The following is a 72,089-nucleotide window of genomic DNA, read 5'->3' on the forward strand; positions in this document are numbered from 1 at the left end:
CATCCAACGGATGCTGACTGGACAATCCGAGTGACCAGCAAATGCCTAACATATGCAAAGCGATACTGCGCCAATCACGTGAAGGATGTCGGCTGACGCACACTTCACCAAATCCTTTTGAGGAGAACTTAAACTCGAACGCATTTCTTTCTCTTTTTATGTGACAGTCGTCTTTCTTTTGCTGTCTTTTGACTCGCTGAGCTAACAAAATTCATGAGTGGACAATCAAGTTTTTGTCTGCTGCAGTGTGTTCTCTTGCTCTTTCTGTTTAAGGATTTTGATGGGTGTGTGATGTGTTATAAATTCAGTTTGATGGTGATATTTAGCTCGATTCGGCATATTCGTCAAAATTTTGTGTCGGTATTGGCTCATACATAATTATTTGGGATTTCTGGATGTCCATGAAGAGTGATGGGGCGAATCATCAAAGATCCTATGTCTACTGAAGACAAAATAAGAGACTCCTCACGACAGTCCTCTCTTCATCTCATCTCTTGCAGTATGCTTGTTCGCGTTCTGTATCATAAAGAAAAGGTGGGCCCTACTGATCAATTACAGGAAATAATACTCACCAGCACCAATAACAATAGAAAAATCACAGTAACCTTGTCGATAGGTGTTAATATGTTGTATTGCACAAAATGTGCCTCGGAGATTCAATGTTTTAGGGCCCGGCTTACCGTCAGTCTATCAAATTTGCCTTTGAGATACAATTGATAGTTTTATCAATTAACATCGATATACAATGCATACAAGGTGAAATCATTTAACCACGGTTAAGCATTAAATTCACCAGTTAACATTATCATCTTATGATAACGGGAGTCGAACTGAACTTTCACAATTCCCAATTTCCATGCTGAGATACCCATGTATACTACAGGTTGACTTTTATAGCAGCGGTTTAGAATAATGTTATCGATGGCAAGCACTGCATTTGCGGCTATTATTCATTTAAAGCCACAATACGTACAGTGAAATGTCATGTGTGCTATATATGAATATCTGCTATTTTTTGTTGTACTACTTTTAATTAACATGTGCTGCTGTCAAGATTTGCTGGGCGAATATGGACGAGCGGTGGACGAATAAGAAACGGAGGCCGAACAGCGGATGTTATTCTAAACGAACACAAAGCGGATTTTCATTCCGTTTGTCATCCGCTACAGATTTTGGGCATGTCCAAAATCAAAATTTGGCTCCGGTGGATCTCTGCTAATCTCTACAGACAGCGGATACAGCGAACATCAAACGGGTCACGAACGCCGGACGAGCAACGGAATACATGTGAGCGTATCTCCAAATTTTCAAATCCGTTTGGCATTCGTTGGCTCGATCCGCTCTAGTGTGACGAAGGCTTAATATTATTATCGAGTAATGAGGTGGGATTTTTAGTTCGAGTGTGTTTAATGTGTTTGTGAATTTATTTTATGTATATTTGTTGAACGCTGAAATATCAACGCCATCTTACGTTCAACAGATAATCAAAATGATCACAAAACACAATCAAGTAAAATCAGTCAATCAAAAGAGAAACAAACCAAGCAAATTTACAGCAGCACAATGACCCCCTGAACAGACAAGCAATATGACGTGATGCACTCATGAAGATAATATCCGAAAGAAAAACAAAAACTTTGTTTTCAAACCCTTTGTGGCCGAGAGGTTCCCCCCCCCCTTTAGTGGCTGTGGCAAATCACAATTTTTGCTCAAGCTCAATCAGTGTATTATTATTGTGAATATTATCCTCAAAGTCGACGTTGATTTTGTTGCCATCGAGACACTTGAACAAGGAGGGGAACATCTTTCTAAACGCCTTCCTGAAGAAAGGATTTTTAGTGCTGTAGATGATGGGGTTCGCTGCAGAACTGATTTTAAGGAAGAAAAATCTGATGTCATTTGTGAGTACAAAAGCAAGACGACTTAAATCAAAGAAATATTTGACAGCGAACCAAACGCATGTCGGGAATAAGCTGACGCAGAAGATGATCACCAGGAGTAGGATAGCGCGTATTGCTTTTACCTCTTGCTTGAGCTTTGGTCTCGGAGAAGGGATGCCCATGGGTGGGTGAGGAGCCGCCATCTGGATGCGCCGCGCCTGGGATTTGGCGATGGCGAGAATCCGGAGGTTGCTACCGATGACGACGACGCTGAGCACGACGATCATACCACTGACAAAGAGGTCATGAACGCTGCCGGACGACATCCTGTTCGGCTCTGCGTCGCAATACTCAACTACGGATTGGTCCTCGGCGAAATAAGGAAACGTGAAGCCATTCGTCAAACAAGCCACCCACACCACAACAATCACCATGACCATCCGTCTGGATGTAACCATGGAGACGTATCGCAGGGGTCGAGTAATGGCGACATATCTGTCTACATTCACTAGTACGATGACCACATATGATACCCATGTGAAGATGTAGGACCACATTGTGAAATATATTTCCGTTTCCACAGTGCAAGTAGCGTGACTTCGAACAAGTCTTTTGAAGACTTCTACAGGTATGGCAACCAGACCCGTCAGGAGATCCGCTAGGGCCAGACAAGCCAAGAGAAGGTAGCTTGGTTCCCTCAGCATCGGTTCCCTTCGTATGGCGAGCATGACTAGAGCGTTGCCGATTACGATTACGATGGCGAGAGGTGTGAAAGCGACAATCATCAGAGATCGATGTAGGGGAGTTCCTATCAGGTTGCTACTGGAATTTATTTCCTGTGGAGAGCTTGAGGTGTTAGAAAATTCCATATTGTGTTCTCGGTAAACTTAAGAACTATCGTAACTCTGGATTCTGTCTCAAAGTTCCTTTGAAGTATACTGGTAGCAGAAATAACTGCGCTATTAGAAAGAGTGTTTTGTTTGTTTGTTTGTTCGTCTTACAGATTTGCCAGTTTCTGCTCTGAACAAACGTTTGCCTTCTACCAAACAAACCTGTTTGTTAGAGTTGATGATGTGTATGGATACCCGACATCATACGAACAATCGCTTGGGAAGGTGACTGGTGATAGTTCCATTTTCTGTCCACATGATCCATGTATACACCCTTCCATGAGTCACAAGAGCTTGTTTATTCAGGCTCTTTCGATTACAAATATGATTTGGAAAACAACATTTTTGTGATTCACCACACTTTCCGACTGGAGCAAAAACGAACTGAAGATGCATCCAAACGAAACTCTATTTCCAAGATCCAAAGACACACAATCCTACCTCCTTCTTTATTCTCGTCTGGAAGACCGGTTTTTCTCACGTCCAAATTGTTTTTTATTGAATAGTTTCTGGCAAGGCCTCTTCCGAAGCTAGTTGATATCGTGCTATGGTTCGCAAGAATTCATCGTCGAGCGAATGAAGTGACTCTCATTGATCTGGACTGTGAAGTATACAAATGAAAGGGTTCATGGTCTCCTGAGTATACCAATGATTGGGGTAACGAAAAGAGGCTGATCAGGGTGCTAGAATTTTATGAACCACATAATTATGAAAAGGTTTTTGGCCAGAGGTCTACGCTGCCCGCACACACAGAACGCCAAGGTGCACGCTTTGAATTATTCATGAGCCTACACGGTCTCCCACACACGTCGTGCACACAGCAGTGATACGGACTGGTCCATTGTCGAATATGGGTAAAATGCTGCAGAAACAACATAGGGACAGTCATAGACATAGATCGGTTAAACCTACATTGACAACATGAATTACATGCTTTTCATGAAGTTGTTTACATTATCTGCTTTTTAACTGACCACACACTCACACACACACACACACACACACTCACTAAGGTATCAAACGTATATTGCTGACAGTCGCCGCCGGTGCAGCAACTTCAGTAAATAAATAGCAAAACCCAAGTACACTCTAAAAGAGGCACAAATAGAAACTGAAAGCTGATGTAGTGTAGATTCACAATCATGTTGGAATGTTGACCACTGCAAGTTCCACCGGCACTGCACTGCACTGTGCTTCATGCTCCACTCGCGATTACCTGGGCACGTTCACCCCCATTATACGATGGTGCACTCTGCGTATTATTATGTGCTTGCCGAGAAAGATATGATTATCGAACATCATCGAAGAAGAAAATTCCCGTTTTCTATATTGCGACGAATTTTCTGGGTGCGTTCGTGATGAGAGTTGTGGATGCATGTCATGGATGGCGAGGGTTCAAATTGTCATTTCACGCACACGCATATCCCATACAATTCGTCGTAGAGGAGAGTTGAATTAATAACAAGAGAAGTATCGAGTTCACTTTATTCGTATTTTATTAAAAGAAGACATCACGTACTGAAAAGACGAGCGTCAAAACAACATCACATATGTAACAGCGAGACATTAAAAGGGCTAACACATCATGCGGTCTCGAACTACTCGCTACTAGTCCAGTCTCGTAAAAGCAGAGCGTAAAGGGAATCATTTTTCTCCTCTCTTCGTAATTGCCAAAACAGACGTTTATATACGGTCTGGGATGTCGCGTGCCGTAAAGCTGGGCGATCCAGTTACCATGCGAACGATGTGTAACTGGGTCATCCAGTTTCTCAAAGAAGGCAGAGGCGCGTGGATGTAAAACTGGGTCATGACCTATATCTTTCTGAGATCAAGTCGGCCTGGTCTACATTCAAGCTTGGTCGAGAAAGGGCAGTTTTAGAATCAAGGCGGACCGATCTAGTGAGTATGCAACTGGACCAGCTATTTGGTATCGGGCAGAACTAGTTCTATGGATGGAGAATCAGATCAGGGATGCATTATTAGATGAAATTGTAACAGTCCGAAACATGATGGTGTCAGCATTTAACAATCACATCGAAGGGGTCAAACAGGGTTCGTAAATATACATGACGAAATATTCTAGGTAAATAGTGGTACACAACATAATCGTATGCAGCATTATTCTTCTTTCAAAAACCGTCACAATATCTTCTCAGCAACATATAAAGTCATAACTGGTACAGTAGGTTGTCAGTTAATACAAGGGTTCATAGTCCAGGCTAGAAGGCACCTAACCTTGTTTCTTGATATATACAATGTTTTTTATGGTTTCTTGTCAATTCGAGGGTGCTGATTCCAAATCCGATTGATGCCACTCGCGTAACCTTGAGCATTTTCGACAAAATGCAAAAATCCAAAATGGCCGCCAGATATGCTCATTTGGCTGTGATGATCATAATAATGTGCATTCTATGACCAATTATTCCACCAATCTGCATTTGCAAGAATATTTTCATTTCATATAGGTTCATTTAGTATTTAAAGCTCATTTTCAATTCAAAATGGCCTCCACTCCTATGCTCATGTGGAATATGAATGGCAAAAAATATGCGTGGAAACATAACACAAATTTAATTTTACTGTATTTCCAGTCCCGCACCTACGCTGTTATAAAGTGTTGCAAGTGCAATACAAATATGTTATAATTTAGGAGTACCGCCATGATATTATCGAGCAAGCTTGATTTTCTTCTTGAATTAAAACAACAAAAACTGGTGAAGGCATAAACGAAACAGTCCAAACGCGACACCGTACAAACTGTTTATTAAACATCAACCAAGGAGCAATGTGAGGTACCTCTTTCAGTTCTCTCACAGTTCTCAGCGCCAGTGTTGTTAATGATTGTCAATGTAACAAGTCAAGCTTGTTACATAGCGCCACCTCATGGTTACTGTAGGGTTAGCCTCTGCTACACACTGCTGGGTATCTGGTCTGAAGCTGGGTTCTATTAAATGCCTTCAAGGTGACTGTTTACTCGGAAACTCGATTTGTGTCTGCTTCTCATTTACGTGGTGGCAGCTCTGGAAACGTTACCTACTCCTGAGGATTTGTTTTCACCTGCACAAGCAGACGTTAAGCTTGCTGAGCTCCAAATCGGCCAACGATCCAGAGTTGGTGTAAGTTCCTTGTTTTTCTCTTACATTACGGTCCCACCTATAGGCTTTAGTGATGGCCTCAGCTCCAAGAGCACCCAAGCAATGGTGTCTCACCAAACGTGAAACAGTCAATTCGTTCGAAAATTGGCGACAAAACTTAGTGTACACTTTCACCCTAGACTCAAATTTTGCGCCGTTCCTAGATGACGATTGCTCATGGGCTCAAAAATCTAAATCTTGCCCACTCCGTGGCTTTGTTGATGACCCAGAAAGCGTCCCGACCGGGTCTCGAAAATCAGCACACCAGAAAGCCAGTATGCTTGAGCTCATGCTCGGACAGATTGCTATATTGTCCCATTATCTCACGCAATTCCATAGTCAAGACCTCCACCTCCCTCAACGATATTTGGGGGAAGATCATTCTTCACTATGGGTTTCAAAGTGCCGGCGCTCACTTTCTTGATTTTAGTGACATCAAACTAGAGCCAGATGAGCGTCCTGAGGACCTCTACCAAAGGGTGGTGGCCTTTATCAAAGACAACCTGCTCACATCCGCAGGTGGCATAACTCACCATGGTAAGCGTGTTAGTGAAGAAGAGGAGCTTACCCCCACCTTGGAAAACCTTATCGTCCTCACTTGGCTCCAACTCATTCATTCAGATCTTCCTCGCCTGGTCAAGCAGCGCTACGGTACAGAATTGCGCTCTCGTACCTTAGCTTCACTGAAACCCGAAATCTCTCAGGCATTAGATAGGCTTTTGGATGAAATCCACACCACGGAGAGTTCTCGTGCTATGCGCACCCTGACCTCCCCTTCCCCGCGCATTGTAGGCCTACGCCCCCAGCGTGCTCCAATGCCCCGCAGATGCCGCGATCCGCAGACTCACACCCCCCAGCGCAACAGTAAATACTGTCCTCTCTGTCGTGAAGCGCGCCGGCCAGACAACGCACTTACCCGAAGCAGACAGGCGATTCATTGCTAAGGCCCGCCAGGTTGCACATATTTTAGAGTCTGATGATGAGATTGCTTATGATGATTTGTGCCAAGTTGAACAGGTCCACCTGTCTGAGCCTGTCCCTCTGAAGGATGATACGGCTACCAGCGACTCTTCATCGGCCCTCAGAGCCCAGGTCCGTCAGTCTCCATATTTTGATGCGTTTTGCGGGCACCAGGTTGTTCGCATCACTGTCGACAGTGGTGCTACTGGTAACATGATCAGAGCTTCTACTGTCCAGTCTCTCCAGGGTGTCATAAAACCCAGCTCGCAGTCTGCTCATCAAGCCGATGGGTCTTCCCCCCTTGATGTTGTTGGGGAGACCACTCTGCCCTTCACTCCTGACGGCAAGTCATTCGTGTTTGAGGGTTTGGTCATTGATAATCTTGATGTAGAAGTACTCGCAGGTACCCCATTTATGGAGCACAATGATGTGTCGGTTCGTCCTGCTAAACGCCAGGTGTGTGTGGGTGATGACATGATCATTTTATATGGTTCTCGCAGGCCTTTGGACAATGTGACACATGCAGTTCGCCGTGCTCATGTCCTTCGTGCCCCATCTCAGTCTACTGTGCTTTTGCCTGGTGAATTCGTCGAGCTGTCAGTTCCTGATGAGCTATTATCTCATGACACACTTGCCCTTGAGCCCAGGATTGTCCCTCAAAAGGGTGTTCCCCCAACTGACCCATCTTGGCCTGAACCGTGCATGGTCTCCAGTGTAGCAGGCAAAGTGCGTATCCCTAATCTTACTCCTCAACCCCGCCTGATCCGTAAACATGAACATTTCTGCCAGGTTCGTCCGGTCTACGTTCCTTCAGAGCCTCAGTCTGATGACCACCCCTCTGTACCCAATAGGCCCGTGCCCAGTGGTGTCTCACGTGATACTGAGCATCGTTTTTCTGACCCAATATTGCTCGATCCTGATTGCATTATCCCCATTGGTGCGAAACATGACTTTCAGTCTCTCCATGCGGAGTTCGATGATGTTTTTGACCCTGCCTTCACTGGATATAATGGTGCTGTTGGCCCGTTTGAGGCCGTTGTCAACATGGTCCCGGTTCAGCCTCCCCAACGCAAGGGTCGCTTGCCACTTTACTTCCGTAACTCTTTGGTTGATATCCAAGAGAAATTCGATGAACTGGAACAACAGGGTGTGTTTGCTCGCCCAGAGGATGTGGGCATTTCTGTTGAGTACCTGAATCCATCCTTCCTTGTGAAGAAGGCCAACGGCGGCTTCCGCCTTGTTACAGCTTTTGCCGATGTAGGCCGTTATGCCAAGCCTCAGCCCTCCCTTATGCCTGATGTGGATTCCACCCTCAGAAAAATTGGTAAATTGAAGCATCTCATTGCCACAGATCTCACCAATGCTTTTTTATCAAATTCCCCTGTCCAAGGCCTCGATGAAGTATTGTGGTGTTGCAACCCCTATCGTGGAGTCCGTGTGTATACACGCTGTGCCATGGGCATGCCAGGCTCAGAAACTGCTCTTGAAGAGCTGATGTGTCGCGTGCTTGGGGATCTACTGTTGTGTAATGATACACAAAGTCATCACTACCCCCTCCCACATATACCAGTTCACCTCCACCAGTCAATGACCCCTACCAATACTCTCCACCTCATCCAGTGAATCATCGACCTTCATCATCCCTTGAGTATGCATTGTACATCTAGCCCCATCTAATTTACGACCAGGCTAAGCCAAACCTAAACATCCTGCCCTTCTTCCATTGATTACTTAGAATTGTTGTTAAATCCAAATTTAAGAATACTACCTCCTCTTAAAACTAGTCCCGCCTTTGTTCCTATACCAATCAAAGTTTTGCCCAATTAAAACCCCTCTTTAACACAAAGACTCCACCCCCATTCACCCATTCATAATGTGTCACAACAGTGTTACCAGTAACCAACAGTGTAATCCTCGTGACTGAATGTATGAAGTTGTATAACATGCAGAGAAGAAAACTTGGATTCTGACGCTCGAAGAGAGAGGATCGCCTCCAAAACGCCTCTCAAATAAAGTGCACATGGAAACTTAAATGAACTTTGTCACCACTAATTATTACTGTGATGTGTACCTCTCAAAAATATTAACGATCCCAAGTAGCGGAACATCCGCTACACAACACTACTTGTGGAAGGTATTGTGAAACTTGCAGACGACTTGTTCATTTTTGGTGATACCCCCGAGGAGCTCCTCCAGAATTTGTCACGTGTCCTGCAGGCCCTCCGAAAGTTAGGCCTTCATCTTTCAGCCCATAAGACTGTGATTTGCCCAAAGTCTACCACGGTCCTGGGCTGGATCTGGTCCCAAGGGACCTTACAAGCGAGCCCTCATCGCATTGCGGCGCTTGCCTCATGCCCCCTCCTACTACTGTGAAAGGAATGCGTTCCTTCATTGGGGCATATAAGATGCTCGCCCGTGTTCTCCCACATTGCGCTACCTTCCTCACACCACTGGACGCCGCAATTGCTGGTGGTCAGTCGAGTGATCGCATTGATTGGTCCGATGACCTGCGTTCATCTTTCAAGACCGCTCAGGAAGCCTTAGCCTCCCCTCGTTCCATTACCCTTCCCCGACCATCCGACCAGCTCTGGATTGTTACTGATGGTGCTGTCAAAGATCATGGTATTGGTGCCACATTTAACATAACACGACAAGGAAAGCCACAGGAAGCTGGTTTCTTTAGCTCCAAACTTCGTGATTGGCAGGTTACTTGGCTCCCATTGAGATAGAGGTCCTTTCTATTGCAGCATCCTGCAAGTATTTCAGCCCGTACATTGTACAGTCCAAGCACCGGCCGTGCATTCTCCCAGATAGCAAGCCCTGTGTACAGGCTTTTGAAAAACTCTGTCGTGGTGAGTTCTCTGCCAGCCCACGTGTGTCAACCTTCCTGTCCACAGTTATCCGGTTCCAATGTGCCGTGCTCCATCTGGCCGGATCCGCCAATGTTCCGTCAGATTTTGCTAGCAGGAATGCCCCAGAGTGCACTGATTCCTCTTGTCAGGTATGCCTCTTCATTCGTCAGACAGAGGATTCTGTTGTTCACAGAGTGTCCACTACGGATGTGCTCACAGGGAAACGGAAATTACCCTTCACTTCCCGGCCAGCATGGGTCAGCATGCAATCTGAGTGCCCAGACTTGCGACGCACTCACGCTCACCTTCTCCAGGGCACCCGACCTTCTAAGAAACTGACCAATATCAAAGACGTCAAACGCTATCTCCGTGTTGCTACCATGTCTAGAGATGGGCTGTTGGTTGTCCGCCGTGAACAGGCTCTCCTGTCACCTCGCGAGTGCATCATCATCCCCCGTAGCGTTCTTGATGGCCTGCTTACTTCACTCCATCTCCAACTTGATCATCCCACCCACCACCAACTCAAGACCGTTGTCAACCGGCATTTTTTTTTTTTTTTTTGCCCTGGACATGGACTCTGCCATCACACGTGTCACCAACACTTGCCATCAGTGTGCATCCCTGCGGAATGCTCCACACACGGTTGTCCCTCAGACCACTGGCGATCTCCCCGCGGCTGTGGGTACGTCGTTCGCCGCTGATGCCATCAAGCGCTCGAAACAACTGATTCTACTTCTCCTCGAATGTGTCACTTCCTACACCGCTACTTGTTTCCTTCCAGATGAGCGCAGAGATACTCTTCGTGATGCCTTGATCCGTCTCTGTGTGGAACTTCGCCCGCTCGATGGGCCCCCTGCTGTCATCCGCTCCGACCCCGCCCCTGGTTTCGCCTCCTTGCAAGATGATGCCCTGCTCGCCCAGTTTCACCTTTCCATATGAAGTAGGTCACGCCAACAACCCCAATAAGAACCCGGTTGCTGAGAAGGCCATTCGTGAACTCGAAGATGAAATCCTGCGGCATGAGCCCTCCGGAGGACCACTGACATCCTTGTCCCTGTCCCTCGCCACTGCCCGTCTCAATAGCCGTCTTCGCTCGCGTGACCTTTCAGCACGTGAAATGTGGACTCAGCGCGACCAATTCACGCACAGCCAAATTCCACTGTCCGATGCGGACCTCATCTCTTCACAACATGAACAGCGCCTTTCGAACCATCCCCACAGCGAGCGTTCCAAGGCTCCCTCCCGCATCCTCCCCAATGATGACCCTCTCGCAGTTGGGGACCTTGTTTATCTCCGGTCAGATCGCAGCAACTCCTCCGCACGCTCTCGATACCTTATAACATCGATAGATGGCAGGTGGTGTAACATTCGCAAATCCATTGGCTCTCAGCTTAGAAAATCGTCATATCGTGCAAAGACATCGCAATGCATGAGGGTCCCTGTTCCCCTTGTGGCTCCTCCTCATCACCAGATGTCTGACGAAAATGAGAAAGACTTGCTTTCCCCAGACGACGAGCGAGATTTGCTCCCCCAGACACCTGCAGAGACATTCCACAGGAACTCTCATTGCCTCCTGCCCCCACTGCTCCGACTATTAACGGTTCAGGTTGTCCCCCCCCACCCATGTGACCCCCACTGGGCGCCCTCAGCGCTCCCGACGCCTCCCACCTAGGTTTGATGATTATTTGATGTATTAATCAATGATATACAATGTACATGTATTTTGTTTTCTGTGTGAACTGATGGCTACCTCAGACTAATGCCCCCCCCCCTTCACTCACCGTGTATTCTTACAATGTACCTCTCGTATAGCCATGTTATCTTGGTGCCACATATGTTATTTCATTTCCCCCATCTGGTTTATTACATTATGTCCCTTAACTATAACTTTTTTTCTGAGGTGTAATAAACAGGCGTTTTTTACTCTGTACTCGTATCATATTTATTCTTCATTTCTACCAATCCGTCTTTGTATGACATCCTTGTTTATCTTTATTGTCTCTCACCTGGCTGTCTTGGTATGCTCTCCGTATTATAATTTAGTCGTGGATATGTTCTATAGGTGTATTATTTTTCAGTCACCCCGCTTATGTCTCAGTGATTTGCCCCTTTGTGCTGTGTATAACATATGATGCTTAAATATCTTTAGTGGGTGCATACGCCTTCTTGTTTCTGAGTGTAATACCAGGTTTATTTTTTACCACATACCCCCCATCTTCTTAATATCTTCCAGTTACCTTTATATATTTACATCTTTGGTGTCTGTTTGGTGCCTGTCCCTAATTGCACCTTTACTCGTAAATATCAATGTTTTCTGCTACGTGCATATGTAAATCTATTTTATATAGGTATGTGTATTTCCTGTGTCCCCACATGAACATTTTGTACATCATTTCATATTTTTTGTTTATACTGTGTACGTTTATGCCTTTGTAGGAGCTACTTATTTCATGCCATCCTAGCTCGCCCTACCAGGTTGTACATGATTGTCAAACCTGTTGTTTTTGCTGAACGGTATGTTTCATGGCAATCAGGACTGTTTGACTCAGTGTCACCATGTCTGAGAGAGGTATGATGTGATGGTTATATGCTTGTCACAATTTGTGATTGTTTTTTTTTTCTTTAACGTTGACGAGAAGAATTGATGGTGGAATGCGTATCTGGTGTTATTGTTAATGTACGGTACCCAATAAGCTTTTATGATTACACTCTTGGTGTCTAAGTCAGGTGTTAGTGTAATTGCTATTTTCAGGTGTTAGCTTAGTGTTTTTATAAGCCAGCTTATTATAGTTCATGGTAGTTTACTCTTGAAAGTATCATAGGTCATGAACAGTGCAACTACTGCAATGTATATTATAATAGTTCACACCCTTATTCATTTTAAAGATAATGGTTTGTTAAGCTCAAGTAGAGCTTTTATATTTTTTTTTATCATTCAGGTGAAAAATGAAAGAGTAAAGAAGAAAGGCAATCACGCCAGTGTTGTTAATGATTGTCAATGTTACAAGTCAAGCTTGTTACATAGCGCCACCTCATGGTGACTGTAGGGTTAGCCTCTGCTACACACTACTGGGTATCTGGTCTGAAGTTGGGTTCTATTAGATGCCTTCAAGGTGACTGTTTACTCGGAAACTCGATTTGTGTCTGCTTCTCATTTGCGCAGGTGTTGATAATAATACACTTTGACATCATGAGTACATTCAGTCTTGTCTTAACACTAAAACTGTCATTTTTATTGTCTTCACAGATCTCTTTTGGATATTGGCAGCAGGCGACATCAGCCCCATATTTGCAGGTTTCTCAGGCTAAAGATGCATATCAGTCCTGCAATTGCCTTAATTGCAACCACATCTGATTATGTTCAGCACTTCCTCAGGGGTCAGAGGGTGATTATTTGCCATAGAAACAGGATGAAGAGATGAAGACTTGCTTCACCACCCGATGAAGCCCTTTGGCTTTCACGAAATTGTTGCCAGGCCAGAGACAGTGTTGTAGATAATTGGGTTGCATCAGAGATGACATGAGACCAGCATTGCATCACCCTGTTTTGGGGTCAAAGCTTTCAAGTGACGGGAGGGAAATCTGTTCAGGGCATTTCGTGAAGCGTTTCATCGGATTTTTTTTTTTTTTTTTGGACAAAGTGTTATAAGCTACTAAAATCCTTGCATCTGATTGGCTGAGAGCAGACAAATTTGTCAGACAAAACGCTTTATGAAATGCCCCCAGGTTATCGTGATTGGGAGGTCAGGGTGTGCGTTGACGGCACTGGTGACACTTGCCATCCTTTCCTTCCAGAGTAAGGAGGGAGAGTGATCGAGTGCAAGTGAAGAAGGGTGGATTTCCCTAGCCTATATTTGGAAGGCTTGCCACAGAAGGCTACCTTGAACGGTTACAGCTCGTTATTCCGAAGGTTCGTTTTTCCGAAGGTTCGTTATTCCGAAGGCTCTTTAGTCCGAAGATTAGTTATTCCGAAGGTTCATTGTTCCGAATTTCATTTTCGGATTAACGAATCTTCGGAATAACAAACCTCCGGAATAACGCCACAAATTTTCTGATTAACGAACCCTTTTTCATTTTCGGATTAACGAACCTCTAGGTATAGGGAATTTGTGTGTTTCGGATTAACGACCCTTCGGAATAACGAACCCTCGGAACAGCGAACCTTCGGAATAACGAACAGCACCCACCTTGAACATAGCGTTGTCAAGATGGTTATTAAGATGGAAGGCATGGGCCTGATGGTAATCTTGTAAAGGTTGGGGTAAAGTCTCCAGAAGGTGAAGTACTCCTCTATTGTCTTGAGATGGGTCAGTACTCGGCTGATGTCATCCAAGGACCTTCTATGAGACGTAAGGGCAAGATAATCTGCACGAGCAAATTCCTACATGAAGTGATTGTCATGTCACCATGTTTATGTTAAAAAGGAGTGGAGTAAGTTTACAGCCACCCTGGAGGAGGCCATCTGGTCTGGTTTGGTTACCTCGAGCAATCCTGAATCTACAAGCGCTGAAGATTAAAGATAAGCAGTGTGAAGTTGTTATACCATTGCTTTCAAGTCCACGGACATTACTTACTTTATGATATTTTTCCATTAATGACAGTATGTCGGGTTTTGCTTGTGCGTCTCCATAGGTTATAACACAGGGTGCGCGCGCGCGTGTTCTGTGTGTATTAAAAGAGACAAGCTTTCCATATGTCAGAACGCCTCTTGACAGAAGACTAAATAATAAATGCATTAATTACTTTTCGCGTATTTCTTGTACCACAACGCAGAGCTGGAATGCTGGGTGGAGTGTATAATAGTGCTGTTCGGTTCGGATGCAGTTTTTTTTTCTTCTTTTTGTTTTTATCTCACAATGTCTATTTCAGAAAAACGGGGGGGGGGGTCAGTATAATTATGCAAATAATGATTTATGCACTGCGTCTTTGAAATGCACCTGACTCATTGCATTTCCCATTGAGTCATTTGTTGTTTTTATAGAGGAAAGAGCGAATGCAGAGCGGATGCAGGGGATGTATCACGTACGCCTAACGGAAACAAATGCTTTGTCCGTTTAAAATACTTTATATACGAAATGCATACGCTCACATCTTTTCTATTTTCGTGCTATTAACGATGTACAGACGTTCCATGTACCATATCTTTCCTCCGTCTTACCGTTTTCAACTGCAGCGGATGTGAGTTGCGAGGATGTCCAGAGGATGCAGAGAGGATACAGCTGACGTTTAAGGGATGATATCGGACATACAACGTTTGTTACTCGTCTGTCGCGGATTTACATCGTACACGACGGAAAGTTCATTCGTTCTGAAAGTTTTGAGCAGCTTGAAACTTTTTGCGCGGATGGAGTCACAGTGGAAGGATGCTCGATGGATAGAGCGTGTGAAACACATATGCGATGATTACACTGCGGATGGGTAGTGTTTTCCAACGGATGAAAAGATTTTTTGTTTTGTTTTGTTTTGTTTCTTTGTTTTTTAACGTTTTACACCGTCTGGGACCGGGCCTTCACACGATGTAATTATTGTTACGCTTGTCCAGGTGCGTGTAGTGTGTGTGTGTGTGTGTGTGTGTGTGCGTGTGTGAGGGATTGTGTCAGATTTTTTTTTTTTCTGGAGACCTACCCTCACAAGCATCTGCTTCTCTGTAGGTTCTCCCGCACATAATCTTAAACATGCGGTATGAGTGTAACGTACTATATAGTGTCTTAGACCGATTTCAATTCATTTTGTGTCATGAAATATTATGTAAAGTTTCTGTAATTATACTTAATTAAAACAAAATGCATGTTACTTTTTATTGATCTCTGGATTTATATGTTTCTAATACAATACTGCATAATTTGTGTTGAAATCTAGTACATGAAATTAAATTTTATGAATTTTATGAATTGTTACATCACGGAGCATGAACATAAATTTATGAAGAACCCGTTATTAGTGTCATAACTCGGGCAAGTAGAATCTGATATCTGGTGCAGTGCATCTCCCACTTGGGTGAGTCATTTTCTTCACTTAATTCATTTCGAATAAACGAACCTTCAGAATACCGAACCTTGTTTTATTTTCGGATTCTTGAACCTTTGGAATAACGAACATCAAACATCTGTAAAAGCCAATTGTTAAATATTCGTTTGTAAGCCTACAGTTGTATAATTCGTTCTATGTTTTTGAATGTATTCAATGAATTGTTGTAAGTGTCAATAATCCCGATTGTTGACGAAAAAGTGATTAAGTCAATCAGTCAATAAGAAAACATGGTAATACCTGAAATAATAATTTACAATTTTTCTTGTATTGATTTGTATGTTTTACTCTCCTTTTTTTCATACTCTGTATATTAGTTTCGTTTCATTTGTTATTGTGTTTGGAGAAAGAAAATGTAGAAATAGAATTAATGCAAACGAAACGAAACCAAACCAAATGATATACAGTTATTAAAGTGCAGTTATCACCTTGAGTAAGACAAAGTTGAAGAAAAATAAAGTAATACCAGATAAACAAAATCTAACAAGTTTCATTAACATTGATCGACATGAAAGAACGTTATGTGATTTTAAAATTGCACAGTTTTGCATTCCCATGTACAATATCGAGCGAACGCAAAATATTGACGCAAACTGGAAAAAGTTGATGAGAAGGCCTATATCTCACATTTCAAGGTTTGACTTGAGTACATATCATGTCATATATATTTTTTTATGACTCCGCCACGAAGTGTCGCCGGAGGCATTATGTTTTCGGGTTGTCCGTCCGTCCGTCCGTCCGTCCGTAATCAATTTTGTGGACAGCGTATCTAAAAAACTGTTGGAGGTATCCTAATGAAACTTGGCATGTGTATGTATGAGTGGGCGAAGTTTAATATGCCTATCAACTTTTGGGCGCACATGCTCAAGGTCAAAGGTCACAAGGTCAAGGTCAAATGCTCAAAATTTCACTATTTCCCCTATATCTATGCAATGCCTGGAGGTTTTTTGAAACTTGGTGTATACATGAACTACCAAGTAAAGATTCCCCAGAGAGAGCTTTGGGTCATGAGGTCAAAGGTCAAGGGGCAAAGGTCAAGTGCAAAAGGTTAAAATTTCACTTTTTTCTCCATATCTCACAAATATTTCAAGGTATCTTCATGGAACTTAGTACATATGCATGTACTGACTGGCAGTTATCACATAGGAAATTTAGGGGTCATGGGTCAAAGGTCAGGGGGTGAAAGGTCAAGGTCAACTCATCAAAATGTCATTATTTCTCGCTTATCTAAGCAATGCCTGCAGGATTTTTTTCTTGAAACTTAGTGTATACCTAAAAGTCAAAGGCCAAAAGGTCAAAGGTCAAGTGAAAATGCTAAATTTCACTTCCTGTTTTTAAAAACTTAAAAAAAAAACTTTTTTTAAAAAAGGGTCAAAAGTTGGGTACAAATCCTCAAATCCCCAAATACCTGCACTCTTAGACAGTATAGCCATTCATCCAAATAAACCTATAGTTCAAGGATAGTGAACACTCAAAGCATTTGTCACATACCTGTCGTTTTAATATTTTGTTAGTTATGTGAAGCTGTCATCACACATTGTCAAGACATTGTGCTATAGACCTTTTCGGAGAACCATGCATTATGGCGGAGGCATACCAGTCGCCATAGCGACATTTCTAGTTTAATAGTTCGATAATCCCTGGGAAAGTCATGATTTTCTGGATATTGGAAGCTATTGGAAGGAAAAAAATACTTATTCATTTTAACATGAACATGATTAATCATAACTTAAAGGACTCTTCCATTCTCATTATCATTATAATGAAATGCAATACTATAAATGGACTCAAACATTATTCCAAGGTTAGCCATTGTAAAAATATTTATAAGCCTCATCACAACGTGACAAAGCCCCTCATCAGTAATGTCTGTTGTTCATACCTTTAAAAAGACAGGATATTCCCAACTGTAAATCAAAACGGATGACTTTTTGTTTTATTCAACACTAAATGGTGATGGAAGTACTAGGTGTTACAAAAACATTTCCCACTTTTAATGCTTTATAGCTCAAAAACTATTATATCAGATAAAACTGTCATTGATATGAGTAACAGCTGAATAGTGTACAATTTAGTAGGAGGTGATTTTGTGAATATGAAAACCTAGATCAGTTTCATGAAATCCATGATCGATTTCAAAGTTAGGTTCCAGATTTTGGTCAAATTTTAACCCTTTGTACAAAACCTGAACTTTACACAGGAACTAATAATGTGTATGTGAGTGTGTACTTACAATGACCCTGAACAATGGACCTGGATACGACCTGTTCAGTGCTCTGCTCAGAGGCACATGACTGCTTTATTGATTACTCATAATGATGGCTTGCCTTTGCACTGCTAGTCTGAATTCCAAAGGGTGAAATGCATGCACATGAAAAAAGTAAGCACATGTTTTCACGTGCTTGCATACACCACATTCCAGAGTGAATAAAGACTAGCTGTGATAGTGGAATTTCTCATGAATAAATAATGAGCATTCAAATCTTGGCCATTGTTCAGGACCATTGTCTGGGTGTCAACTACACACTCCCATACACACCAATTGACTTCTGTGCAAAGTTAAAGTTTTGTACAGAGCGTTGAAAATAGAGCAAAACCTGAAATGTATCTGAGAAAAATTAATGTTTAATTTAATGAAACTGAATTATGCTGTCATTTTGAAATTGCCTCCAACAAAATTGTACACTATTTAGCTATTGCTCATGCCAGTGTTATCTGAAATATAGTTTTTGAAATATTAAGGATCAAAAGTGGTAAATGTTTTTATAACAACTAGTATCTGCACTGCATTTTAGGAATCTTTGTATATCATGAACAGGAAGGAACAGTGTTTATGGTGTGTGTTTTTTTTCGCCATTGTCACAATGAATAGATAAGACGTATAATTCAACAGCAATTCACTGTAGTAGATGAAGGCAAAGCGTATAACAGCTTTTGCAGTGAACAGAAAATCGATCTCCTACTTTCGTGTTTCTCGTGTACACATTAATGCTTCCATCATTTGCGTTCCCAGCTGCATTTTGACGTGCAGAAAACATTTTGGACGTTAAAGGGATGGTACAGTATTGGTGGAGACGAGAATTGGAGGAATTCAAAGTTTATTCGATGAAAATCGGGTTTGGAAAAACTGAAACATCAAAAAACAAAGTAAAACAAAGCGATCGTAATAAAGTGTGGGTCCCACACTTTACTAGAATCCGCTCTGTTTTGGATATCTCGGCCATTTCAAAACCATTTTTCATCAAATAAACGTTGAATTCCTCGTGGAATTACACGCTCTTTCATATTTCACAAGAGGTTTCTCATTATCTCACCCCAAAAATGTTAGAAACCTGAAATTAGGCCTTAACCAAAACTATACGATCCCTTTAAAGACGTGAGTAAACCATTTGAGAATATTCAAAACGTTCTGTGGACGTTCTGTGGACGTTCTGCGGACGTCCAGAAAACCTTTGAGAACCGTCTAGAACGTTCAAAAAACGTCTTAAGAGCGTCTAAAAAGTCCTATGACCCGTTCCAGAACGTTTAGAGAACATTATATCCGTCTAGAATGTCCAGGCAACCTTTTAAGAACGTCTAATGCTTATTTTTTATTGGGTATTTAAAAAAATTATAGTTATGAGATTATACAGGCACAATCTTGGTTTGATGTACCCTATTAACTAATCCTATCCTAACCTGTTCCTAATGTCCTACCACCTATACTACATCCTACTCCCTGTTAATGAAACTGTATCACATTCTCTCATACTAGCAAAATATAATGCATGCAGCTTCTCAATAATTCTGATTCTAGGCCTGATTGTTTAACAAGACGATCAAATTGTGCATGTTTGAATAAATCCTTATTTCAACAGCCGTTCAGCAGAGAAGAGGTTCAAATAATGCGTGTGAACACTTGCAGGAATTTATGCCCAGAAGTCGTTCTTACGGTGGGTGTCCATGTTCGAAATTCGTTACCGATTAACTAGAAAGTAATATGTAATCTTAATCTTATAGGTAATACTTTCGAAATATTAATCTTAGATCTAGGTGTTTTTAGTTATTTATGTAACTGTATGCAGACGAAAATTGTGTATATGTGAGCCTGTATGAAACGAATTATTACATGTTTCTACTTATATACTTTCTGCATGGAACATACACTGATATAATGAAAATTTATTTGTGCTTGTACTTGGTAACGAATCTTGATTGTTTCGTGTGTGTTTTTGTATAATTCTGATCTTCTGTTTTATCATTATTCTTAGTTCTTGTCCTTTTGATACTTCTTTTCAACCCAATCTATAATACTTGCAAATTGTATCATTATTTTGTGTGTATGATTGCACTGTGTACGTTGTGTGAGTTGTGTAAGTTGTGTTGTTGTTTTTTTTTTTTTTGGTTTTTTTGGTTGTTGTTTTTTTTGGGGGGGGTGGGGGATATTTGTTGTGCTGTATATATTTTTCTATTTTTAACTTTATTAGTTGTGTTGTTTCGTTTGTATAATACTTTTGAATCTTTAATTGTTATGACTTCTATGGACGGAACCATAGGAAACAGCTTATGCAGAGTGACACTCCCGTGTGGAAATGAATGAATGAATCATGAATGAATGTCGATAAATGTATTGCACATTCGAATTCATCGTATTCCATCAACACGAGGGGACACTGGGATTCTTTTTGTTTTCAGCCATTGCCACAATCTAAATGATTGATTTATAATTCAGCAGCAATTCACTTTAGCAGATCTGATGAAGGCAGATCGTATAGCTGTTTGCTGTTAACATATTAACAGACTGTTAGTTTCGTTCTTCTCCTGCTCATGCCTGTGATAATTCCACATGTCATGGATTTCATGAAATGTTTACATCACGGAGCATGGATTATTGAGACGAAATTATGAAAAATCTGTATCTACAGCGTTAACTCGTTGAGGCATTAGAATCCGATTTATTGCTTCTAGGTCCTACGTGTGTCATATCATTTGCTTCACATTTGATGGTTATTTCTCTACAGTTTTCCCTACAATTTCTGACTTCATTTTGTTTCTTTTTTTTTTTAATGTATTAATCCAAGCGTTAGGCTCCAATGGATAGAAGTAGTAGTAATAATAATAATGATGACAACAATAACAGCATTAATATGAATGGTGATATTGATATCAACGTTAACAATAATATTGTTACTGTAACAACAATAATGATTTAAAAAATAATAAAGATAATAATAGTAATCAATGGTCTTCTTCATTCAGTGTAGCTTTTTTTTTCAGTGTTGATACTATCCTACCAGAGGGCCCTGTCATTATCATATACCCTGGATAGCTTTACCAGGTATTTATATTGAATTGAATTGAATTTATTTGTTCAGCATAAAAAAAAATCAAAGAGTGACAATGATAAAAACATCAATGATAAACAATAATGACAAAGCACAGAGTAAAAACAGATATATGAAATACATGATAAGCTGAAGGGAAGCAGCCAACGACGAATTAAAAGTTTCCTTAAAATCTGGTCGACACACGTAAACAATGAAAAAAATGCCTTTATGGTAATCATTTTCATATTTATTTTTCTTAAACAAAGAGATGAACAAATAACAGATGTAAGAACAGAACAAAAAAGATAATCTACAGCAATGATACACGAACACTACATTTACATCACAGAGGCAGTACAAAAACACAGTGAATTATAATCATTAAATGAAACAATGCCAGCTAAGCATGTTGAGAAGTTATGAATGATAATTTTGTATAGAATTCTCCTTCAGTTTATGTTTGAATACATTAATAAAAGAGGTAGCTTTATGTTCATTTTCACTCGTTTTGGAGAGACCTCAGGGACCACTCCTAAATCTTGGAGTGATCCCTGAGGTCACTCCAAAATGAGTGAAGATAAGCATTTTCACTCAAAATTCACTCCAATTTCACTTTAAATTCATTCTTTTTTGTATTCACTCCTTTAAGAGTGAATATTTTCACTCATTTTTTTTTTTTTTTTTTTTTTAGAGAGAGAGCATGGTGCCAGGATGATTTATTTTATTATCATTCAGTTCCAGTTCCTCTTCTTCGTGCTGTAAATTCAACTGTCGATCGTGATCAGATAATCTGATATAATTCACACTTTCCATATTTGAAATAACATATACAATAGTCCTTCAATTTCTCCTTTCTCCTCAAAATAGAAATTAATGGTTTGACATTTTTATGCAGTTAGACAGCAAATAAAATCAATTGCAAAATCATGTCTGGCAAACCGCACGTAACGTTCTCTCTCTCTCTCTCTCTGTATTTTCTTCATTTTTTTCTGTCTTTCAAGTGAAAATTATGATCTTTACGGTTGCAATAATGTTCATTAAGCAAAGCGTACTTGTTTTTTCATCTCGATGTACACACAAATTACGTCAGCGTCTAAATTGTTTTAATATCAACTAAGTTGTTCAATCAGACATGTCAGACATGCCTTTTGAACAATGTGTATTCAGTAGGCCCTCTATTAGTATAGGTAATGTTTGTTCTTATACTTATATTCCAGTATTCATTTAATTGTTTTGACCAAGCATATAAGATATCATCATTATAAACGAACAAGTTTATTCAACATGTTTACGAATGATACAAACGGAAATGTTATGCTTGGTTTTTCATCTTTGTCATGCATTGTGATTGCTATATTGTAGTAACACAACTAAGTTGTTTAGTCAAACATACGTTTTGAACAATACATATGTATTCATGATATTGACGCTATATAAAGTTCATTCTTATACCTAATTTACAGTATGTATTCATTTAATTGCTCTGACCAATCATACAAGATATAAACAAACACGAATATATATAGGCCTACATATACATGTACATAATGTACATATACCGTTGATGTATGTGTATAAAATGATACAAACACAAACCTGTATAGAAGTAGGATACAATGCATGGTTATTAATCTTTATCATGTATTGTGATCAGGTTATTGAATAAGTTGCTATGATCTATACAGCCATGGAATGTCTATGCCTTTATCACTGACAAGCGTACAGTCGTATATTAATGTACAAAATGGTTTTTACAAAACTTTAATATGCAAATAATTTCTATTACCGTCGATTGTTTTTTTTTTACAGTTATGTTAATTCATAAGTAAAGTGACGAAGGCTGTAGGCCTATAATTACATAATTTGTGTATCAAATAGAAAGCAAATTTCAGAAAGGACATCTTGATAAAAGTGACAAAAAGGTATGATAATGAATAAAGCTTACTTTATAGGCTTTACAGTAAGATTATTATCTAGTAATGAGCTGGGTTTTTTAGTTCATGTGTGTTCAATGTGTTTGTGTGTATTTGAATGTATCTTACGTATATATGTTGTACGCTAAAATATGTACGCCATTATACACTGAGCAGATAATCAAAATGATTAAAAAACCCAATCAATCAATCAATCAGTCAATCAGAAGAGAAACAAACCAAGCAACTTTACAGCAGCACCATGACCCGCTCAACAGACAAGCAAAATGACGTGATGCACTCACGAAGATGATATCCGAAAGAAATACAAAATATGTGATTTCAAACCCTTTGTGGCCGAGAGGCCCCCCCCCCCCCCATCCCCTCCTTTAATGGTTGTGGCACATCACAAGTTTTGTTCAAGCTCAATCAGCCTAGATTTTGATTATTATCCTCAAAATCGACGTTGATTTTGTTACCATCGAGACACTTGAACAAGGAGGGGAACATTTTCCTGAATGCCTTCCGAAATAAGGGATTTTTAGTGCTGTAGATGAAGGGGTTCGCTGCTGAACTGATGTTCAGGAAGAAAAAGCTGATGTCGCTTGCGACTACGAAGGAGAGATGACTTTCGCCAGCTAAATATTGACGGCGAACCAAACGCATGTCGGGAATAAGCTGACGCAGAAGATGATTACAAGGATTAGAATAGAGCGAATTGCTTTCACCTCTTGCTTGAGCTTTTGTCCCGGAAGGATGCCCATGAGCGGGTGAGGAGCGGCCATCTGGATGCGGCGCGTCTGGGATTTGGCGATGGAGAGAATCGGGAGGTTGCTACTGATTACGACGAGGCTGAACACGATAATGCAACCACTGGTCCCGAGGTCATGAACTTTTCTGGACGACTTCCTGTTCGGCTGTGCAGTACAATACTCAACTACGGATTGGTCCTCGCTGGAGCCAAAACCAAACATGAAAGCATAAGTCAAGCAGACCACCCACACCCCAACAATCATAATGGCCACCCGTCTGGAGGTAACAATGGAAACGTTCCGCAAGGGTCGAGTTATGGCGACATATTTGTCTACATTCACCAGTACGATGACCAAAGGAGATACCCCGCTGAAGATGTAGGAACAGATTGAGAAATACACTGACTGTGCCACAGTGCATGTAGCGTGACTTCGAAAAATTCTGCTGAAGACTTCTACAGGTATGGCAACCAGACCCGTCAAGAGATCCGCTAGGGCCAGACAAGCCAAGAGAAGGTAGCTTGGTTCCCTCAGCGTCGGTTCCCTCCGTATGGCGGTCATGACTAGAGCGTTGCCGATTACGATGACGATGGCGAGTGGTGTGAAAGCGACAATCATCAGAGACCGATGGAGGGGAGTTTCTATCAGGGTGGAATTTATGTGCTGTGGTAAGGTTGAGGTGTTAGAAAATTCCATATTATGTTGTCAGTAAACTCAAGGACTAATCGCAACTCAGGAATCTGTCTTCATTTGAAGTATACTGGCAGCGAAAAAAAAAAATAACTGCGCTATCAGAAAGATTGTTTTGTTTGTTTGTTTGTCTTACACATTTGCCGGTTTCTGCTCTTACCAAACGTTTGCCTTCTACCAAACAAACCTGTTTGTCACAAGTTAGAGTTGTGATGTGTATGGATACCCGACATCATAAGAACAATCGTTTGTGAAGGTGACAGATGATAGTTCTTCCTCCTGTCCACATGATCTATGGAGCAACCATCCATGAGTCACAAGAGCTTGTTTATTCAGGCTCTTCCGATAACGAATATGATTTGGAAAACAACATTTTGTCAGTTACAACACTTTACGAATGGAGCAAAGACGAGCTACTGAAGATGCATCCAAAAGATCACCAAGATCCAAAGAGACACATAATCTTGCCTGCTTCTTTATTCTCGTATGGCTGCATCAGTTTGTTCGCGTTATGTGAGTCATTAATGCCAGAATATGATACAGTATGCTGCCGTTACTTATCAGTATGTTTGAAACCGTTCTGGAAGACCGGTTTTTCTCACGTCCAAATTGTTTTTATTGAATAATCCTGGCAAAGCCTCTCCCGAAGCCAGTCGATATAATCCTATGGTTCGCACTGTGGAACATACAGATGAAGAGATAAATGGTCACCTTGACATTAGAGGAAACGAAGAGAGGCTGATCATATTGTTAACATTTTATGAACCAATCAGAACGTCTCCTGGGAGAACACTGCATGCATCAATAATACGTTCCGTGCAGATGTCATGAACCATGCACAACGCAGAGCCTGAGTGTTATAACAGAGCTGCTGCTTTGTTTGGGTGAAGTTTGTTTGTTAGTTTCTTATTCTTCTTCTTTTTTATGCCTCCGCCACGAAGTGGTGCCGGAGGCATTATGTTTTCGGGTTGTCCGTCCGTCTGTCCGTCCGTCCGTAATGAATTTTGTGGACAGCATAACTAAAAAACCTTTTGAGTTATCCTAATGAAACTTGGCATGTATGTGTATTAGGGGGTGAAGTTGTGCCTATCAATTTTTGCGTGCACATGCTCAAGGTCAAAGGTCAATGTGTAAAATATCCATATTTCCACCATATCTATGCAATGCCTGAAGATATTTTCTTCAAACTTAGTGTATACATGTATTACCCAATTAAGATTCTCTGGTGAAAGTTTGGATTCATGAGGTCAAAAGGTCAAGTGAAAATATCAAAACTTCACTTTTTTCTCTGTAACTTGGAAATTGTTCAAGGTATCGTCATGGAACATAGTATATATACATGTACTGACTGGCAGTGATTATCTAGGGAATTTAGGGTTCATGGGTCAAAGGTCAGGGGTCAAAGGTCAAGGGCAGCACTTTAAAATTTTACTATTTCCCTCATATTTATGCAATGCCAGCAGGATTATTTTTTTTTACACTTGGTGTATGCATGTATAACCTAATAGAGATTCTCTGGAAACTTTTTTTGTTTTGTTTTTTGTTTTTGCCTCAAAGGTCAAAAGGTCAAAGATCAAGGGAAAGTGCTGAAATAACTTTTTCCTCCATAAGTATCTCGGAAGTGGCTCAAGTTATCTTGAAACCTACTACATATGCATGTTTTGCCTTGATTATCCCGTGAATTTTAGGGTCAAAGGCCAGATGAAAATGGTAACACTGTACTTTTCAATACAGAAATTGCACCTTTTCTCCATACCTTGAAAATCACTCAATGCATAAACTTATGAATGGGTCAAAGTCAAGTTAAAGTCCTTAAATCCCCAAATACATGCTCTCCTGTTCATCCAATTAAACCTAGGTCAAGGAAGGTGAACATTCAACACATTTGTGACAAACTTGTCATTTTAATATTTTGCCAATTTTAAGAAAATGTAATCACACATTGTCCACATGTACTATAGACCTATTAGGAGAATCATGCATTATGGCGGAGGCATACCAGTCGCCTTAGCGAAATTTCCAGTTCTATGTTGTTATTCTGAAAGAACGTTTATTCGAAAGTGACTATAAGTGAAGAAAGTGATATTACGCACGAGGGAGAAACAATACACCAATATCAGATTCTTCTGCCTCGAATTATGACTATGAATACGGGTTCTTCATAAATTTCGTCCGTATTCATATTTCGTGATTAAAAAAAAAAGAGAGAAAAAAAAAACACATAAAATTCCTAACATATTTAGTAAGTTTCATTCAAATCAATGCAGAACCAAGCAAGTTATGGGATTTTAAGTTTGCACAAAACTTTCATTCTAAAACATGTTAATGAGCCATGAACGATCTATACAATATCGACGCAAAGCGGAAAGAGTTGATGATGATGTGTAGGCCTATACCCCGCAACCCAACTTTTGATTTGAATTGTGCTATATTTGTCGATAATCCCCCTGAAAGTCATAATTTACCGGTTACTGGAAGAAAGAACAATTATTATTGCTCTTTACGTCATTAACATAAGATCAAATTCTGAAATCATCACTTTAATTTCAATGTAATGCAAAACTATCGGGATACATTCTGCATTATTTCAAGGACACGTAAGGATAGCCATTGTAATATAGGGCCTATCTATAATATATGATATATAAGACTTATCACAACATGAAAAAGCCCCCTCATCAAAGAAATGTGTAAAATATTTCCAGGGGGGGCATTTTGCCCCCCCCCCCGACGTTTCGTATGATAATTCCGCAACGCGTGATGCTCTTGCCGCGACATTTTATGACTTTTTCCTTTCAAGTATCACGCAACTTTTGAGACCAACTTTGTTCCTCCCAAGCATACCGTCTTGAAGCCACTCCCCTTTGCAAAAAATTCGTCGACCCAAAAATTGCTCAAAAACATGATTTTGTGTACAATTCCAATGTGAATAGTGTTTTTGCAATTAATTCATATGAAATTGAATATTTTTACTTTCAATGGTTGATAATGATTAATTTTAGCCTGATTATACTTTCAAAAGTTTCTGCGACAAATGTTGACAAAACACAAAAAGTAAAAATCAAAGAAATACAAAAGAAAGTCAATAAACAATAAAATACATAAGAAATGATTATGAAGCCGAATCTTTGCTTCAATATCCATATTGAGGATATTGAAAACAATATGTTCACCTAAAATTTGAAGTCTTGGAGCTTTATTTTTTTTTATTCATAGGCAAAAAACAAATTGCATAGATTAGCATAAATTGATTAATATAAAATACATAAATCAAAATGTTAAAAATCTAACTATACTGTATACAGTCTTGTACATTACATTCGCCTCTACCTTAGTGCAAATTTTCGCTAGGATCGCGCTATCCACGACCGAGATCTGAAGGGGGGCCAAAAAGCCCCCCCCCCCCCGTGGTTTCAAGTCCCTCAAAAAACCCGGTGGGATTAGGGTTAAAAAAAAAGCGGGGGTTGCACATAGAGTTTTCTTACCTTATTCAAAAAGATAGGATTGTTTTCCCTTTCAATGGCTGAAATCAATTGATTTCAGCATAATTACGCTTAAAATACGTTCTGTAATAAATTTTGTGAAAAATAGGAAAAAAGGTCGAAAAAAAGAAATACATAAATTCATAAACAATAGAATACATAAGAAATTAATTTCGATACCATTTTTTTTAAAGTACATTGTTAAGAATGCTACAAGGAAAAGTGTCACAAAAAAATTAGGTTGCCATTAGCTTTATTTTCTGAATTAGAGTGAAATTTATGATTTCACTCATTTCAGGTTAGCATGCCTGTACAGTGACGGGGTGATCGTGAACGGGTTGTTAACGATGGTCCCACCACTGTACAGGCATGCTAATCTGAAAACATTAGACTGCACATTACTTGAACATGAGACCATTCTGAAGCAAATAATTTTCACGCAACAATTGATACATAATGTACTCTTAAATGAATCCCAAAAGGATTGGAACAATCATCCCCAGTATTTCCACTGATCTCCACTGATCAGTTACCAGCCATCCCCTTTAACTGTCGATAGTGATAAAAAAAAAAAAAAAATCTAATGTTGTAATCCATTCTTAATATTCGGTATACGATATTTTCATTCGATTTCCCAGTATTTTCCTCAAAGTGACAAGAAAATTGTCAAACAAAACTTGGGTTTTTTTTTTTTTATCTCAACTTGCATAATTTGCGCTATAAATGCGGAAATTATTTTTAGATCAACTAAAATGTTGGTCAGACATGGCATTGCGTTTCGAACGATTAAAGGGTATTTAGAATACTGACACTAAAGTGAAGTTTGTTCTATAATACGGTGATCCTATTAAAAGGAACATGGGGTTATTACGAAGTATACAACGACGTATAAGGTCAGGTCCAAAAATTATCACCTATTACCTTTGTATATACACTTTTCTGTTCGGCTGTGACAAAATTTCGATATAACGAGAGTCAAATGTTCTTGTTTTGAAATAGAATGTAAGATATCATAATGATATAAAAGAAAAGAATAGAAGAATCTATGATATAAAGCGTAATAATAGCACATAATACATAGGTTTACAAAATGATACAAACACAATGTATCGGGTGTAGGATACAAGCATGGTTGTATGATTATCTATCAGTTGTCATGCATTGTGATTGCCCAAAATGCAGTGATCTGTAGCCGTGGAAGGTCTATGAATACATTCTTAAAAAGCATAATGATAATTGTCGTGAAAATGAATAACCGTGTCATGCTCTTAACACAGAGAGGATTTTTATTCATCTTTTTTCTTGTTTGTTTGTTTGTTTTTTACTGTGATATAAATTGATCGACAAGGGAAGGTTATAATTATAGGTCCAAGTAAATTTCAATCATTGTACATCAAATATTCAGTGAAAGTGACAGGAAAATGTAGTCCCAGATAAGAAAAAACTGTCACTGCTATCATCACGATTATTATCTGTTATATGTCTGCTGTATATAACATTGTTATTCGCTAATGAGCCAATTTCAGCTCTATTTGTGTAGTGTCTTTGTGTGATTTGCATGTATTTTATGTATATTTGTTATAGGCCAATATCCAATGTGCCAAGAATTTCCATTGTGGACAATAAAGTAAATCAATCAATCAATCAATCAATCAATCAATCAATCAATCATTCAATCTTTCAATCAATCAATCAATTTTTCATTCATTCATTAAATCAATATCAATCAGTGATTAGATTATTCAATCAAAAAAGAAATAAACCGTGCCCCAAATTTACAGCAACACCATGATCCGCTAAACAGATATTGACGTAATGACCTGACGAGGATAATTCGAACTGCTTCGTGGCAGAGATATCTTCCGCCCTTCAACAACAACCCCCCCCCCCCACCGGTGGTGCTTTAACACACCAAAATGTTGTTCAAGCTCAGTCACTGTGGATTGTGATTATTCTGCTCAAGATCAACGTTGACTTTGTTACCATCGAGCCACCTCAACAAGGAGGGGAACATCTTCCTGAACGCCTTCCGAAATAAGGGATTTTTAGTGCTGTAGATGAAGGGGTTCGCTGCCGAGCTGATGTTCAGGAAGAAAAAGCTGATGTCGCTTGCGAGTACGACGGCGAGATGACTTACGTCAAGAAAATATTTGAGGACAATAAAAACACATGCAGGGAATAAGCTGACGCAGAAGATGATCACCAGGAGTAGGATAGCGCGTATTGCTTTCACCGCTTGCTTGAGCTTTCGTCCCGGAGGAGGGATGCCCATGGGCGGGCGAGGAGCGGCCATCTGGACGCGGCGCGCCTGAGATTTGGCGATGGAGAGAATCCGGAGGTTGCTGCCGATGACGACGAGGCTAATCACGAGAACGAAAGCGCTGATGACGGCCGCGACGCCGTCGATAATTTTGCTGGATGACTTTTTGTTTGGCAGCGCAGTGCAATACTCAATTACGAATTGGTCTCCGCTGGCGACAAGGACAAGCATGAAACCGAACGTCAAACCAACCACCCACACCACAACAATCACCATTACCACCCGTCCAGAGGTAACAATGGAAACGTACCGCAAGGGTCGAGTTATGGCGATATATTTATCTACATTCACCAATACGATTACCACAAAAGATATGCCGATGAAGATGAAGGACCATATCGCGAAATATACTGCCTTTCCAACAGTGCACGTAGCTTGACTTCGAACGATTCTTCTGAAGACTTCCGCAGGTATGGCAACCAGACCCACCAGGAGATCTGCTAGGGCAAGGCAAGCCATAAGGAAGGTAACTTGGTTCCCTCAGCGTCGGTTCCCTTCGTATGGCGGTCATGACTAGAGCGTTGCCAATTACGATGACGATGGCGAGAGGTGTGAAAGCGACAATCATCAGCGACCGATGGAGGGGAGTTCCTATTAGGTTGGAATGCATTTCCTGTGGTAAGCTTGAGGTGTTAGAAAATTCCATATTGCGTTCTAAGTAAACTCAAGGACTGTCGTAACTCTGGATTCTGTCTCAAATTTCCTTTGAAGTATACTGGTAGCGAAAAAAAGTGGCGCTTTTCCATAGAAAGATTGTTTTGTTTGTTTCTTTGTTTCTTCGTCTTGTACAGACTTGTCTGTTTGCGTTCTTACAAAACGGTTGCCTTCTACCAAACAAACCTGTTTCTTACAAGTTAGAGTTGTGCTGTGTATGGATACCCGACATCATACGAACAATCGTTTGTGAAGATGACTGGTGATAGTTCCACTTTCTATCCACATGATCCACAAAAAACACCCTTCCATAAGTCACAAGAATTTGTTTATACAGGTTCTTCCGTTTACGAAAATGATTTGTAAAACAACATTTGTCAGTCACACCACTTTCCGACTGAAGCAAAAACGAACTCCAGATGCATCCAAAAGAAATTCTATCACCAAGATCCAAAGAGATACATAATCCTGTATGTTTCGGTATTTATTCTCGTCTGGCTGCGTTAGTTTGTTCGCGTCAAGTGAGTCACAAGGGAGTTTTCGCTACACGACGGGAAGACCGAGAATACGCGAAAGCAATCAGCTGTGACAGTCCCCGTACTCGGACTCCCGTCCCCTTTAATATCTAAGCAGTTTCGCTTTTCCGTTAGGACGGAGACGTTGGGACAAGATCGCTGATTGGCTGAGTGGCTGGCTGGCTGACTCCTGCCAAGAAGCTCCTTGCTCCTGGACAGCATTGGGACCGAACGCTATTTTGGTCGAGTACCGTAAATACTCTCTTTCCCCAGGACGGGACGTTTCTCGGGTTTGATCATGCGCACAAGCAAATTTTGCACACGGCAAGCTCAACTACCGGCTGCATCGTGTAGCGACAACTCCCTATGAATGTCAGAATGATTACTGTATGCTGCCACTACTTATCAGTATGATCGCTAGAAGTTTAAAACCGTTCTGGAAGACCGATTTTTCTCACGTTCAAATTGTTTTTATTGATTAGTTCTGACAAAGCCTCTTCCGAAGCCAGTCGATATGGTGCTATGGTTCGCAAGAGATCATAGTCGAGCGAATAAAGTGACTATCATCGTGTGATCATTGAGCTGGACTGTGGAATAATGAAGAGATAAATGGTCACCTTGGCATAATAGAGGAAACGAAGAGAGGCTGATAATACTGCTAAAATTTTATGAACCAATCATAACGTCTCCTGAGAGAACACTAAATAATAGATGCATTGATTACGTTTCGCGCAGATGTCATGAACTATAACCATGACAACGCAGAACCCATGTGTATATATAATAGAGACGCTTTGTTTAGGTGAAAATTGTCTGTTTGTTTGTTTGTTTTGTTCTATGTCGTTGTTCTGAAGGTTCGTTCATTCGAAATTCACTAAAAGTGAAGAAAGTGATATGAGGAACACGATAGATGCAATCAGATTCTACTGCCTCGAATTATAACTATTTATTAGTTATTTATGATTTCGTCCCTATTCATATTCCGTGATGAAAAAAAGAAAAAGACAAACACATAAAATTGCTAATTATTTAGCGAGATTTATTAAAATCAATGATACAGAACCAAGCAAGTTATGGGATTTTGAATTTGCACAAAACTTTCTTTCCAAAGTATGTTAATGAGCGAACTACAATATCGACGCAAAGTAGGAAGAGTTAATGATGTGGAGGCCTATACCCCGCAACACAACCTTTAATTTTAATTGTGCCATGTTGGTCGCTAATCCCCCTAGAAGTCATAATTTGCCGGTTATTGAAAGAAAGAAAAATTATTATTGCTCTTATTTTATTAACATGGGATCAAAATCCGAGCACTCTTACGTCATCATTTAAATGAAATGCATTCTCAAAGGGTACAATCAACATTTATTCCAAGGCTTGCCATTGTAATATATATTTGTAAGATTCATGACAACATGAAAAAGCCCCCTCAACAAGGAAATGTCAATTATTTAGGTCTACACCTTAAAAAAAAACAAACCACCAGGATATTCCCCATCTATATTTAAAACTGGATGATTTTTTTTTTTCATATATTATCATTCAATACTTAATTTCGATGCAAGTAACGGTGCTCCCCTTGAGGATTCTAATGAATTCAGTATACAGGAAGGAACACGCACCATGATTGTTTGTAGTTTCTGACCGTGCCACAATATTGTAAATTGAATAATTCAACAGCAATCCACTCTACTAGATGAAAGCAGAATGTATTATAGCTTTTGCAGTCAGCAGAGAATCAATTTTGTTTCGTTTTTCTCGCTTGCAAATCAATGTTTCCATATGAAATATGTTAGAACTTTCTCGAAATTTAACGCAACAGAGTATGAACAGGGAAGGAATTATATGAAGAACATGTTACTTATAATCAGAACTCGAGGCAGCAGAATCTAACATGTAGAGTATTGCTTCTCCCAGGTATGATAATCTCATTAACTTCACTTTTAATCAATTTCTCTACAATTTTCTCAACGATTTCTGACTTCATTATACTTTCATGCGGCGTAATAATTCACGTACCATTCTTAAAGGATATTTCCAGTTACTTTTCTTTGTAATGTAAATTTAACTGTCGATAGTGATCAATTAATATAATGTATCACAATCCACTCTTTTCATATTCGATATACAATATTTTCATTCGATTTCCCCCTTTTTCCTCATAGTGACAAGAAAATTGAATATAAATGATATTGAGATGGAAGAAAAACATACTGATTACAAAATAATGTTTGACAAATCGACCGCAAAGTTTAAGTTCTCTCTCTCCCCCTCTCTCCATCTCTCCCTTTCTCTCTCTCTCTCTCTCTCTCTCTTGTCTTACAAGCTAAAGTATACCATTCCGGCTATAACATCTTAAAGACTTAATTTTGTCTAAAAAAAGGGTGTTACTTTTTTTCATCTCAACGTGCACAATTTGCTCCAACGTGGAAATTCAATTCTTTTCTCTCCAATTCATGCATGGTTTATTCAATCTCGCAGATGAGTTACTGAATTGCAATAATTGTGTTTACATAGTAAAATGACATAAGAATAATAATCTCATAAATCAAAACACAACATACATAACATAAATTGTTTTTAAATCAACTAAGCTGTTGGTCAGACATGCGTTTCAAACGAGTAAATGGTATTCAGGATATTGACACTATAATATTGGATTATATAAGTGAAGGTTGTTCTAATACACTGATACTGTTGTTCTTGGCTCAAAGCAAATTAATGCTCGGCAAAGTTGACATGAAGGACTTTGTCATCCACGTTGGCGACAACGTCGTGTATATACCCATTCCCCAAGACTCGCAATTTAGGCGTTTCTCACATATCAAGATCCATAAGATACCAACTCCGCAACCTTATCTTCATTCGTTGTTATCTGACCAGGAGTACAACAGAACAGCTTGTCCACGCCCTAATCTCTTCTCGCCTTGACTTTTGTAACTCTCTCCTTCTCGGCCTTTCCCAAAGACAGCTCTCCGAACTTCAACGCCTCCGAAACTCTGCAGCTCGACTTCACCCTCACTAAGAAATCCTGTCACATAACTCCCGTTCTTCAGTCACTTCACTGGTTACAAGTTTAAAAGCGTATCATCTTCAAAGTTCTCTTACTGATTTACCACAAAGTCCATGGATCCTCGCCACTCTACCTCCAGAACTCCATACATTCATATCAACCCCCTCGTAGACTCCGTTCAGCTGGTATTTCACTTCTCCAGGTTCCTCGATCCTCTCCCTCTTGGGGAGACCAGAGCTTTTCCCAAGCCGGTCCTTCTCTCTGGTACAATCTTTCCCTTTTTCTTCTTCAGGCTTCCTCAACCAATTCCTTTAAGCAACTCCTAAAAACACATCTGCTTAATTAGGTGATACGCTATCAGCGTATCACCTATTGTGATTGTCAAAATCTCTCTTTATTTTTAGGTGATACGCTTTTAGCGTATTGTGTTTGTCAAAATCTTCCTTTCTTTCTTTTTATTAGGTGATACGCTATCAGCGTATCACCTATTGTGATTGTCAAAATCTCTATTTAGGTGATACGCTATCAGCGTATCACCTATTGTAATTGTCAAAATTTCTCTTTTTTTTTTATTCTTCTTTCTTTCTGCCACATTTTGTGTCGTCAATATCTCAACAATGACATCACGGAATGACATGACATTTTCAGTCAACATGTCTCATAACAATATCTAGCCACAATAAGGTTTTCATGACAGTAACATATCTATGACGTCATCTAGGCGCCATTTTGTGATTTTCGGACCTTGTCACATGATCAATCATAACTTCATAACTAGATGTCATTTCTGTATCATTTTCGCTGGACATAAAGTTCAGGTCACGCTCTATCTTACTTTCTAACGCTAGTTACCCAGGTCATCATTAGGCGCGCGTAAGCGCGCGTCAAAATTTTAAAAGGCTCAAAACGACTTCCCAATGGGAAATCTCGAAGTTTCAGACAATTATAAGCGTTTCAAACATTTTCTCGCGTGCGCGTCCGTCCGCGCAATTTCGCGCGCAGAGCGCTTAAGAAACATGGAAATGCAATTTTTTTGACTGATTTGGATTCCTGATACTTTGAGTAACAGTATCCATTGATTTCCGATCGATTTCGACCCATAACAAAGGAATGCACAGGCGTCAAAGTTGAAATTCCGCACGCGCGTCTTTCTGCAAATATAGTGAAAAAACATGTCTGTTTATTTCGTCATAGCTCTTTAAATCGTCCGTTGACCCTATATTTCTATTGCATATTACAAAAGCATATGAATTGTAAATAACATTCCAAGTATCAATATTGCCAGAGAAACGCGATGACGTCATCAAATCGTCATTTTATATAAAAAAAGTGGAATTGATTTTTTTGAGGTACTGTTTCTGACATTCATTTGCTCGTATCTCTGTTGTTTAAGCTCAATATTATCCCAAATTCAGATATGTTGTACTTTGAACATTTGCCTCTCAAGTCCATGTGATGGTTTTGATATATGATGACGTCATCATACTAGAAATTGTGATTAAAGGTAAAGACTCAAAATCAGACAAGTGTACGTGTTATGTCTATGGGAGGTGATTTTTTTTTCAAACCATGCATTGACTTGACAACGTTTAAGCACCTTTACCTCATCTGATTTTGCTCCATTTCCTCTGAAACATAAATATGTTGTAGCTGAGACAAAAAGCTGCAGTCATCATGCATTTTATATTTTCAAATCTCCTCATCAGGTCGACAATTTTGTAGTTAAAAACTGAAAATGAGAATGCAATCTGTACGGAATGATTCCCGATTGTTCTTTGCAACTGTATATTGGTCGAATCCACGCGGCCACTTGTGGGAAGTTGAATAGCGCCATCTCAGTCAGCACTGTCACGACAGTATTATCATACATTTAAGTTTCGCATAGAATCTCCAGGACAGCCATATGGCGTAATCGCTTAGCGCGCTGGGTGTTCATAACGCCATACCGGAAGGCGAGAAGTTCGACTCCCGCGGAAGTTTTCTCTTTCTTTCTTTTTTTTCCCGGCAATTCAGCTTTACTCCGATGTCATTTATCGTATTATTTTACCAAGTATACGTAACCCGTGAACACGGCTGCTCTATTTCCCTCGTTTTGTATTGGAGTTTGGAGATTGGGTTTGCTTCATTCATTTTGTCACACTTAATGTTGTAAATTGCCCCTTGTTACAGTGTCCCGCTTGCCACCTTTCGTTTGCTCTTTCCTTTTCTCTTCATTGGTTCTTGTAATATTGTAACAGGATAGGTAGGAACATGTACGTTTAGATAACTGGCAGGAATGGGAGCTGAATTGATTAACTCTAGTCCAGGTGTATGGCGTCTCGCTCATCTCTTTGAAATTCCAGGTTGTTATTGTTTGACCCAATAACGGAGTTGTAGACAGGTTTTATGTTGCTATAGAGGTATCTTGTGCCACATGAATGGAAGGCATCACTGTTTAGTAGTAGTAATGAACTTTTTCATGTTGTAAATGATATAAAGATATGAATTTCACATCCAATCTTCGGGACAGCCGTGTGGCTTTATAGTCGCTTAGCGCGCTGCATGGTCATTATGCACTACCTTAGGACGAGATGTTCGGGACCCGCAGGACGCTATTATTTTTTTTTTCTCTGTCTCTCTTTCATTGTTTTTCTTTTGGCAGTTCAGCCTCATTCCGATGTCATTACCCCACGACACACAGTCACTCAAGTTCCCCTTTTTTTTTTGTCGGAGGCTGGAGGTTGGATTTGCTTCATTTATCATACGTAATGTTGTAAATTGCCCTTGATATACAGTGCCCCGCTTGCCACCTTTCGTTTTCTCTTTCCTTTTCTCTACGTTTGTTCCTGTTACACTGCACAAGACAGGTCGGAAAATAATTTACATAACTCAACTGGAGCAGGAATGGCAACTGAATAAATTAACTCTAGGACAGGTGTATGGCGTCTCGCTCGTCTCTTTGAAATTCCAGGTTGCTATTGTTTGACCCAATAACGGAATTGTAGACAGGTTTTATGCTGCTATAGAGGTATCTTGTGCCACATGAGTAGAAGGCATCACTGTTTAGTAGTAGTAATGAACTTTTTCATGTCCCTCCATGTCAATTATAGTGTGTTCAAAGGGGTTGTGTGTCTATCTGCCAAAGAAAAGGAAAACCTTATTTTCGCCATGGCTATTTCTCTATACGTAACCGTAGGTGATGAGTGTTGTTGGTATCTGAGCAGTGAATAACACAACATCAGGCTAAAATCCCCCTTTTATACGCGCTAAGCGTTCAATTTGATATATCTTTATTTATGTAGTCAATCACTGCTAATGGCGTTACAGAATTATGTTATAACACCTTTCACTGAAAGTTTATAAAGCAAAGTTTATGGACAAGGCAAGCAATTGTACATGAATAATACCAATGATTTCAGAGGGAAATTATGGTATACCTAAATGTAAGGGTATCATTGCTTTGGAATTGCTGAAACAATATCTTGGCACGAGGTCTTCCACCTCTAATAACTGATCCCTTTAAAGATGTGTCGGTCACGGGTGATCGTCATGATTCATCTTTCACGTAGAAGCTTCCGTTCCACACTCTTAGTTCGAGAAGACTTACCATCATACTTCAAATTGTGATTAAAGGTAAAGACTCAAAATCAGACAAGTTGACGTGTTATGTCTAAGGGAGGTGATTTTTTTTTTAAACCATGCATTGACTTGACAACGTTTCACCACCTTTATTTCAGCTGATTTTGCTCCATTTCCTCTGAAACTTAAGTATGTGGTAGCTCAGACAATAAGCTGCAGTAATCATGCATTTTATTTTTTCAAATCTCCTCATCAGGTTGATAATTTTGCAGCTAAAAACTGAAAATGCGAATGGAATGTGGACGAAACGATTCCTGATTCATCTTTCACATACATAAGTTTACATTCCTCATATTTTCTCGTCGAGACGTATGGCCGAGAGGATAAAGGCGACGTCACAAGATACGTGAGGTTGCACACGTACGGGTTCGAACCCCATAAGAACACGAAACAAAATACTTACATCTTTTGCTTTTTTTCTTTTATGGAGTATTCACCTTCGTCCATGTAGAAATCACGTTTTCATGTAAACGTACACACACGCACACACACACACACAATATCCCTTTGTTTTGTGTTGGAGACCACATTGCTTTGACTGGCAACTTGGACTTGAAATTACAAATGTTAAAGTGAAGATGGCTCTTAAAAGACCGCATGGCCATGTTTGATTTTTTTTTTTACAATATAAAGACCTATTGGTAAATATTCATTCACATATCCTTTCCAATCAACTTACTTGGACACGCCGACACCACACGAAATTTTCAATTGGTTGCATGACAGAAACAATTTCATCTGAATTATGTAGGACTGCATAAAGAATTGGACTTCACGAATATTTCTCAATATTATATTATACTTCAAGTCGCTACTTAACATTATTTTCGTTGTCGATCACTGAAAATGAGAATGGAATCTGGTCGAAACGATTCCCGATTTATCTTTGTAACTGTATATTGATCGAATCCACGCGGCCACTCGTGGGAAGTTGAACAGCGCTATCAGTCACTTGACGTATATCGCCAAAAAACTGAATATCAATGTAAATTTGTGTTGTGTATAGCATACATAGATAGATTTAAGTTTCGCACAGGATCTTCGGATCTTCCGTGTGGCAGAATCGCTTAGCACGCTGCGTGTTTATAATGCCCGACCGGAAGGAGAGAAGTTAATCGAGTCCCGCAGGACTTTTTCCTTTTATTTCTTTTTTCTTTTCTTTTTTTCAGCAGTTCAGCTTCACTGTGATGTCATGAACACAGCTACTCTATTTCCCTTGTTTTGTATTGGAGTTTGGAGGTTGGGTTTGCTTCATTAATTTTGTCACGCGTAATGTTGTAAATTGCCCCTTGAAACAGTGCCACGCTTGCTACCATTCTTTTTCTCTTTCCTTTTCTCTTCATTTAGATTTTGTTCTTGTTATACTGTAGCAGAATATTTAGGAACGTGTACGTTTACATAACTAACAGGAATGGGAACTGAATTAATTAACTCTAGTCCAGGTGTATGGCGTCTCGCTTATCTGTTTAGAATTCCAGGTTGTTATTGTTTGACAAAAACGGAGTTAAAGACAGGCAGGGAAGGAAGTGACTTGATATTGCTTCATATTATATGAGGAATTTCGGGCAATACCTTTCCAATTAGTGTAGTGATTTTGACAGGGTTCTCTGTCGTTTATTTTCGTCATGGCTGTTTCACTAGTTTAGCCATAGGTGATATGTGTTGTTGGCATCTGGGAGAATAGAACAGATCAGTACCAAACTGGAATAGCCCTATAAGCAATGTGGTAAGCATTCAATTTGTTGCATTATCTTTCTTCTTTAAAGTCAATCACTACTGATCGAATTACACCATATAATATGGCACGTTTCACTGGTAGTTTAGGAAAAGGGAGCTAATTCAATGCAAGATACAATGATATGTGCTACCATTGATTTTAGAGACGTCATTGTGGTGTGGTGCTGGTGGTGGTAAGGGAATCATTGCTTTTAAATTAATGAGACAATCCTTGGAACTTTGCATCAAGAATATAATGCATGTTCGTGCGGCGTTTTTTTTTTTAATCCTGACGTGGACATTATTTTTCTTTATCTTGTTTTTAATTCAAGAATGTTATATCTGAATATGTTCGATTTAGTTACGGTTTCAATGCATCTTGTTTACCATCTTCTCTGACATTAAATTGATGGTTTTTAAATTTGACATTGTCTGTCTATTTGTCTGTTTATGCTCATAAAACACTGCTATAACAACTAAAACATTTGTTTCACTTGTCACACGCAATGCTATGGATTGCAGTTGTGCATGCAGTTTTCCTTTTGCCACCTCTCGTTTTTTTCTCCCCTTTTCCCTCACTTTGGTTTTGTTATACTGCAGATGGGAATGATTACAATAACATAACCCAACTTGAAGTAGGAATGAGAACTGAATAAATTAACTCTAGGCCAGGTGTATATAGCGTCTCGCTCATCTCTTTGAAATTTCAGGTTGTCATTGTTCTATCAACGGAGTTGAAGACAGGCTTTATGTTGCTATAGAGGTATCTAGCTCCACATGAATGGAATGCATACGCTGTTTAGTATTAGTAATGAACTTTTTCATGTCCATCCCTGCCAAGAAAAGTGTGTTTGACGGGGTTCTGTGTCATTGTGCCTATGAGAAAGCAAAGTTTTATTTTCGCCATGGCTGTTTCTCTATGCGTAGCCGTGAGTGATGGATGTTGTTGGCATCTAGCTGGGCAGTAAAAAACCGAGTATCATGCTATAATACCCCCCCCCCCCGTTAGGTTCTAAGCGTTCAATGTGATATATATTTCTTCTTCATTATGTCAATCACTGCTGATGGAATTACAGAATTATGCTATGACACGTTTCACTCAAAGCTCTTAAAAAGCAAAGTTTATGCACTATACAAGTAATGGTGCATGAATCCTATAGACCATTGATTTTAGATGAGAAATTATGATATGCCTATAGTAGGGATGTCATTGATTGGGAATTAATGACACGATTAAGCATTTTCATAATCCTTATCCTTCACTCTAACCTCCGTGAAAATATCATATTTGAATTCAACCAATAAGATGGTAAAAAATGCATGCATTCATGTTTTATCAATATACAATGTATGGACTTTCCAAACATTCAACAGCGATTATCTCAAAATGAACATTGTGTGGGTTAGCACTATATTGCATCGACCCCCTTCAATTGTCTATCAAGTTCATGTCGATGTTTTCTAATTTGATGACGTCATCATACTAGAAGTTGTGATTAAAGGCAAGATATCAAAATCAGCGAAGATTACTAATCGCTGCCTCATGTTCCTGTGTTTGATCGTCCAGTCAATACCAAACTGACGACATACGTTGAATATGTTATACTTTGAACAATTGTCTATCAAGTCCATGTCGATGTTTTCTAATTTGATGACGTCATCATACTAGAAGTTGTGATTAAAGGCAAGATATCAAAATCAGCGAAGATTATGTGTTATGTCTATGGGGGGATTTTTTTTTTTTTAACCATGCATAGACGATAACGCTCAAGCACTTTTACCTCACTTGATTTTGCTTCATTTCCTCTGAAACTTAAGTATGTTGTAGCTGAGACAATAAGTTGCAGTAATCATACATTTTATTTTTTTTCAAATCTTCTCATCAGGTTGACAATTTTGCAGCTTAAAACTGAAAATGAGAATGGAAGGTGGACGAAACGATTCCTGATTCATCTTTCACATACATAAGTTTACGTTCCTCATATTTTCTCGTCGAGACGTATGGCCGAGTGGTTAAAGGCGACGTCTCAGAGACGTGAGGTTGCACACATTCATTCATTCATTTTCATTTTCATTTCATTTATTTCATTCCTTCTTTCTTTTTCGTCAAACATAACACGAAATGTATCAGAAGATATAACATAGGCATGTATTCGACTTTACATGGTAGATAATGGTTAACAAATACGAAATTATACATGCATACCGGCAAAATACAAAGTTATGTTTGGAGGATAAAAAAAAAAGAAAGAATTGAGAGGTTCACTGAAAAGCATGCTTGTAAATTGTGAACCACTCAAAAGGATTCTTGTGAATACATTAAACTTTTTTTTTTTTTTTTTTTTTTTTTTTTTTTTTTTTTTTTTTTTTTTACAAAGACAGGAGAGAACAAGACAGTAGAAACACAACGACATTACATGACTTTACAGTAGGGTATACCATGACACATGCGGGTTCGAACCCCACAAGATCACGAAACAAAATACTTAGCCATTTTACTTTTTTTTTTCTTCAGTGGTGTATTACATATTCGTCCATGTAGAAATCACGTTCGTATAGAAACGCACCTATACACACACACACACAATATCCCTCTTTCTTGTGTTGGAGACCACATTGCTTCGATTGCTGCAAAATTTTGCAGGCTGACTTTATCAAACCGATTATAGTATAAGTAATGACGACTACGGAGGTGTTGTACTTTGAACAATTGTCTTTCAAGACCATGTCATTGTTTTGTACTTTGATGACGTCATCACACTGAAAATTGTGATTAGAGGTAAAGACGCAAAATCGGACAAGTTTACGTGTTATGTCTATGGGAGGTGATTTTTCTTTTAAACCATGCATTGACTTGACAACGTTTAAGCACCTTTATCTCAGCTGATTTTGCTTCGTTTCCTCTGAAACTAAAGTATGTTGTAGCTGAGACAATAAGCTGCAGTAATCATGCATTTTATTCTTTGAAATCTCCTCATCAGGTTGACAATTTTGCAGTTTAAAACTGAAAATGAGAATGGAATGTGGACGAAACGATTCCTGATTCATCTTTCACACACATAAGTTTACGTTCGTCATATTTTCTCGTCGAGACGTATGGCCGAGTGATTAAAGGCGACGTCTCAGAGAAGTGAGGTTGCATACGTGCGGGTTCGAACCCCACAAGATCACGAAACAAAATACTTTGCTATTTTACTTTTTTTTCTTCAATGGTGTATTACATATTCGTCCATGTAGAAGTCAAGTTCGTATATAAACGCACCTATACACACACACACACACACAAACACACACAATATCCCTCTTTTTTGTGTTGGAGACCACATTGCTTCGACTGCTGCAAACTTTTGCAGGCTGACTTTGTCAAACCGATCATAGTATGTAATGACGACGACGGAGGTGTTGTACTTTGAAAAATTGTCTTTCAAGACCATGTCAATAAGCCAGTTCGGGGTTAGCTCATGGGCACATGGGTACAAATGACCTTTCTTCTTTCTCAGTTGATTAGGCACTCCACTAGTTTCAAGCGACAGAAGGCATGAGCTTGCCCAACGTAACAATTTATGGAATTCATCAGTCATGTTCAAACAAAGGATGAACTTGCATAGACCAGGTGACCAGAATGATCCTTCCATTGACATTTTGGAAAGCATCCATTTCATTATTTTGCATTGAATGTATTAACAATCTCTTTCTATTGATATTGTCAGACACCGCTTTTGCTGTCATGTGGATGTGCTGGCAAGCACCACTTATAGGGATCAGTTGAATAATCATTACATTACAGATGCTTATCTCAGTGAATTTAAAAACCACCATGCTCTGCTGGTACAGATGACCTTTTTCTGCTCATGCTCAAAGTGGAACCCCGAACTGGGTTATTGTTTCGTACTTTGATGACGTCATCACACTGAAAATTGTGATTAAAGGCAAGGTATCAAAACCAGACGATTATAGGTTTTATGTCTACGGCACGTATTTTTCCCAAGTCGCCAAAAATGGCATAGCGACATCAGTCGTTACAAGGCCGCATTTCCGTCTAGCAATGCAATACATGTTCACGCGGCCCCGTTTGTTGAGTGGGCATTGACTTTTTCCCCCTGTAATATCTATACATTTTTTTTTGCCTAACCATTTCCGTGGATGTCCCGTGGCCGAGTGGTTAGAGAAACGGATTTGCATGCACGCTGAATAATTTCAAGGTGCCTATATCACATTCTTTTCTTTGTCGATCACGGATGACCGACATCTGATGACCCCAAGCGTATCACCTAACTCGTCCTTAGTGTGACGAGTTTCATATCTCGTTATTCTTCTTTCTTTCTGGACAATTTTGTGTCATCAATATCTCAAGAATGACATTACGGAATAACATGACATTTTCAGGGAACATGTCTCATGACAAAATCTAGCCACAATAAGGTTTTCATGACAGTAACATATCTATGACGTCATCTAGGCGCCATTTTGTGATTTTCGGACCATGTTACATGATCGATCATAACTTCATAACTAAAGGTCATTTCTGTATCATTTTCTGTGGACATTAAGTTTAGGTCACGCTCTATCTTACATGTTAATGCTAATTACCTAGGACATCATTACGCGCGCGTACGCGCGCATCAAACTTTTAAAAGGCTCAAAACAACTTTCCAATGGGAAATCTCGATGTTTCAGACAATTTTAAGCGTTCCGCGCGTAGGCGTCCGTCCGCGCATTTTCGCGCGCAGTGCGCGTAAGCAACATGAAAATGCAATTGTTTTGACAGATTTGGATTCCTGATACATTAAGTAACAATATCCAATGATTTCCGATCAATTTTGACTTATAACAAAGGAATGCGCTGGCGTCAAAGTTGAAATTTCGTGTGCGCGTCTATGTGGAAATATAGCGAAAAACATGTCTTTGTTTATTTCGCCATAGCTCTTTAAAACGCAGGGTGACCCTATGTTTTTATTGCATATTACAAAAGCATATGAATTGGAAATAACATTTCAAGCATCAATATTTCCCGAAATACATTATGACGTCATCATATCATCATCTGAAATCAAAAAAGTGGAATTAATTTTTTTGAGGTACTGTTTCTGACATTCATTTGCTCGTATCTCTCTTGTTTAAGCTCAATATTATCCCAAATTCAGATATGTTTTACTTTGAACATTTGCCTTTCAAGTCCATGTCATGGTTTTGAAATTTGATGACATCATCATACCTTAAATTGTGATTAAAGGTAAAGACTCAAAATCGGACAAATTTACGTGTATTGTCTATGGGAGGTGATTTTTTTTAGACCATGCATTGACTTGACAACGTTTAAGCACCTTTATCTCAGCTGATTTTGCTCCATTTCCTCTGAAACTTATGTATGTTGTAGCTCAGACAATAAGCTGCAGTCATCATGCATTTTATATTTTAAAATCTCCTCATGAGGTCGACAATTTTGTAGTTAAAAACTGAAAATGAGAATGCAATCTGTACGGAACGATTGGCGATCGTTGTTTGCAACTGTATATTGGTCGAATCCACGCGGCCACTTGTGGGAAGTTGAATAGCGCCATCTCCGTCAACAGTCACGATTGTATAATTAAAAATTTAAGTTTCGCAAAAGATCTTCAGGACAGCCATTTGGCGTAATCGCTTAGCGCGCTGGGTGTTCATAACGCCATACGGGAAGGCGAGAAGTTCGACTCCCGCAGGACTTTTCCCTTTTTTTCTTTTTTTTTTTTCGGCTGTTCAGCTTTACTCGATGTCATTTATCGTATTATTTTATCAATTATACGTAAGCCGTGAACACGGCTGCTCTATTTCCCTTAATTGTTTTGTATTGGAGTTTGGAGATTGGGTTTGCTTCATTAATTTTGTCACACTTAATGTTGTAAATTGCCCCTTGTTACAGTGTCCCGCTTGCCACCTTTCGTTTGCTCTTTCCTTTTCTCTTCATTGGTTATTGTTATATTGTAACAGGATAGGTAGGAACATGTACGTTTAGATAACTGGCAGGAATGGGAGCTGAATTGATTAATTCTAGTCCAGGTGTATGGCGCCTCGCTCATATCTTTGAAATTCCAGGTTGTTATTGTTTGACCCAATTACGGAATTGTAGACAGGTTTTATGTTTCTATAGAGGTATCTTATGCCACATGAGTGGAAGGCATCACTGTTTAGTAGTAGTAATGAACTTTTTCATGTTGTAAATGATATTAAGTTATGAATTTCACATCCAATCTTCGGGACAGCCGTGTGGCTTTATAGTCGCTTAGCCCGCTGCATTGTCATTATGCACTACCTTAGGACGAGATGTTCGAGACCCGCAGGACGCTATTATTTTTTTTTCTCTCTCTTTCTTTGTTTTTCTTTTGGCAGTTCTGCTTTATTCCGATGTCATTTATCGTATTATCTTATCAAGTATATAACTACCCCACGAGACACAGTCACTCAAGTTCCATTTTTTTTTTTGTCGGAGGCTGGAGGTTGTATTTGCTTTATTTATCATACGTAATGTTGTAAATTGCCCTTGGTATACAGTGCCCCGCTTGCCACCTTTCGTTTCTCTTTCCTTTTCTCTACGTTTGTTCCTGTTACACTGCACAAGACAGGTCGGAAAATAATTTACATAACTCAACTGGAGCAGGAATGGCAACTGAATGAATTAACTCTAGGCCAGGTGTATAACGGCGTCTCGCTCATCTCTTTGAAATTCCAGGTTGTTATTGTTTGACCCAATAACGGAATTGTAGACAGGTTTTATGTTGCTATAGAGGTATCTTGTGCCACATGAGTACAAGGCATCACTGCTCAGTAGTAGTAATGAACTTTTTCATGTCCCTCCATGTCAATTATAGTGTGTTTAAAGGGGTTGTGCGTCTATCTGCCAAAGAAAAGGAAAACCTTATTTTCGCCATGGCTGTTTCTCTATACGTAGCCGTATGTGGTGAGTGTTGTTGGTATCTGAGCAGTGAAGAACAGAGCGTCAGGCTAAAATCCCCCTTAGTTATACGCGCTAAGCGTTCAATGTCATATATCTTTATTTATGTAGTCAATCACTGCTAATGGAGTTACAGAATTATGTTATGACACGTTTCACTGAAAGTTTGTAAAGCAAAGTTTATGGACAAGGCAAGCAATTGTACATAAATAATACCATTGATTTCAGAGGGAAATTATGTTATACCTAAATGTAAGAGTATCACTGCTTTGGAATTGGTGAGACAATATGCTTGGCACGAGGGCTTCCACTTCTAATAGCTGATCCCTTTGAAGATTTGTCGGTCACGGGTGATCGTCATGATTCATCTTTCACGTAGAAGCTTACGTTCCACACTCTTAGTTCGAGAAGACTTACCATCACACTTCAAATTGCGATTAAAGGTAAAGACGCAAAATCGGACAAGTTTACGTGTTATGTCAATGGGAGGTGATTTTTTTTTAAACCATGCATTGCCTTGACAACGTTTAAGCACCTTTATCTCAGCTGATTTTGCTTTATTTCCTCTGAATCTATAGTATGTTGTAGCTGAGACAATAAGCTGCAGAAATCACGCATTTTATTTTTGCAAATCTCATCAGGTTGATAATTTTGCAGTTTAAAACTGAAAATGAGAATGGAATGTCGACCAGACGATTACTGAATCATCTTTGACATACATAACTTTACGTTCCTCATGTTTTCTCGTCGAGACGTATGGCCGAGTGGTTAAAGGCGACGTTTCAGAGACGTGAGGTTGCGGGTTCGAACCCCACAAGAGCACGAAACAAAATACTTACTTTTTTTTTTTACTTTCTTCTTCAATGGAGTACTACACCTTCACCTATGCAGAAATCACGTTCGCATGTAACCGCACCTATACGCACACACACACAATATCCCTTTGATTTGTGTTGGAGACCAAAGCGCTTCGACTGGAAATTTCGACTTGAAAATACACATGTAAATGTGAAGGTGACCCGTAAAAGACCTTATCGCCATGTTTGATTTCTGTTTTTTAACAGTATAAAGACCTATTGGTAAATATTCATTTACATATCCTGTCTGATCGACTTACTTGCCCACGCCGACACACGCATGAAATGTTCACATGGTTGCATGACAGAAACAATTTCATCTGAATTATGTGGGACTGTATAAAGAATAGGACTTCACGAATGTGTCTCATGTCCTCTATTTGTCTGTTTATGCTAAAAAAATAACTGCTATAACATTTAATACATTTTGCTTCACTTGTCACACAAAAGGTTATAAATTGCAGTTGTGCAGTATATTTTTGCCAGCTCTCGTCTTCTCTTCCCTTTTCGCTACGTTTGTTTTGTTATACTGAAGGTGGGGATTTATGCATTTATATAAATACTTCAACTTGAGTGGGAAAAAGAACTGAATTGATTTACTCTAAGCCAGGTGTATACCGTCTCGCTCATCTCTGTGATATTTCGTACTGTATTGTTTGACCCAATAACGGAGTTGTAGACAGGCTTTATGTTGCTTTAGAGGTATCTTGCGCCACATTAGTGGAATGCATATGCTGTTTAGTATTAATGAAGAGTTCTTTCATGTCCCTCCGTGCCAATTACAGTGTGTTTAAAGGGGTTGTGTGTCGATCTGCCAAATAAAAGGTAAAACTGTTATTTAAGTAATGGCTGTTTCTCTATACGCAGCCGTAGGTGATGAGTGTTGTTGCCATCTGAGCAGTGAAGAGCAGAGTATCAGGTTATAATCCCCTGAGTTATATGTGCTAAGCGTTCATTTTGATATATCTTTGTTTATCTAGTAGTCACTGCTAATGGAGTTACATAGTTATGTTATGACACGTTTCACTGAAAGTTTGTAAAGCAAAGTTTATGGACTATGCAAGCAATGGTAGGCCTACATGATTAATACCATTGATTTTAGAGCGAAATTATGGAATGCCTAAATGTCATTGTCTCATTGCTTTGTTGAGACAATATGCTTGACACTCCTTCCACTTCTAACTGTTCCCTTTGAAGATGTGTCGGTCACGGGTGATCGTCATGATTCATCTTACGTTCCACACTCTTGGTTCGAAAAGACTTACCATTTAGTTACGTGGTTAGAAGCTATGTCTCTTTCTTTATTTTAGTTGAGGTAATGCCGCTTTCGTCTAGGTACAAATCATATTGTCATGTAAACAAACACACACTCTCTCTATTTGCCTCTGTTTTGTTTTTGGACGTTTCATTGCTTTTTCTGCCGGAAAATTTCACAGGCTTGTAGCTGCAAGGGCTTTCTTTATTTTTCCTTTTTTTTCTTAGGCAGTTCAGCTTCACTCCTATGTCATTTGTTTCACTATTTCCTCAAGTATACACATCCCCACGAACACAAACACGCAATTTCCCTTATTTTATATCGGAGGTTAGAGTGTTTCTGTTGCTCGTGGGAATTTTTGTTTATCGCCAAATTACAATTCATTTAGCTAAACATGGATACTCAACCAGCAGAGCCCTTAAAATAAGTCAGCAAGTAGTTACTAGTACAATATAGCACCATATTTCGTCCGGGTATAAATCCCATTCTGTAAAGACACGCACTCGCTGTATTTTCCTTTGTTTTGGATTGGATGATTCATTGCTTAATTGCTGGAAAATTTTACAGGCTTGTAGCTTTAAGAGCTCTCCAAACTGATCATATTAATGACAAGATTCGATATAGCAGTTTTGGTTATGGAAATAAGGGCTAGAGTTCATATTTTTAAAAGACCACTATTAAAGTCAAGACGATCTTTAGAACACTGTATTGACGTGTTTCAATTTGTTCGTGTTTATATTTGTTCGTCATCGTAGAGATACACTGTACTAAGAAAACCTGTTAATCTACTTGGGCCTACTTGCACACGCAGACACACGTACAGGACTTTCCATGTGGTTTGCATTGTTACTAACAATATGATCTGAATAATGAAGGTCCAAAAAAATCGACTTTGCTAAAATATTATTGCAGAAATATAACTTAAAGTCGCTACATTTAATTGTTTCGTTGTCAATCACTGGTGACCGATATCTGATGACCCAAAGCGTATCACCTAACTCGTCTTTAGAGTGACGAGTTTCATGTCTCGTTTTTTTTTCTTCTTTCTTTCTGGACAATTTTGTGTCGTCAATATCTCAACAATGACATTACGAAATAACATGACATTTTCAGTCAACATGTCTCATGACAAAATCTAGCCACAATAAGGTTTTCATTACAGTAACATATCTATGACGTCATCTAGGCGCCATTTTGTGATTTTCGGACCTTGTCACATGATCGATCATAACTTCATAACTAGATGTCATTTCTGTATCATTTTCGGTGGACATGAAGTTCAGGTCACGCTCTATCTTACTTTTTAACGCTAGTTACACAGGTCATCATTACGCGCGCGTAAGCGCGCGTCAAAATTTTAAAAGGCTCAAAACGACTTCCCAATGGGAAATCTCGAAGTTTCAGACAATTTTAAGCGTTTCAAACATTTTCTCGCGTGCGCGTCCATCCGCGCAATTTCGCGCGCAGAGCCCGTAAGCAACACGAAAATGCATTGTTTTTGACTGATTTGGATTCCTGATACTTTGAGTAACAATATCCATTGGTTTCCGATCGATTTCGACCTATAACAAAGGAATGCACTGGCGTCAAAGTTGAAATTCCGCGTGCGCGTCTTTCTGCAAATATAGTGAAAAAACATGTCTTTGTTTATTTCGCCATAGATCTTTAAATCGTCCGTTGACCCTATATTTCTATTGCATATTGCAAAAGTATATGAATTGTAAATAACATTCCAAGTATCAATATTGCCAGGAAAACGCGATGACGTCATCATATCGTCATTTTGAATAAAAAAGTGGAATTGATTTTTTTGAGGTACTGTTTCTAAAATTCATTTGCTCGTATCTCTGTTGTTTAAGCTCAATATTATCCCAAATTCAGATATGTTGTAATTTGAACATTTGCCTCTCAAGTCCATGTGATGGTTTTGAAATATGATGACGTCATCATACTAGAAATTGTGATTAAAGGTAAAGACTCAAAATCAGACAAGTTTACGTGTTATGTCTATGGGAGGTGATTTTCTTTAAAACCATGCATTGACTTGACAACGTTTAAGCACCTTTACCTCATCTGATTTTGCTCCATTTCCTCTGAAACATACGTATGTTGTAGCTGAGACAATAAGCTTTAGTAATCATGCATTTTATGTTTTCAAATCTCCTCATCAGGTTGATAATTTTGTAGTTTAAAACTGAAAATGAGAATGCAATCTGTACAGAACGATTCCCAATTTTTCTTTGCAACTGTATATTGATCAACACATTCACGACAGTATTTAGATTTAAGTTTCGCACTCAATCTTCAGGACAGCCGTGTGGCATAATCGCTTAGCGCGGTGGGTGTTCATAACGCCTTACCGGAAGGTGAGAAGTTCGACTCCCGCAGGACTTTTTTCCGTTCTTTCTTTTTCTCTCTTTTTTTTTTTTTTTTTTGGCAGTTCAGCTTTACTCCGATGTCATTTTTCGTATCATTTCATCAAGTGTACGTAACTCGTGAACACGGCTGCTCTATTTCCCTTGTTTTGTATTGGAGTTTGGAGTTTGGGTTTGCTTCATTAATTTTGTCACACTTAATGTTGTAAATTGCCCCTTGTTACAGTGTCCCGCTTGCCACATTTGGTTTGCTCTTTCCTTTTCTCTTCATTGGTTATTGTTATACTGTAACAGGATAGGTAGGAACATGTACGTTTAAATAACTTGCAGGAATGGGAGCTGAATTGAATAACTCTAGTCCAGGTGTATGGCGTCTCGCTCATCTCTTTGAAATTCCAGGTTAATGTTTGAGCCAATAACGAAGTTGTAGACAGATTTTATGTTGCTATAGAGATATCTTGCGCCACATGAGTGGAAGGCATCACTGTTTAGTAGTGGTAATGAACTTTTTCATGTTGTAAATGGTATAAAGATATAAATTTCACATCCAATCTTCGGGACAGCCGTGTGGCTTTATAGTCGCTTAGCGCGCTGCATGGTCATTATGCACTACCTTAGGACGAGATGTTCGAGACCCGCAGGACGCTATCATTTTTTCTCTCTCTCTTTCTTTGTTTTTCTTTTAGCAGTTCAGCTTTATTCCGATCGGCGATGTCATTTATCGTATTACCTTAGCAAGTATACTACCCCACGACACACAGTCACTCAAGTTCCCCCTTTTTTTTTTGTCGGAGGCTGGAGGTTGGATTTGCTTCATTTATCATACGTAATGTTGTAAATTGCCCTTGGTATACAGTGCCCCGCTTGCCACCTTTCGTTTTCTCTTTCTTTTTCTCTACGTTTGTTCCTGTTATACACTGCACAAGACAGGTCGGAAAATAATTTACATAACTCAACTGGAGCAGGAATGGCAACTGGATAAATTAACTCTAGGCCAGGTGTATGGCGTCTCGCTCGTCTCTTTGAAATTCCAGGTTGTTATTGTTTGACCCAATAACGGAATTGTAGACAGGTTTTATGTTGCTATAGAGGTATCTTGTGCCACATGAGTAGAAGGCATCACTGTTTAGTAGTAGTAATGAACTTTTTCATGTCCCTCCATGTCAATTATAGTGTGTTCAAAGGGGTTGTGTGTCTATCTGCCGAAGAAAAGGAAAACCTTATTTTCGTCATTGCTATTTCTCTATACGTAACCGTAGGTGATGAGTGTTGTTGGTATCTGAGCAGTGAATAACACAGCATCAGGCTAAAATCCCCCTTAGTTATACGCGCTAAGCGTTCAATTTGATATATCTTTATTTATGTAGTCAATCACTGCTAATGGAGTTACAGAATTATGTTATGACACCTTTCACTGAAAGTTTGTAAAGCAAAGTTTATGGACAAGGCAAGCAATTGTACATGAATAATACCAATGATTTCAGAGGGAAATTATGGTATACCTAAATGTAAGGGTATCATTGCTTTGGAATTGCTGAGACAATAATTATCTTGGCACGAGGGCTTCCACTTCTGATAACTGATCCCTTTGAAGATGTGTCGGTCACGGGTGATCATCGTGATTCATCTTTCACGTAGAAGCTTCCGTTCCACACTCTTAGTTCGAGAAGACTTACCATCATACTTCAAATTATGATTAAAGGTAAAGACTCCAAATCAGACAAGTTGACGTGTTATGTCTATGGGAGGTGATTTTTTTTTTTTTAAACCATGCATTGACTTGACAACGTTTAAGCACCTTTATTTCAGCTGATTTTGCTCCATTTCCTCTGAAACTTAAGTATGTGGTAGCTCAGACAATAAGCTGCAGTAATCATGCATTTTATTTTTTTCAAATCTCCTCATCAGGTTGATAATTTTGCAGCTAAAAACTGAAAATGAGAATGGAATGTGGACCAAACGATTCCTGAATCATCTTTCACATATAAGCTTACGTTCCTCATATTTTCTCGTCAAGACGTACATGGCCGAGAGGATAAAGGCGACGTCACAAGAGACGTGAGGTTGCATACGTACGGGTTCGAACCCCATAAGAGCACGAAACAATTAAAATGCTTACATCTTTTGCTTTTTTTCTTTTATGGAGTATTCACCTTCGTCCATGTAGAAATCACGTTTTCATGTAAACGTACAAACACACAGGTACACACACACACACACACATACAATATCCCTTTGTTTTGTGCTGGAGACCACATTGCTTTGACTGTCAACTTGGACTTGAAATTACAAATGTTAAAGTGAAGATGACTCTTAAAAGACCGCATGGCCATGTTTGATTTTCTTTTACAATATAGACCTATTGGTAAATACTCATTCACAAATCCTTTCCAATCAACTTACTTGGACACGCCGACACCACACGAAATTTTCAATTGGTTGCATGACAGAAACAATTCCATCTGAATTATGTAGGACTGTACAAAGAATTGGACTTCACGAATATTTCTCAATATTACTTCAAGTCGCTACTTAACATTATTTTCGTTGTCGATCACTGAAAATGAGAATGGAATCTGGTCGAAACGATTCCCGATTTATCTTTGCAACTGTATATTGATCGAATCTACGCGGCCACTCGTGGGAAGTTGAATAACGCTATCAGTCACTTGACGTATATCGCCAAAAAACTGAATATCAATGTAAATTTCTGTTGTGTATAGCATCCATAGATAGATTTAAGTTTCGCAGAAGATCTTCGGATCTTCCGTGAGGCAGAATCGCTTAGCACGCTGCGTGTTTATAATGCCCGACCGGAAGGAGAGAAGTTAATCGAGTCCCGCAGGACTTTTTCCTTTTATTTCTTTTTTCTTTTTTTTTTCTGCAGTTCAGCTTCACTCTGATGTCATGAACACAGCTACTCTATTTCCCTTGTTTTGTATTGGAGTTTGGAGGTTGGGTTTGCTTCTTTAATTTTGTCACACGTTATGTTGTAAATTGCCCCTTGAAACAGTACCCCGCTTGCCACCATTCGTTTTCTCTTTCCTTTTCTCTTCATTTGTTCTTGTTATACTGTAGTAGGATATTTAGGAACGTGTACGTTTACATAACTAACAGTAATGGGAACTGAATTAATTAACTCTAGTCCAGGACAGGTGCATGGCGTCTCGCTTTGTATCTCTTTGGAATTCCAGGTTGTCGGTTATTGTTTGACCAAATAACGGAGTTAAAGACAGGCAGGGAAGGAAGTGACTTGATATTGCTTCATAATGAGGAATTTCGGGCAACACCTTTCCAAGTGTAGTGATTATGACGGGGTTCTCTGTCGTTTATTTTCGTCATGGCTGTTTCACTAATTTAGCCATAGGTGATATTATGTTGTTGGCATCTGGGAGAATAGAACAGATGAGTACCAAACTGGAATAGCCCTATAAGCAATGTGGTAAGCGTTCAATTTTTTGCATTATCTTTCTTCTTTAAAGTCAATCACTACTGATCGAAATACACAATATAATATGACACGTTCCATTGGTAGTTTAGGAAAGGGAGTTAATGCACGATGCAATGATAAATGTGCTACCATTGATTTTAGAGACGTCATTGTGGTGTGGTACTGGTGATGGTAAGGGAACCATAGATTGCTTTTAAAGTAATGAGACAATCATTGGACCTTTGCATCAAGACCGTATTCCCATCTAGAATATAATGCATGTTCGTGCGGCGTTTTTTTTTTTTTTAATCCTGACGTGGACATTTTCTTTTTCTTGTTTTTAATTTAAGAATGTTATATCTAAATTTGTTTCTTTCCCCTAACATGTTTTTTGGTTGAATATAAAGTTGGACGTTCCGTGACCGAGGAGAAAAGCAGCGATTTAGTTACAGTTTCAATGCATCTTGTTTACCATCTTCTCTGACATTAAATTGATGGTTTTTATATTTGACATTGTCTGTCTATTTGCCTGTTTATGCTCATAAAACACTGCTATAACAACTAATACATTTGCTTCACTTGTCACACGCAATGATATGGATTGCAGTTGTGCATGCAGTTTTACTTCCGCCACCTTTCGTTCTTCTCTCCCCTTTTCCCTCACTTTGGTTTTGTTATACTGCAGATGGGAATGATTACAATAACATAACCCAACTTGAAGTAGGAATGAGAACTGAATAGATTAACTCTAGGCCAGGTGTATATAGCGTCTCGCTCATCTCTTTGAAATTTCAGGTTGTCATTGTTCGATCAACGGAGTTGAAGACAGGCTTTATGTTGCTATAGAGGTATCTCGCGCCACATGAATGGAATGCATACGCTGTTTAGTATTAGTAATGAATTTTTTCATGTCCATCCCTGCCAATAAAAGTGAAGTGTGTTTGACGGGGTTCTGTGTCATTCTGCCTATGAGAAAGCAAAGTTTTATTTTCGCCATGGCTGTTTCTCTATGCGTGGCCGTGGGTGATGGGTGTTGTTGGCATCTGGGCAGAAAAGAACCGAGTATCATGCTATAATACCCCCCCCCCGTTAGGTTCTAAACGTTCAATACGGTGATATATCTCTCTTCTTTATTATGTCAATCACTGCTGATGGAATTACAGAATTATGTTATGACACGTTTCACTCAAAGCTTAAAAAACAAAGTTTATGCACGATACAAGTAATGGTGCATGAGTCCTATAGGCCATTGATTTTAGATGAGAAATTATGATATGCCTATAGTAGTGGTGTCATTGATTAGGAATTAATGACACGATTAAGCACTCCTTCCACTTCTAACTGTCCCCTTTGAATGTGTGTCGATCACGTGAGATCGTCATAAATTATCATTCACGTATAAGCTTACGTTTAAAGTGTACTCTTAGTTGGAGGAGACCTATAGTTACATGGTTAAAGGCGATGTCTCTTTCGCTGGAGCCGTACGTTTGGCCCGTTTTTCTTTTGCCCTTTTCTCTTTAATTGAGGCATCACTTTCGCCCAGGATAAATTACATTCTCATGTAAACAGACTCACTTGCTCAATATCCCTTGTTTTGTATCGGAGGCTTCATTGGTTTTACTGCTGGTAAATCTCACAGGCTTGTATATAGCTGTAAGAGCTCTCTGAAAGAATCATTATGATAGCAAGATTAGAGGGAGTCATAATGGTCAAAGGTCATGTTTTAAAAGGCCACTGTTAAAGCCAAGATGGTTATAAACACTTAATTGTCATGTTTTATTTGTACGTGTCGAGGATCACTTGGACCCCGTTTACAGTGCGAGGCTCGGCCGCGGCTCGGCCGCGCCGAGCCCACCTTCATTTCGGTGTAAATGCGCAAAAGGCCCAATGCGGGGCCAAAATTGGCCTCGCATTAGGCCACGCTCTGGAGGTGGTCTCGGCCGCGGCCGAGCCGCGGTCGCGCCCGGCCTTTTTCTCAGTGTATTAAACGCAAACTGGGCTAAATGCGCGGCCAATTTTAGTCTGGTTTCCAAACCCTAGCCTGTACTATTTCGCTATTCAGGATATTAACCACTTCAACGTCAAAAACTAGTATAGTTTAAGGTAGTTTTGTCCTGCAAAGGATTTTCTCCTTCGGCAAAGGCCTTTGCCCAAACGGCGACTTTGTCGCCACGGAATTCAGTTGGCAAAGGATCTGAAAACCAGACAATACCAAATTGCGTTTGTTTACAAGTAGAGCGCCACTACGACAAAATATTGAAAGGTTTTAATCAAAAGCGCGGCCGAGCCCGGCAGTGTAAACGGACTAACTTGCGGGGTTCGGCCTCGCAATTGAGGTTGGCCGCGGCCGCGGCAAATGTGATCTGAATAATGTAGGCCTAAAAAAGTTCAACTAAGTATCTCATTATAACTTCAAGGTGCTATATTACATTCTTTTCTTTGTCGATCACGGATGACCGACATCTGATGACCCCCAGCGTATCACCTAACTCGTCTTCAGTGTGACGAGTTTCATATCTCGTTCTCAATTGTGAATGAAGCATGATTGTTATAATTTGAGTTGTTTTGTATACTTTACTGCATATTTCGTACATGATGGATTTTCCTTAAAATGTTCTTAGATTAATTTCGTTATGTATAGTAAAACATTTTGTTTTTGTTTGTATTTCATTTGCTCTGATAAGTTATCGTATTTGAATATTGTATGGTTGTATTATGTACTGTTCATGCTGGTTATGTAAGAGCGTCATGAGCATCATTCTTGATGGACTTCAGCGCATTATGAGAGGCCACTATTATTATCATTATTATTATAAGGAACCCGCGGTTCAATACGAAGTACTTTTACGAAGTAAAAGGTCAGGTCCAAAAATCATTACCTATATTACGTTTGTATGAACTACTTTTCTGTTCGGCTGTGACGAAGCTTCTATATAACGAGAGTCCAATGTTAGTTTGTTTGACATAGAATATAAGATTTTTTCAACGAAAAGAACAGACGAATCTAAAATATGTAGCGTAATATGTAGCACATAATACACAGGTTTAAATACGAAATGATACAAACACAATGTATAGAGTGTAGGATGCATGACTGTATGATTATCTATCAGTTGTCATGCATTGTGATTGCTCAAAATGCAGTGATCTGTCAGCATTGAAAGGCCTAAGACTTCATTTTTTAAAAGCATGTAATGATGATTATTGGTGAAAATGAATAACCGTGTCGCAAAACCAACCATATTTTTTTTTATTCATCTTTTTGTTTCTATGTTTGTTTCTTTCTTTGTTTCTTTCTTTCTTTCTTTTTACTGTGATATGAATTGATTAACAAGGGAAGGTTGTCATTATAGGCCTAAGTAAATTTGAATAATTGCATATCAAATGACATCTTCAGTAAAAGTGAGAGGAAATTGTATTCCCTGATGAGAAATTCTGTCACTGATTATAACGATTATTTTCTGTTATATGTCTTCTGTAACATTGTTATTCGCTATTGAGGCAGTTGAAGTACCATTAATTAGGTGATACGCTATCAGCGTATCACCTATTGTGATTGTCAAAATCTCTCTTTATTTTTAGGTGATACGCTATCAGCGTATCACCTATTGTGATTGTCAAAATTTCTCTTTTTTTTTATTCTTCTTTCTTTCTGCCACATTTTGTGTCGTCAATATCTCAAGAATGACATTACGAAATAACATGACATTTTCAGTCAACATGTCTCATGACAAAATCTAGCCACAATAAGGTTTTCATGACAGTAACATATCTATGACGTCATCTAGGCGCCATTTTGTGATTTTCGGACTTTGTCACATGATCGATCATAACTTCATAACTAGATGTCATTTCTGTATCATTTTCGGTGGACATGAAGTTCAGGTCACGCTCTATCTTACTTTTTAACGCTAGTTACACAGGTCATCATTACGCGCGCGTAAGCGCGCGTCAAAATTTTAAAAGGCTCAAAACGACTTCCCAATGGGAAATCTCGAAGTTTCAGACAATTTTAAGCGTTTCAAACATTTTCTCGCGTGCGCGTCCGTCCGCGCAATTTCGCGCGCAGAGCCCGTAAACAACATGAAAATGCAATTTTTTTGACTGATTTGGATTCCTTATACTCTGAGTAACAGTATCCATTGATTTCCGATCGATTTCGACCTATAACAAAGGAATGCACTGGCGTCAAAGTTGAAATTCCGCGTGCGCGTCTTTCTGCAAATATAGTGAAAAAACATGTCTTTGTTTATTTCGCCATAGCTCTTTAAATCGTCCGTTGACCCTATATTTCTATTGCATATTACAAAAGTATATGAATTGTAAATAACATTCCAAGTATCAATATTGCCAGGAATACGCGACGACGTCATCATATCGTCATTTTAAATAAAAAAAAGTGGAATTGATTTTTTTGAGGTACTGTTTCAGACATTCATTTGCTCGTATCTCTGTTGTTTAAGCTCAATATTATCCCAAATTCAGATATGTTGTACTTTGGACACTTGCCTCTCAAGTCCATGTGATGGTTTTGAAATACGATGACGTCATCATACTAGAAATTGTTATTAAATGTAAAGACTCAAAATCAGACAAGTTTACGTGTTATGTCTATGGGAGGTGATTTTTTTTTAAACCATGCATTGACTTGACAACGTTTAAGCACCTTTACCTCATCTGATTTTGCTCCATTTCCTCTGAAACATACGTATGTTGCAGCTGAGACAATAAGCTTTAGTAATCGTGCATTTTATGTTTTCAAATCTCCTCATTAGGTTGATAATTTTGTAGTTTAAAACTGAAAATGAGAATGCAATCTGTACAGAACGATTCCCAATTTTTCTTTGCAACTGTATATTGATCGAATCCACGCTGCCACTTGTGAGAAGTTGAATAGCGCCATCACAAGTCAACTAGTCTCGAGACTATTATTATATATTTAAGTTTCGCATTCACTCTTCAGGACAGCCGTGTGGCGTAATCGCTTAGCGCTGGGTGTTCATAACGCCATACCGGAAGGTGAGAAGTTCGACTCCCGCAGGACTTTTCCCGTTCTTTTCGTTTTTCTTTTCTTTTTTTTTTCGGCAGGTCAGCTTTACTCCGATGTCATTTATCATATTATTTTATCAAGTGTACGTAACCCGTGAACACGGCTGCTCTATTTCCCTTGTTTTGTATTGGAGTTTGGAGATTGGGTTTGCTTCATTAATTTTGTCACACTTAATGTTGTAAATTGCCCCTTGTTACAGTGTCCCGCTTGCCACCTTTCGTTTGCTCTTTCCTTTTCTCTTCATTGGTTATTGTTATACTGTAACAGGATAGGTAGGAACATGTACGTTTGAATAACTTGCAGGAATTGGAGCTGAATTGATTAACTCTAGTCCAGGTGTATGGCGTCTCGCTCATCTCTTTGAAATTCCAGGTTGTTATTGTTTGACCCAATAACGGAGATGTAGACAGGTTTTATGTTGCTATAGAGGTATCTTGTGCCACATGAATGGAAGGCATCACTGTTTAGTAGTAGTAATGAACTTTTTCATGTTGTAAATGATATAAAGATATGAATTTCACATCCAGTCTTCGGGACAGCCGTGTGGCTTTATAGTCGCTTAGCGCGCTGCATGGTCATTATGCACTACCTTAGGACGAGATGTTCGAGACCCGCAGGACGCTATTATTTTTTTCTCTCTCTTTCTTTGTTTTTCTTTTGGCAGTTCAGCTTCATTCCGATGTCATTACCCCACAACACACAGTCACTCAAGTTCCCTTTTTTTTGTCGGAGGCTGGAGGTTGGATTTGCTTCATTTATCATACGTAATGTTGTAAATTGCCCTTGGTATACAGTGCCCCGATTGCCACCTTTCGTTTCCTCTTTCCTTTTCTCTACGTTTGTTCCTGTTACACTGCACAAGACAGGTCGGGAAATAATTTACATAACTCAACTGGAGCAGGAATGGCAACTGAATAAATTAACTCTAGGCCAGGTGTATGGCGTCTAGCTCATCTCTTTGCAATTCCAGATTGTTATTGTTTGACCCAATAGCGGAATTGTAGACAGGTTTTATGTTGCTATAGAGGTATCTTGTGCCACATGAGTAGAAGGCATCACTGTTTAGTAGTAGTAATGAACTTTTTCATGTCCCTCCATGTCAGTTATAGGGGTTATAGGGGTTGTGTGTCCATCTGCCAAAGAAAAGGAAAACTTATTTTCGTCATTGCTATTTCTCTATACGTAGCCGTAGGTGATGAGTGTTGTTGGTATCTGAGCAGTGAATAACACAACATCAGGCTGAAATCCCCCTTAGTTATACGCGCTAAGCGTTCAATTGATATTTATCATCTTGATTTATGTAGTCAATCACTGCTAATGGACGGTTACAGAATTATGTTATGACACCTTTCACTGAAAGTTTGTAAAGCAAAGTTTGTGGACAAGGCAAGCAATTGTACATGAATAATACCATTGATTTCAGAGGGAAATTATGGTATACCTAAATGTAAGGGTATCATTGCTTTGGAATTGCTGAGACAATATCATCTTGGCACGAGGGCTTCCACTTCTAATAACAGATCCCTTTGAAGATGTGTCAGTCACGGGTGATCGTCATGATTCACCTTTCACGTAGAAGGTATACGATCCACACTCTTAGTTCGAGAAGACTTACCATCATACTTCAAATTGTGATTAAAGGTAAAGACTCGAAATCAGACAAGTTGACGTGTTATGTCTATGGAAGGTGATTTTTTTTTTTAACCATGCATTGACTTGACAACGTTTAAGCACCTTTATCTCAGCTGATTTTGCTCCATTTCCTCTGAAACTTAAGTATGTGGTAGCTCAGACAATAAGCTGCAGTAATCATGCATTTTATTTTTCAAATCTCCTCATCAGGTTGATAATTTTGCAGCTAAAAACTGAAAATGAGAATGGAATGTGGACAAAACGATTCCTGAATCATCTTTCACGTATAAGCTTACGTTCCTCATATTTTCTCGTCAAGACGTACTGTCATGGCCGAGAGGATAAAGGCGACGTCACAAGAGACGTGAGGTTGCACACGTACGGGTTCGAACCCCATAAGAGCACGAAACAAAATATTTATATCTTTTGCTTTTTTCCTTTTATGGAGTATTCACCTTCGTCCATGTAGAAATCACGTTTTCATGTAAACGTACACACACACACACACACACACACACACACACAATATCCCTTTGTTTTTTGTTGGAGACCACATTGCTTTGACAGGCAACTTGGACTTGAAATTACAAATGTTAAAGTGAAGATGACTTTTAAAAGACCGCATGGCCATGTTTGATTTTTTTTTACAATATAAAGACCTATTGGTAAATATTCATTCACATATCCTTTCCAATCAACTTACTTGGACACGCCGACACCACTACACGAAATTTTCAATTAGTTGCATGACAGAAACAATTTCATCTGAATTATGTAGGACTGTATAAAGAATTGGACTTCACGAACATTTCTCAATATTACTTCAAGTCGCTACTTTACATTATTTTCGTTGTCGATCACTGAAAATGAGAATGGAATCTGGTTGAAACGATTCCCGATTTATCTTTGTAACTGTATATTGATCGAATCCACGCGGCCACTCGTGGGAAGTTGAATAGCGCTATCAGTCACTTGACGTATATAGCCAAAAAACTGAATATCAATGTATAGCATACATAGATATATTTAAGTTTCGCACAAGATCTTCGGATCTTCCGTGTGGCAGAATTGCTTAGCACGCTGCGTGTTTATAATGCCCGACCGGAAGGAGAGAAGTTAATCGAGTCCCGCAGGATTTTTTCCTTTTATTTCTTTTTTCTTTCTTTTTTTCTGCAGTTCAGCTTCACTCTGATGTCATGAACACAGCTACTCTATTTCCCTTGTTTTGTATTGGAGTTTGGAGGTTGGGTTTGCTTCTTTAATTTTGTCACACGTAATGTTGTAAATTGCCCCTTGAATTAAAACAGTACCCCGCTTGCCACCATTCGTTTTCTCTTTACTTTTCTCTTCATTTGTTCTTGTTATACTGTAGCAGGATATTTAGGAACGTGTACGTTTATATAATTAACAGGAATGGGAACTGAATTAATTAACTCTAGTCCAGGTGCATGGCGTCTCGCTTATCTCTTTGGAATTCCAGGTTGTTATTGTTTGACCAAATGACGGAGTTAAAGACAGGCAGGGAAGGAAGTGACGTGATATTGCTTCATAATGAGGAATTTCGGGCAACACCTTTCCAAGTGTAATGATTATGACGGCGTTCTCTGTCGTTTATTTTCGTCATGGTTGTTTCACTAGTTCAGCCATAGGTGACATATGTTGTTGGCATCTGGGAGAATAGAACAGATCTGTACCAAACTGGAATAGCCCTATAAGCAATGTGGTAAGCGTTCAATTTTTTTTGCATTATCTTTCTTCTTTAAAGTCAGTCACTACTGATCGAAACACACAATATAATATGACACGTCCTACTGGTAGTTTAGGAAAAGGGAGTTACTGCACGATGCAATGATAAATGTGCTACCATTGATTTTAGAGACGTCATTGTGGTGTGGTACTGGTGATGGTAAGGGAACCATAGATTGCTTTTAAAGTAATGAGACAATCATTGGACCTTTGCATCAAGACCGTATTCCCATCTAGAATATAATGCATGTTCGTGCGGCGTTTTTTTTTTTTTAATCCTGACGTGGGCATTTTCTTTTTCTTGTTTTTAATTCAAGAATGTTATATCTAAATTTGTTTCTTTCCCCTAACATTTTTTTTTTGTTGAATATAAAGTTGGACGTTCCGTGACCGAGGAGAAAAGCAGCGATTTAGTTACAGTTTCAATGCATCTTGTTTACCATCTTCTCTGACATTAAATTGATGGTTTTTATATTTGACATTGTCTGTCTATTTGCCTGTTTATGCTCATAAAACACTGCTATAACAACTAATACATTTGCTTCACTTGTCACACGCAATGATATGGATTGCAGTTGTGCATGCAGTTTTACTTCCGCCACCTCTCGTTTTTCTTTCCCCCTTTCCCTCACTTTGGTTTTGTTATACTGCAGATGGGAATGATTCAATGATTACAATAACATAACCCAACTTGAGGTAGGAATGAGAACTGAATAAATAAACTCTAGGCCAGGTGTATATAGCGTCTCGCTCATATCTTTGAAATTTCAGGTTGTCATTGTTCGACCAACGGAGTTGAAGACAGGCTTTATGTTGCTATAGAGGTATCTCGCGCCACATGAATGGAATGCATACGCTGTTTAGTATTAGTAATGAACTTTTTCATGTCCATCCCTGCCAATAAAAGTGTGTTTGACGAGGTTCTGTGTCATTCTGCCTACGAGAAAACAAAGTTTTATTTTCGCCATGGCTGTTTCGCTATGCGTAGCCGTGGGTAATGGATGTTGTTGGCATCTGGGCAGTAAAAAACCGAGTACCATGCTATAATACCCCCCCCCCCCCCGTTAGGTTCTAAGCGTTCAATACGGTGATATATCTTTCTTCTTTATTATATCAATCACTGCCGATGGAATTACAGAATTATGTTATGACACGTTTCACTGAAAGCTTAAAAAACAAAGTTTATGCACGATACAAGTAATGGTGCATGAGTCATATAGACCATTGATTTTATGTGAGAAATTATGATATGCCTATAGTAGTGGTGTCATTGATTAGGAATTAATGAAACGATTAAGCACTCCTTCCACTTCTAACTGTCCCCTTTGAATGTGTGTCGATCACGTGAGATCGTCATAAATTATCATTCACGTATAAGCTTACGTTCAAAGTGTACTCTTAGTTAGAGGAGACCTATAGTTACATGGTTAAAGGCGATGTCTCTTTCGCTGGAGCCGTACGTTTGGCCCATTTTTCTTTTGCCCTTTTCTCTTTAATTGAGGTATCACTTTCGTCCAGGATAAATCACATTCTCATGTAAACAGACTCACTTGCTCTATATCCCTTGTTTTGTATCGGAGGCTTCATTGGTTTTAATGCTGGTAAATCTCACAGGCTTGTATATAGCTGTAAGAGATCTCTGAACTGAGCATTGTAATAGCAAGATTAGAGGGAGTCATATTGGTTATGTAAATAATGGTCAAAAGTCATGTTTTAAAAGGCCACTGTTAATGCCAGGATGGTTATAAACACTTAATTGTCATATTTTATTTGTACGTGCCGAGGATCGCTTGGACCCCGTTTACAGTGCGAGGCTCTGCCGCGGCTCGGCCGCGCCGAGCCCACCTTCATTTCGGTGTAAACGCGCAAAAGGCCAAATGCGGGGCCAAAATTGGCCTCGCATTATGCCACGCTCTGGAGGTGGTCTCGGCCGCGGTCGAGCCGCGGTCGCGCCCGGCCTTTTTCTCAGTGTAAGCGCAAACTGGGCTAAATGCGCGGCCAATTTTAGTGTGGCTTCCAAACCCTCGCCTATACTATTTCGCTATTCAGGATATTAACCACTTTAACGTCGAAAACTAAGATAGTTTAAGGTGGTTTTGTCCTGCAAAGGATTTTCTCCTTCGGCAAAGGCCTTTGCCCGAACGGCGACTTCGTCGCCACGGAATTCAGTTGGCAAAGGATCTGAAAACCAGACAATACCAAATTGCGTTTGTTTAAAAGTAGAGCGCCACTACGACAAAATATTGAAAGGTTTGAATCAAAAGTGCGGCCGAGCCCGGCAGTGTAAACGGACTAAATTGCGGGGCTAATCCTCGCAATTGAGGTTGGCCTTGGCCGCGGCTCAGCCGCGGCTCGGCCCAGCCCCGCACCGTAAACGGGGTCTAAGTTTATGCACTGTACGTACTCAAAAAGTCCGTAAATCGATTTAGTCGCACACGCATAGAATTTCCACTTAGTTTGTGTGACAGAAAAACAAATGTGATCTGAATAATGTAGGCCCAAAAAAGTTCAACTAAGTATCTCATTATAACTTCAATGTGCTATATTACATTCTTTTCTTTGTCGATCACGGATGACCGACATCTGATGAACCCAAGCGTATCACCTAACTCGTCTTCAATGTGACGAGTTTCATATCTCGTTTTTTATTCTTCTTTCTTTCTGGACAAATTTGTGTCGTCAATATCTCAAGAATGACATTACGAAATAACATGACATTTTCAGTCGACATGTCTCATGACAAAATCTAGCCACAATAAGTTTTTCATGACAGTAACATATCTATGACGTCATCTAGGCGCCATTTTGTGATTTTCGGACCTTGTCACATGATCGATCATAACTTCATAACTAGATGTCATTTCTGTATCATTTTAAGTGGACATGAAGTTCAGGTCACGCTTTATCTTACTTTCTAACGCTAGTTACACAGGTCATCATTACGCGCGCGTAAGCGCGCGTCAAAGTTTTAAAAGGCTCAAAACGACTTCCCAATGGGAAATCTCGAAGTTTCAGACAATTTTAAGCGTTTCAGACATTTTCTCGCGTGCGCGTCCGTCCGCGCAATTTCGCGCGCAGAGCCCGTAAGCAACATGAAAATGCATTTTTTTTGACTGATTTGGATTCCTGATACTTTGAGTAACAATATCCATTGATTTCCGATCGATTTCGACCTATAACAAAGGAATGCACTGGCGTCAAAGTTGAAATTCCGCGTGCGCGTCTTTCTGCAAATATAGTGAAAAAACATTCTTTGTTTATTTCGCCATAGCTCTTTAAATCGTCCGTCGACCCTATATTTCTATTGCATATTACAAAAGTATATGAATTGTAAATAACATTCCAAGTATCAATATTGCCAGGAAAACGCGATGACGTCATCATATCGTCATTTTAAATAAAAAAAGTGGAATTGATTTTTTTGAGGTACTGTTTCTGACATTCATTTGCTCGTATCTCTGTTGTTTAAGCTCAATATTATCCCAAATTCAGATATGTTGTACTTTGAACATTTTGCCTCTCAAGTCCATGTGATGGTTTTGAAATATGATGACGTCATCATACTAGAAATTGTGATTAAAGGTAAAGACTCAAAATTGGACAAGTGTTACGTGTTATGTCTATGGGAGGTGATTTTTTTTAGAACCATGCATTCACTTGACAACGGTTAAGCACCATTACCTCAGCTGATTTTGCTTCATTTCCTCTGAAACTTAAGTATGTTGTAGCTCAGACAATAAGCTGCAGTCATCATGCATTTTATATTTTCAAATCTCCTCATCAGGTCGACAATTTTGTAGTTAAAGACTGAAAATGAGAACGCAATCTGTACGGAACGATTCCCGATTGTTCTTTGCAACTGTATATTGGTCGAATCCACGCGGCCACTTGTGGGAAGTTGAATAGCGCCATCTCAATCAGCAGTGTCACGATATGTTATCATATATTTAAGTTTCGCATGGAATCTTCAGGATAGCCGTGTGGCGTAATCACTTAGCGCGCTGGGTGTTAATAACGCTATACCCGGACGGCGAGAAGTTCGACTCCCGCAGGAGTTTTCTCCTTCTTTCTTTTTCTTTTTTTTTTCAGCAGTTCACTGCTTTACTCCGATGTCATTTATCGTATTATTTTATCAAGTATACGTAACCCGTGAACACGGCTGCTCTATTTCCCTTGTTTTGTATTGGAGATTTGGAGATTGGGTTTGCTTCATTAATTTTGTCACACTTAATGTTGTAAATTGCCCCTTGTTACAGTGTCCCGCTTGCCACCTTTCGTTTGCTCTTTCCTTTTCTCTTCATTGGTTCTTGTTGTATTGTAACAGGATAGGTAGGAACATGTACGTTTAGATAACTGGCAGGAATGGGAGCTGATATGATTAGCTCTAGTCCAGGTGTATGGCGTCTCGCTCATCTCTTTGAAATTTCAGGTTGTTATTGTTTGACCCAATAACGGAGTTGTAGACAGGTTTTATGTTTGCTATAGAGGTATCTTGTGCCACATGAATGGAAGGCATCACTGTTTAGTAGTAACAATGAACTTTTTCATGTTGTAAATGATATAAAGATATGAATTTCACATCCAATCTTCGGGACAGCCGTGTGGCTTTATAGTCGCTTAGCGCGCTGCATGGTCATTATGCACTACCTTAGGACGAGATGTTCGGGACCCGCAGGACGCTATTATTTTTTTTTCTCTCTCTTTCTTTGTTTTTCTTTTGGCAGTTCAGCTTCATTCCGATGTCATCACCCCACGACACACAATCACTCAAGTTCCTATTTTTTGTCGGAGGCTAGAGGTTGAATTTGCTTCATTTATCATACGTAATGTTGTAAATTGCCCTTGGTATACAGTGCCCCGCTTGCCACCTTTCGTTTTCTCTTTCCTTTTCTCTACGTTTGTTCCTGTTATACACTGCACAAGACAGGTCGGAAAATAATTTACATAACTCAACTGGAGCAGGAATAGCAACTGAATAAATTAACTCTAGGCCAGGTGTATGGCGTCTCGCTCGTCTCTTTGAAATTCCAGGTTGTTATTGTTTGACCCAATTGTTGCGTTCTTACTACACCATTTGTATGTGACAAACGACAATGGACACGGACACGTCCCGTTAGTAGCCATCATTTATTCGGAGCCCGTCGTCATAGCAACCACACTATGGCAAGCCAACAGTGCATAATCATACATAACAACTCTCCCCCCTGCCAATCCAAAAATGTATTTTGACATCCGGTGTGAGGGTTTCCATAATACATTGTTGTGTACATCTGTAGTACCATGTTATTAGAACATGACATCACAAAAAAAAATTGTCTCTTACTTACAAATATAGCCCACAACTGTGTGATCATAATCAAATGTCACTTGAACTTCAGCAACATTGTTCCTTTTCTGTTTTGTTGACGAAAAAGTGCAAAAAGTATCCTTTGCATATTATAATAACCAAAATTCTGTCTTTGGCTACTGTTCACAACTAACCGAAACAAGCTGTTTTCCAGCAATTGTATGCATACATTTCACATCATATTTTCTGTAACATACAAAATAAAGTACATGAACTTCAACTTCCATGTGTTGTCTGAGTTATTTTTTTTTTCACAGTATGTATAATGATCCTGATTATCACAAAACTGTTAAAAAACCAGTAAAACAACCAGTAAATAGCATTATTCGTTTCCTTATGAATAATGTCACATTATAAGCTCACTGCTCAGTTTGCTATGTAAATTCGGAATAACTCCTACTGTATCAAACTTTTGGGGTTAAGTGGATATGCGATATGTAACCAGTTCAATATCTCCAGCAATAGATATACATGTATGGTCCATTCAACTGACACAGAATACTTGTTCAAAACATTTGTAATTCCGTTGTTATTTATTTTGCTTGTATACAAAACATCTGTAATCTGTTTTGTTGCTGATAATGTATATACATAAACTACTAAACTAAACAAAAACCTCGGGATATTACTTCATATCCAGCTAAATATAACACCTTTTTCTGTTAACATCGAAACAACAATCATCTGAATGATTTAAACACCAAAATTAACTCCTTAATCACTGAGTTGTGATTTAACATCCTTCTTTGTGTTAACTCCTCTACGCCTCTATTCAGAAAGAAAATCTATCTGGTGGTTTTCTCTTTCTCCGAGACCTTCTCAACACTTGTGTAGGAGACTGTTCTACTTCAGCTCCTTGTACATCAGGTTTACTCTGAGTATCTACGTTGTCTTGTTGACGTAAGGTTTCAGGTACTCGAACTGGTGTGTTTTGAGAACCCAAGGGATGTTCTTCTACAGACCTAGGCAAGACAAATGTGTCCCTTAAGACAGAACTGCTGGGTCTTGAACTGTCTGGGTCTCGTGTAGGATCAAACTCTTTGTTCCCTAACCGACTCTGATCTTGTGAGTCTTCTTCCGTTTCTAATCTAGAAAGCAACTGATCTACATGCCTTCTCCAAAATCCTGTTTGTACTTGTACTTTGTACATGAGCGGACCTTCTCTCTCTACAACCACTCCCGGGACCCATTTACGCTTTCCTGTGTAGTCCCTAGCGAGTATGGATTGTCCTACTGCAAACTCGCGCATGTTGATTGCTTTGCTGCGCTTATCTCTGAGAGATGCCTGGTAATGCAGCTGTTCAGCATATCGACGTTCGATGTTCGGACGCAAGTTATCTAGTCTCATGCGCAACTGCCTTTTCATGAAGAGTGAAGCAGGTGATTCCCCCGTGACACTATGTGCTGCATTGCGGTAGGCCAGCAAGAATCTATCTAGCTTCGCTTGTGCAGATCCTCCATCAGATCTTGAGGCGCGCATGGACTGTTTGAGTGTCTGGACAAAACGCTCTGCTTGACCATTTGTACTCGGATGGTACGGTGCGCTGCGCTTGTGCTTTATGCCGTTCATGTGTACAAACTCTTGGAATTCAGCGGAGGTGAACTGACTTCCGTTGTCAGTTACGATGATTTGTGGTAGTCCATACCTAGCAAATACGCTTCGGAGAGTATCAATGGTGCGCTCTGATGTGATACTCGGCATGATGAATACCTCTGGCCATTTCGAGTATGCGTCTACTATGACCATGTAGGTGAGACCTTCGAATGGTCCGGCAAATTCCACATGGATTCTTTCCATCGGTTTGGACGCTGGAATCCATGGATGTAAGAGTGTTTGCGCTGGCTGATTTTGCACAACCTGACATGTTTCGCATCGCTTTGTGCATTCCTCGATCTGGGAATCGAGGTGCGGCCACCATACGTAGCTTCGTGCGATTGATTTCATTTTTACTACTCCGAGATGTCCTTGATGCAATTCCGCAAGGACTGCCTTCTGCATTTTGTGAGGGATGATGATTCGCATTCTCCACATGAGTATGCCTTGTTCGATTGTGATTTCTGTTCTACGCATGAAGAATGTCTTTAGCTCGCTTTCTTCTGTAGGTAGCTGCTTTGGCCATCCATCCAAAGTATATCTGAGCACTTTGGACAAGATCGGGTCTTTGCGCGTTGCATTACGCAATTCCTCGTGTGTTGTCGGTAGCATGTCCACATGACAAACCGAAACATTTCCTGGTTCACGACCTTCGCGTTTCTCGTTTGAGTCCGGTAGCCTTGAAAAGCAGTCTGCATTTGCATTGGCCTTTGATGTGCGGTAGCGTATCTCGTAATCAAAACCTGCGAGGTACATAGCCCATCTTTGCATGCGTTCCGCTGCTAATGTAGGCAAACTCTTGTACGGGCCTAGCAATGCTGTGAGCGGCTTATTATCGGTAATAAGCGTAAACCTGCGGCCATAGATGTACATGTAGAACTTGCGAAGCGCGAATATGATTGCTAACGCTTCTCGCTCGATCTGAGGATATTTTCTTTCCGTTTTCGTGAGCGACCTGGACGCAAACTGTATCGGTCTCTCAGTTCCGTCTGGTAGTACGTGCGACAATACTGCGCCTATGCCTATCGGACTCGCATCCGTTGCGATGGAGATCGGCAACTGTGGATCATAGTGGATCAAACAATCTGACGCTTGCAGCAGTTCTTTCGAGCGTATGAATGTTGTTTCTGCTTCTTCGCTCCAAACGAACTTCCGATCAGATTTCAAAAGATCTGTGAGCGGGGCGATCACGTGCGCTAAATTTGGAACATACTTGCGATAGTAGTTCAACAACCCTAGGTACGATCGTAACTGCGACACATCAGTTGGTCTAGGGAGATTCACAATCTGCTTCACCTTCTCCTCAACAGTGTGCACACCTTGCGCATCTATACGATGTCCTAGAAACTCCACAGAGTTGCACTCGAACTCGCATTTCTCCTTTTTGAGCTTCAGACCGCGTTGCTCTAAGCGCGTGAGCACTGCGTCCAAATTTCTCATGTGCTCTTCTTGCGAACTACCCGTAACGAGAATATCGTCTAGGTACACCTGTACTCCCGGTAATCCTTGCAAAACCTGATCTATCGCGTTCTGCCAAATTGCCGGTGCTGTGGTAATCCCAAACACTAGTCTATTCTGCTTGAACAAACCCTTGTGTGTTGATAGTACTAAGTACTGTTTGGAGTTTTCATCTAGTTCCATTTGATTGTAGGCATGGGCTAGGTCTAACTTCGAAAAAGTTACTCCTCCACTCAGACTTGACAAAATGTCATCGACATTTATGTTGGGTGGTGCCACTGAACTAAGCACTGGGTTGACGGTGCACTTGTAGTTTCCACACAGCCCAACTGTTCCATCTTTCTTAGGGACAGGCACTATGCCTGTGCTCCATTCACTGTGTTCTATTGGTGTAAGTACACCACACTTCTCCAATCGGTCTAGTTCTTGTTCTACCCCTGCCTTTAGTGCATACGGGACTTTGTAGGGCTTAGTCCTGACTGGTGTAGCATCATCTTTCACCCTTATGCTAGCCTTTGCATGGGACAATTTACCTAGCTGTCCATCGAATAGCTTCTCGTGTTTCTGAACTACTTGATCGCTTAGCCTATGCACGTTCACTTTCTGGTCCAATGTACTAGTACCAAGACTTGTCTGGACTAACGACTTCCAGTCTAGTGGTATTACTCCTAACCACTCACGACCTAGCAACATGT

The 72,089-nt window shown here is 39.6% G+C and overlaps 1 protein-coding gene across 1 annotated transcript; it reads right to left on the reverse strand.

The window, feature by feature from the left end:
• Nucleotides 1-23,600: 23,600 nt before the first annotated feature.
• Nucleotides 23,601-24,332, reverse strand: LOC140230178 (histamine H2 receptor-like). The gene has a single exon (XM_072310362.1). The coding sequence runs from the start codon at nucleotides 24,330-24,332 to the stop codon at nucleotides 23,601-23,603; it is 732 nt and encodes a 243-aa protein (XP_072166463.1).
• Nucleotides 24,333-72,089: the final 47,757 nt, after the last annotated feature.

Source organism: Diadema setosum, chromosome 6 (assembly GCF_964275005.1).
Source record: "Diadema setosum chromosome 6, eeDiaSeto1, whole genome shotgun sequence".
In the NCBI taxonomy this organism is placed as follows: Eukaryota; Metazoa; Echinodermata; class Echinoidea; order Diadematoida; family Diadematidae; genus Diadema; species Diadema setosum.

What these genes read in the sequence shown, in the direction of transcription:
- LOC140230178 (XM_072310362.1), bottom strand. Translation starts at nt 24,332, where the DNA reads ATGATTGTCGCTTTCACACCACTCGCCATCGTCATCGTAATCGGCAAC.